Here is a 72,089-nt window from a genome sequence, read left to right as displayed (position 1 = left end):
TGAGAATTGTGCCAAACATAACATATATACCGGAAATTAGAAAGAAACAATAAAGGAAGTAGCAACATTCATAATCTGTTATCTATTTTATTTCTGTTCACTAAATGGATTTGTTCTATCTCTGTTGCTATTTAAGTACAACATAATTACATATTATAGAGTATATATACTACTTTAATAGAGCTTACTATTTAGGCTTTGCCATAACTATTTTTATTGGTTTCATTAGAGTGCATAAATACTTTGGGGAGGGAGGCTTTTTTAAGATGAAAAGATGGTTTTTAATTATTATAGCTTTCTTTGCTTGCAGCTGATTTTCATAATTAACACATATTAGAGTCAAATGCAACCATGTATTTTATGCTCACTGGAGTATACAAAATTTAACTTCTCTCTGTAGGCTGTTTGTGCAGTAGCATTTTTGCAATGGCCTCTGCACACTCTGCTAATGGTACATTATGTTAATATGCCTATCTATACCATCTATACCATTGTGGATATTAGATCAATTTTTTGCAGAGTTTACACAACGTCACATTTGCTTGATGAAAATGTCCATAGTAAAATTTTACTTTAGCAATTCAAGAGTCTGATCGGGCTGACTGAACAGCAGGCACAACCTGAGGCCTGCAATCAGAATAAAAGAGGCACGGAATTGTGTTACTGACTTTGTTAAAACAACATAAATTGCAGATCTGGAGCTCTGTTTTTCTTCTCGACTTTTCTTCTTAATTTTGCTACTGCTGTCATCACAGAGACTGGCTAGCTCTTCATCAGACCCATTTTCTCATCTTCCCGGGCACACAGCTAGACAACTTCTTCCAATCTTTCTTGCACTTTAGTATAGCTATGTGGCTCAGATCCAGCCCATAGAATGTAAGCAGAAGTGGTGCAACTTACTACCAGGCCTAGCTTACAAGAACTTCTCAGATGCATTTTCCATGTTCTTTCCTCTTCTGTCAGCTTGATACAGATAAGCACAATGACCTTGGAAGTCAAAATTGAAGATGATGAAGCCAAATGTTGGAAGTCGCCTGGGTCTCTGAATCATCACCAATTAGGAACACCCATTTGGGCTTTACAGAGACAAAAGGCAAATAGTTTGTATGATGTTTGAGCCATTATGCATTATTGGATGTGTTGATTATGGCACCTAGCATTATAACTGACATACAATTTTTCCAAGCAATTCCTTAGATCAGTGTTCTTCATCCAGGTATAGGGTGGAGGGAAGCAACTAAATGGAGTTAGGAGTACCATAAATTCCTAGATAACGTTTTCATCTGCACGTTCTGATCCTCCTTTACTCAGATTCTTATTCAGCCCCTAGCACGCCATACCAGGTTGGGGACTTGGGGGTGGAGCATTATGGAGAGGCAAGAAAAGCTTAAGTAATTTGTTCAAAGTCACACAGCTAGGAACTGACAAAGCCAGGATTCAGAATGCCAAGCCTGCATTTGTACCCACTGTATTAGTTTGACTCCTTGCTCCTGCTTTGCCATGTCAGAGGACTTAGTCTTTGCTGGGTTTCTTTAATATGGTGACCTCTGGATTGTCTATAAGTACACTTTCTACTTGATAGTTTATCTGCAGTAACATCCTAATATTAATTTGCTATCACATCTGATCAATAACTTTATAACTTATTTCTCCTCAATAAAAGTGAATGTTTTTGTGAGGGACAGATTTAAGAGGCAGTATCTACTAGAAAAACTATCATCGTGCGCTCTAACGCAATATTTATGACTATCTTGCTGCTGCTTCCTTAGTTTACTTACTTAGTTGAGAGTTGACTCTAATGACGAGGAAATGGCTTATTCCAGTATTAGAAGCATGTTGCTACAGGTAAGACTAGGAATAGCCAGTTGGCATGTTTTACAGAACAAGTGAACCACTGGGAACACTCTTACATTCTAACAGATTCTGATGGAGCTCAGCCAGTAAAAAAAACATAGGCTTAGAGCCATACTACCCAGGTTCAAATCTGAGTTCCTCCACTGACAAGCTTTCTCCATGAAAAAGTTATTTAACTTGCTCCCAGATTTGGTTCCTTCATATATAAATGGTATGGTGGTGATGATGATGATGATGATGATGATAGTGGTGGTAGTGATGATAGTCACTTTATAGAGTTGTTGGACGTTTAATAAGGTAATACATATAAAGACATAGAAAATTTTCTCTAAATATTAGCTGTTGTTATTGAAGACTATAAAGCTAAATAGCTAAAAAAAAAAACTAAAAAACAAAAAAACCCGAAGTCCCAAAGGACCAATTCTAATCTGGAGCACCCTTGGGAATATATCTTTAAAGAATAATACTTAATGTTGAGGGCAAATTGAGCAAGGTGGCATAATAAGGGAACTTAGAAATTGGTAAAACTAAGTACAAAGCCTATTTCTGAGACTATCTGATCTTCAGCAAATTATAAAATGTTCATGAACCTCAGTCTCTTCACATGTAAAATGAATTAATAAATGCAGAGATTTGCCTTATATGTCAGCCCTTAATGCATATTTTCTTCTGTATGTTGCTCATTTATATGGAACACATTTTCTATGCTGTTGTTAAGTTTAGCTTTCGGTAAGTTCAGAAATCCCCCTGGCTAGGAAGAATAAATGTGAATTCATGGGGAAATTATTGAATTTTTTTTCTTTTTAACAGTTTCAAAGGCTAAAGAGACAACAAAACATTCAGGCTTTAAACTTTTCTCCCTCTATCTATATCCAGCCCCCCCAGTATGCAGTTAATTGCCTAACTGACTGCATCTTGGAGGTGTGTATTTATGGCTATTGCCATAATTCTCCATAATTCTTCCAACAAGTTTTCACCATTTTTAGGTAAGAAAAATTACTTAGTTACACTTATCCTTTATTATTTATTTTACTTTTATAAAATATTATAAAATGCTCAGACCTTGCTTACTAAGAAATATTTCACACTAAAAGAAATTGGAGCTCCTTGAGAAATTACTGAGGTAAAGAAAATACAAGAAAAATCTAGAATAGTTTTTGGTCAGAGAGTAAGGAAATGATTAAAATATAATGCATATACATCACAAAAGATAGAGGAAGCCAGGTTGAAGGGGTTTCAAATGGCCAAATCTGGGACAACTTGAGCATCACAATAAATAATGAGTAATAAATAATAGAATCTATGAGAGTCTAGAGTTCATATTGATTTGAATAAATGAATAGATGAAAAGTAAATGAGGGAGAAGGAAAAGCTCATCTTTACAGTAGAATGCAAACTAATAAATGTAGAAAAATTGAGTTAAAAATCATCATTTGCAATCATAATAGTAATAACAAATTTGAGCAAGAACTATCAATTAACGTAAAAGTAATGAGTAAAATTATGATGAAGAGCAGGATGTTTAAATAATAGTCTCAAAGTATTTCACTACAAACAAATATATAAAAGGAAAAAAATAGCAATTTTATAAGGAGAAACCTGGCAGGTACCACCTTAATGAAATTATTGAAGTTTATATCACTGATACTGGGGAAATTTGACATCTTTCGATTCTTGATGTGATTCACTATGAACACAATATAACTTCTGTGTTATCCCTGTCAAAAATGCATAACCTGTACCCAATCCTGAGAACACATCAGATATATCCAAATCTAAGAGCATTCTACAAAATAGCTGGCCTGCACACTTCAAAAATTCAAGGCTGTGAAAGACAAATAAGGCTTAGGCACTGTTACAGATTAAAAGAAACCAAGGTTAGAAATGACAGCTGAATGTTGTTGGTGTCCCTGGATTAGAACCTGGTGGGGTGAGAATTAGGAAAATGTCCATGTGGACTGTAAATTAGGTAATAGTATTATATTTAGTGTTAAATTTCCTTCTATTGATAGTTGTACTATGATTACGTAAAGAATGTACTTGGTTTTAGGAAATACATACTGAAGTATTTAGAGATAAAGAGGCACGATGTCTGTAACTTACTATCAAATGGTTCAGAAAACAATCTATACGTATATGTATATCTATCATCTATCCATATAGGGAGAAATGATCAAATGGATAGAAACATTAAAAAAACATTAAAAATTCACATACTCTTTAAATAGAGTATGTGAATTTTTGTGCTATTATATCAAAATAAAAAGTTATTAATAAATAAATTTTAAAAAACCTATTGTACTATTTGCATTTTTTAATGCATGTATATAATGCATTTAGAAAGGTGTTGGATAATTGGTCTGGGAAATAGCTAGACTTTTTATATTCAGCTAAAATAGATTAATTTTTTATAAGTCTTTCCACTACAATTTGTATTTTTCTGGAATATAACCTCAGCCTATAATAGGAGTGCCTCTGTCCAGATTAAGTGTATCCTTTCCAGGAAAAGATAGTCAGTTGGCACTCAGAGAGCAACTAAGTCTACCTCTTTTATACAAAGTACCTGCTAGATAATAGAGGCACAATATACTTCTTTAATTCAATCCTCGTGGCATTCCTATGAGCTAGTCATCAGATCTTCATTTCACAAATGAAGGTTCGGGACATGAAATATTTTGCCTCAGTCTTGGCCCCTACTAAGAGGTGGGGCAGCTTTCTCCAGGCCTAGACTGCACTTGCTCCACTGTACCATATCACCTGCCCTGTTGAATCAGGACGTCCTGTTTGAAACTTGCCTGAAGGAGACGGGAAGAGAGCTGTCAGTCTCAAGATAAAAGGCATTTGTTTTGAAAGAGAAGGAAATTGAAAAACATCTCTTTAAATATATTGTTTCTTTCTCTTTTTTAACCACCAAACAAGTGTTACGCATGGAAAAGAGATCTCGTGATTGGAAGTTGAGCTCTTTGAGAAGCAGAGGCCATAAAGGGCTTATATTTTAAGTTTTACTTGAGGGATTTGGGGCAGTATGACCCGGTGGAATAATCTGGGGATACTGTGTATACTGTTTATGATGTAGACAGAATTGTATCTCTAAAGACCATGTGAACAGAACTTAGAACAAAGTATGTGTTCAATAAATATTTACTGAATGAATACATATGGATTGAGGTTGTCCTGGGCCTTCAAATGGTGGTGGATTCTTGTGTCCATATATCATTCTTGGTTGATCAGTTGTTGATAGGACATCAGCAGCTGAGACCAAGGAGATTTCAAGGATCTGCAGGCCTGATCCAACTCTCACTGGAGAAAAGACTATACAATGGGAATTGGATTGAGTGGAGTCAGAGGTTTGGACATAATATTATTTTTAAAAGAATAATCCCTGTGTTGAGAACTGTAAAAATGAAAGGAGCTATCTTATTCTCTCTGTAATTTGGAAGAGTGAGAGGAAAGGATAGCTATTTATGCATTTTTTCTACTGACATAAGATAATGAATATTCTCACTATCAATCATACTTGAGGCGGAGGGGTGTTGAGGGGGGACCAGCATAAATTAAGATAAGGAAAGGCTGAGAAAGTGGATAGACCAGGAGATTTAAGTCCTAATTCCAATAGTCTAGATATGCCTAAGGCACTTCTAGGTTTAGGGAAGAGAGACAGCTTTCACAGGAACTTCGTGAGAATAGGCAAGGGTCTGTGGGCTTTGAAGCAGCCATGTTCAGGAACAAGTCATAAGGGATTGTGATTTTCTTCTGTTATTCTAAAGCCTTCAGAAAAGTCTTGTTCCATAAGTCAGCCCAAGCTCAACTGTGTGTGTGTCTGTGTGTGTTTGAGAGAGATTAAGGTCAAGGAAAGGGCTTCTCATTCAGGCTTGGGCCTGAGTGAAAGGGGAGAGAGATGTTACTTTGCTGAGGTTTCCTTGTTGGTAGGAATGCAGCCTGAGGCAAGGCTGAGGACTAGGAAACCAGAAGGAAGCTCTCAGCCTTGGGGGGGGGCAATGGTTTATGGGCAGTTATGTAAATTTGTCTACATTGGTACCCATGTATAATGACACTAGTTACTTTAATTTTACACAACGAAGACTAATTCTGATCTAATAAGTTATTTCCGTTGTGCTCAAGTACAAATACCTCATTATTCAATAATGTTTAGAAGAAAGTAGAGACATATTAATATTTATATCCCTATTGAAGCCTTCATTCAAATCGTTACATGGATATAATATAATTATATGTCATATAATTCCTATATAATAACAAATACAGCATGCTTTGGTTAGCATTGGCAGGGTAGCTCTGTTGGTGAGCACTGTAGTCATCATTAGGATAAAGTGCAAAGTAGTGATGGATCTGGGTTTGGATTTGGGGGAATATCAGCTTTGGGGGGACTATATAACGAGGAGGAAGGCATAGCCAAAGGAGGAAAAGGAGGGTCCTGGAATTAAAATCAGCCCTTAGATCTACTATTGTACTCATTTATAACTTGTATAAATAAATGAGTCTCCACTGATGAGTCAGCAACACAGCTAGGAACTGCCACCTATCAATAATGTTTATCCTCCCACTTTTTTACCCACACTCTGCTCTCTTCACAATTTCCTGCTTTTATGCCACTACCCTCAACTCCAGACTTGCCCAGGGCAATGCCCAGAGCATTCTCAAGTTTATAAATCTCCTCCCAGGACTAAAACTCTGGGAAGAAGATTTATGTCTTCCCACTCCTGAGGATGGCACCCTTCCATATATTATCATACTCTAAACCTCCACAGACCCCACCTCTGTGCGCTATCTCCACGAATAACTCCTAGAGGTTTCAGTCCACTGCCCTCCGCGTCTGGTTGAGTACTGCTGATTCTAATATTCATTTTAGTGAGATTTCACCTTTGTTCAGAAAAATGCTGGGGGTTATGGGAGAGGCTCATACATTGAGTAGCCAAAGGATTCTAGCATGGAGAATGAACTATGGAGCTAAGTTAATGGAAGGTAATCCTTCCCTCAGCAAGCAGCTGTTAGCTTAGCTCTGTCCAGTGGCTCCCGTGTGTGTAACCAGCGGCTGGTAGGAAAGGGCAAGAGAGAGAATGAAGCCATCCTACAAAATGGTCTCAGATTCTCCTATCAGATGAGAGTATATGCCCTTGTGGCTTGTAACTGGGCGCTCTCACAAAGTAGACTTCTGCCAGGGGAATCTGATCTCTTGAACAAGCAGACAAATCGTATCATGACTTCTTAATGAGTTGGTGAAAAGGACACAATGCCTCCAATCTCGAAATAGAATCTGCGTTAGTGTATAATTGGTGCCATGCCGTTGTGTAGGGTCTCACATATTCATTAAGACTACTCTGAGAGAAATAACTCCTTCCTTATATTTTACTGGAAGGCAGATCTGGATGACCCCGCCCACCTGCTTAACTCTGCCAGCTTTCTCCAGGAAAGCTGGCTTTGCTAAAAGCCATCACTGGTTTGGTATGGAGTTAGATTCTGAGAGCACCTTCGGTGGAGAAAGAAATGGGGAGAACGCCAGTGGACCACCTGTAGACCAAAATCCAGTTTAACCCAGGTTTTTGAGTCCCTTGAAATGTTTTCTTATGATTGTATGTGTTACTCCTGTCAAAGGGGGGTAGTGTATCCTAAATCCACCCAGAGCTGATTTGTGTCTGTACTGCATACATCCTTTCGACACTGTGTCAAGAACTTGCTGCACGGTTGGATAGATTCCAGAAATACTTCTCCCGGAAAAGAACACAAACAGTTCTTCTTTTAAATTTCCTTTTAATGAATGCAAACGTTAAATGCATTAAAGGGAAGCATAGCAACTTTAATTTGTAATGTCTTTTACTTCTGTCAGTTTAAATTAAGCCCATGATATTTGAGCACAATTTCCTATATTTAATAATACATAAAGCAAGATAATTAAAAGGTATGTACACATGCTGGGAGAGAAATACTGTTGAGTAAAACGCTGACTTTAATCTCTTCCTCTATTGATGAAATGTAGTGAAACCAAGCAACTAAAAGAAAATAAACACAAAGGACATCGGCAAGGACTGTTCCTCGCAATGGCTTTTCTTCTGGGCCCCAGACTTCGCTATCTAACTACTTACCAGACAATTCCACTTGGAAACTTGATTTCTCCCTCTCCCTCAATATAACCAATCACACACAAACACTCAAACACACACACACACACACACACACACACACACACACACACACACACACACATCTATCTAATCAAGCTCCACATTTACTGCCACCACCTCACTAAAACCATATAAACCACAGCAATAGCATCCTAACTGCCCTCTCTGCCTTCAGTTGAGCCCCTTTCCAGTTCATTCTCCAGACAAATCCAGAGTGGTCTTTTTAAAACACAAATTTGATTATGCCATTCTCTGTTATAAAATGTCAGTAGCTTTCCTTAGGAAATATTTGGAAGAAATCTTAAATTCTTTCCTAGTATTTATAAGCCCTACTTCTCTAGTATCAGGCTTCATTGCTCCCATCTCTCTCCCTTCTATAAACGAGTCATACCAAGACTTCACTGGGTTTCTCCAACACACCGTAATGGAACACCCGCCCGCCCCCAAATTCCCGCTGTTCACTGCTAGTCTTTCCTTAAATCCCAGTTAACCTGCCCCCCCTCAAGTTTATATTTTCTAGAAATTTATACAAATAAACTTATTTAGTATATACTCTGTTTTTGTGTCTGGTTTCTTTCTCTCAGATGTTCCTTTACCAAATGACACACATATCTGTACTCCCCACTAGAATGCAAGTTATGTACAGAATCATGTGTATCATGTCTGTTTTCAACCCCCAGAACTTGGCACATAGAAAACACTGAATAAATACTGGAGAGAGGGAGAGAGAGAGAGGGAGGAAAGAAGGGAGGGAGGGAGGGAGGAAGGGATGTATAGCTGTGGATCTGTTTTAATTATTCCTTAGGAGACAGTGTCCTACCTGTGAACTTAGAAACAGATTCTTTTGGCACTAATATGATCACACTTAGAGGTGGTAGAGTAACTCCTCTGAGGTGTTTCAACAGTTACAGGATCAGAGAGAGATTTACCCAGATCCCTCCAAAATCTCCCATCCTGTGCCCCCTGGGACCAGAGGCTTACGTTGATAAGATGATTGTCCCATACTAAGCTCTAAGTTCTTTGAAGGCAAGATCCATATCTAATTCATCTTTGTATTCTCATGGTACCCAGTATAATGTTTTCCGCAAGGAATGTATTTAATACATATTAATTGAATGAATTAAGGAAAGAATGAGAAGCCAGAATTAAGAGACCTACAAATGGATCCTCAAAGGCTTCTGGCTTAGATAGCACATAGTGTCACTTACTAATGAATTGAATTGCCCAGAAAGCTAACATGTGTGCTGGTCACCTGAGTTCTCACCATACTGACTCTGGGTCACTCTCAATTATTGGAAGCCACAGGGTGGACAGCAAACTTTCCGGGCAATAAAGAACGTCAGGTCAGTCTTGACCTCTAAATCTTCAAATGATTCCTCCCTTATGCAGAACAAGCAAGATACACAGATACTCTTTCACTGTTTAGCAGAGTTCCTGATATTGTGGAACTGATATTATGGAGTGAAAAAAGATTTGGGGCACATTGTGGAAGCTAGAGTCTATATGTTTAACTTAGCATTGCTGAACATTTTATTTTAAGCCAGTGTATAATTAGAGAGCCTGCCATGAAAATGAGCGGTTTTGTTTATTTATTATGTAAGTATGCCTTTTATTAAAATGACTTTGTGAAGATCTAATTGCCACTACAGTAATATAGCATAGCAGTCCCTTACATAAATACATGATTATTATGTACAGTCACTTATCTGTGAACGAGTTCTGCTACTACTTTCCTTAATTAAGGATACAAAAGGGCTCCTCCATCTTTGCATATTCCCTTGCTAGGACATTGATACTCATTATTTCCTAAGTCCAAACACTGAAACTGTGTCAAGAATGCATCCATCACTAGATGAGTACTTATAGTCAGCAGAATTTTCAACCCCGTCAGCAATTTCAGCAATTTGCAGTTTCTGTATGTCTGACATGTGTTTTTATTGGTGAAGATCACTTTCAAATACCAAGATCATGAGAATGATTCTTTGGGTAGTCTCTGCTGCAGCCTAATGTAATGACAGTAATTAACAGCCTGTGATTAGCAGCCACTCCAGAAAGTGTTTGAATGTTAATTTGCTTCAACTAATATGCAGCACTTCTGTGTAATGAGATCTAAGTTATAGGTTCATAGGGAAAGCAAATTATTTTACAGCATTTAATCATACAAATGATTCTTAGTTAATCACTTAAACAGTAAACCTCGATGTTCTAATAAGTGACATTTGTTTTTCTGTCATTCAGTTTATTATAGTATAGGCCAGGGCAAAGATGCTATTTTTCTTAATGGTCAAATTCCCCCTTGCCAGCAACATCACTCCTGAATAAGGGCTCATGGTGTAAAAAAATGGAGCCAGGTCTGTGGGTGAGTACAAGATTGAGAGAGAATCTGTATCTTTCCAAATTTGTTTTTCTGATTTTAAAGACCTTGCTCAGTGCCATCTTTACCTCAGTTTACATATCTGTAGAATGAAATGAATGACCCTTGTCTCTTTAACACAAATATCCTGGCACCTAATGTCCACAAAGAAATTGAGAACAAGGTGGTGCTCATTAACCAAACATTAATTACTTGACTCCCTACAGTTATAAGGTTGGGTAGGAAAGCAAAAGTCACCAGAGCATGAACATATTCACTAATGAAATGACTTTTTAAAAAATGAATGCCCTCTCAACGTTAGCATGGAACTACTCTAATCACGAAGCAAAGCCATTGACAAATGAGGATTTGACCAAGTTAGACCAGCTAAGAATTGACAATGCAATAGGCATTTCAAAAGACAACAATATAAGTATCCAAGAAAAAAAAGAGGTCTTTGGGAAATTGGGTGAAACTCTACACTATTTTTTATAAACTAACTGACTTCACATTTACACTGAAAAGTTTAAATATGCCATAAAGGATACTGAGTCATGCTGTCACAGTGTCATCAGAAAACTTATACCAAAACATCAACTCTTAATTGGTCCTATGTTTTTAGAATTGGCACATACTTGCAAGGATGATCTAAATATGGTCAAACTTAAGAGAGAACATGCTTGTTTTTTATAATTTTGGTTTCGTTTTAGGCTAGAGTCTCCCATATTTGATAAAATACTTTAAAATTTGATTCTTCATTTTATGTAAATTTACTTAAGTGCCTTTTTTCCATTAACAGTTATCCTTGGATAATAAGAGCTTTCTGTGTTGGCTTTAAGGTCAATTTTAGGGGTCATCATTATTAACAGGAGTATTTATTTTCTAAGCTTCTAAAAATCATAATTAAATGATATCCCTTTACTATATGAGTAGGATGTAGGTCCTACAGCATCACATGGAGGTAGTCATTAAGGACAAACACTAAACAGATCCATAATGTCTGTTTAGTGTTATAAGAGTGGCCTCTTGACTCATTGTGAATGTCTGCCTGCACCATGTGATGTCAGAGCATTCAGAAGGCTTTTTTTGTTAACCTCTCCCGTGGATGTTTCGGTTCCATATGTAGATGTTTGCTCTTCTGATTTACCAAAACAGAAGTTTCATCCCCAAGGTAACCGCAAATAATGCCATCCCAGTCATTTAGATCTTAACATAAATTGATGTATTGGATCCTTTCCTATAATAAGTTTCATAGCTTTATAATTTAAAAACACTGAGTGCTTTGAGAATGAAGGTGAAAGTAGGTTTTTGAAGAAAGAGAGCAGAAAAGAGTTTGAAAGCAATGGAAAAAAAAAAGAGGTTTACCTCCCATTTTACTATTTTGCCTAGAATTATCCTGGGCTAGATGGCATTTTGCGGGGAGCACAAGTAAATGTTGACATTTCCCAAACATCTTTCTCATAACTTGTCATTGTGCTTGAAGGTTGCCATTTAACATTCATCCAATGCTTTGACCTGGGAAGTCTACTTTTATGAAATTATTTTAAGAAAATAATTATGCATGTGGCAAAAATTTCCCTTAAAAGCTGTTCATGACAGGATAGTTTATAACACATTTTTTAAAATGTGTTATAAATTTTAATTTATAGTTTAATGCCCACAACCATGATTTATCTATACAATGAAATACTCTGTATAGCTACTAAAATATCATTGCAGAAGAATGTTTAAAAGATGAAAATATGCCTGTGATATTTTATTAATTGAAAAAACTCAGTTACATTATAGTAACTACTTGTGATCCCATTTTGTAGAGAAGTAGAAGTAGAATACTGTGAAAGAAGAAAAATAAACATCACTGAATTATTAACAAGATGAAATTAGCTCATAACTCACAAAGGCAAATGTGAGCTGGTGGTAAACCAAGAATGTGAGGAATTTCTTCTCTTTACAGTGACACAGGTGGGCAAGGTGGCTCTCCTTCTGCTATTATCAATCAATTCTGAGACCAGCTATTTGTTTCACAAAATAACTGTGCACCTGTTTCGACAAGGTGCATGCCAAAGTACATACTACCTCTTTGCAAGAGGATTCTTCTGACAGTGTGGTCCAGATAACTAAGTGCTCAAAAACGACTTTTCAGAACATTATGTCATTTCATTTATCTGTTGCCTAACCAATTCAAGTGGTTAGTAAGCACTAGTGTATGTGAAATGCTGCACCAGGCCCTCCCATATTTGCTCACTTCTCCCCACCTCCACTGATGCCACCCAAGATAGGTATATTCTCTCTCCCTTCCTCCTCCATCTGTCCACCCATCTCTCTCTCTCTCTCTCTCTCTCTCTCTCTCTCTCTCTCTCTCCCTCTCTCTCTCTCTCTCTCTCTCTCTCTCTTTAATTAATTACCCAGAAGAAGAGCCCACAACAACACTGTTTAAAGTGTTTCTGTAGCCAGGGAAAATAAAATAGTGTGAATTCCAATGCAATTATCAATGTATTAGACTTTATCTTTTCACTTAATGTTGCCTGTCAGTAAACTAAAAAATATTCTCATCACTGTGTGTAAAGAAGACTTTACAGTTACTTATGACACCAGCAAAGGAAGAGTCCAAGATCTAGTGCTAGAAATATACTTACATATCCCAAAGCGTAAAGAGGGAGAACTTAAATCAGTATGAAAGAAATGAACAGAATAAATTTAAAAAGATTTTTAAGCCAAGAATGGGAAAACAAGCTCTTCCTTAAGGGCACTTTGTTATCTAGCACTGTCTTTTTGCTACCATTTCCTTTTTTGGCCTGATTTGAAGTTGGCCAGAATATCTAGCCAAACGGGTAGCATTTCTTGTTAATAACTCCTTTGGTCATTTTTTCCCATTACTCGCTGTGTGTTTTGATCTCGTAGCTTAATTTTATGTTCTGATCAAATTTCGGCTCCATTATCTGTTTTCTAAATTGTCTAAGAAGAAATAATCTACATTTTTCAAACACTGATGAACTACCAAATTATTCTCAAAATTAAGTAGCAAAATAAGTTATCAGATATATATTAGATCTAATTATCTAGTCCAGCAAAACTACCTTCTCCAGGCAAATTTTGGTAGAGCCCTCTTTAAGAATTTCCTTTTAACTTCCAGACTGCTATCTGGTTTCCTTGTTCTCCTTCTCACATTGTTTTACAGACCTGCCATTTCCTCCACTTGTAGCAGCTCTGACACTATCATGAGAATCACCAGTGATATTCTGTAAATGCCAGCCAAAATCTATCTGCAAGAACATCTGCTCAACAGTGCAAAACTGATGTAATTACCAACCATCATCTTTTCTCCTCCTGCTGGGGTAACTGCTCCAAAGCATGACTTTTTGCCCTGAGCTAACAAGATCCAGAAACTCCCTGTTATGTACAAAACCTGCCGCTTAAAACCCATGTAGCTTCAACACAAATTATAACCCAGTCTCTCAACTACAAGAGTCACTAACATCCCTGTGCCGTAGGGTCTCGGAAAATCTTGCTCAAAACCTTGTGAGTCCAAGGCCTCATCCTCCACCTCCTACCTGTTTTTGTCTAATATAAATGATCTTCAAAAGAATATAATAAGGGAAGAAAGGATACATTTACAGTTAACAATAACATTGTTTAAAATGTACAACTCCTGAAAAGAATAATTAAATGTCAAATGTCTTAACTGGAACTGAGGCAGAAAGTAGAATTTTAAAAATCTTTATTGAGCATCTACTATTTGCCAGGTGCTGTCCTGGGTGCTTTGCATATGGTATCTCATTTAATGGAGGTTTTTTAAATTCTAGTAATCAAGAAATTCCCAGTTTGAATCTCTTAAATTTAGTAGAGGCACCTAGGCTTCAGCTCTACCTCTTAAGGATGTGAAAAAGTTTAACCAACAATGATGAAAAAGAATAAATTCTAAGTATTTTTTTCTAATTATGTTAAGCAAATGAGAGTGAAAATTCCATGTAGTTTAGAGTACGACACCAATAAGCTGAGGAGCATCCAATAGGCTTCTTAATCCGAGTTTCGGTTTCCACATTTACAAAATGAGGCAGTTGGACTAGATGAATTCTGAAGTCACTAGCAGTTCTAGGACATCACGATTCACTGACTCTACAAAGCAAATTTCATTTCAAATGTTTTTGAAGTACACACTCATTCCTCTCATTTTCAGTTTCTCTTAAATTTATTGTGAGGCTGAGAACAAACTGGATCTGGATTCAGAAGGACTAGGAATTAATAACAAGATCCTAACATTATTTTGTTGGATTGTTTGATTTTTAAATTAAATTTATTCAGATAACATTGGTTAATAACACTATATAAATTTCAGGTGTACAGCTTTATAATATGAATATAATATAATCTGTATACTCTATGGTATGCTCATCACCCAAAGTCTAGTCTCCTTCCATCACCATATATTTGACCCCCTTACCCTCTTCGTCCTGCCTTATTTCCCTTCCCCTCTGGCAACCATCATTCTGTCGTCTGTATCTATGAGTTCGATTTTTGTTTGTTTGTCTGTTTTATTTGTTTATTTGTTGCTTTTTGCTTTATAGCCCACATATTAGTGAAAACATGGTTCTTGTCCTTTCCTAACTTATTTCACTTTTCATAATACTCTGAAGATCCACCCATGTTATTGCAAATGGCAATATTTCTTCTTTTTATGGCTGTATAGTATTCCATTGTGTGTGTACATGGACACTTAGGTTATTTTCACGTCTTGGCTATTGTAAATAATACTGCAATGAGCATGGGGGCACATATATGTATATGAATAAATGTTTTCAAAATTTTGAGGTAGGTACCCAGAAGAGAAATTGCTGGGTCATATGGTAGCTCTATTCTTAATTTTCTAAGGAACTGCTGTGCTGTTTTCCATAGTGACTGTGTCAATTTACATTTCTACCAGCAGTGTATGAGGATTCCTTTTTCTCCACACCTTTCCAACATTTGTTATTCCTTGTCTTATTGATAATAGCCATTCTAACAGGTGTGAGGAGGTATCTCATTGTGGTTTTAATTTGCATTTCCCTTATAACTCATGAAGTTGAGCATCTTTTCATATATCTGTTGGCCATTTGTGCATCTTCCTTGGGAGAGTGTCTATTCAGGTCCTCTGCCCATTTTTAAATCAGATTGTTTGGGGGTTTTTTTTGTTATTAAGGTCTATGAGTTCTTTATATATATAGGCTATTAGCTCCTTATCAGAGGTTTCATTTGCAAATATCTTCTCCCATTCGGTCAATTGCCTTTTTGTTTTGTTGATGGTTTCTTTTGCTGTGCAGAGCTTTTTAGGTTGATGTAGTCCCATTCATCTATTTTTGCTTTTACTTCTCTTTGGAGTCAAGTTCACAAAAACCCCTCTGAGACTGAGGTCCATAAGTTTAATTTAATACCTATATTTTCTTCTATGTATTTTATTGTTTCAGGTCTTATACTAAGTCTTTAATCCATTTTGAGTTAATTTTCGTGTATGGTATCAGATGGCAGTCTAGTTTCATGTTTTTGTTTTTTAAGAAAAGATTGGCCATGTCAACTTCCAAAATAAATGTATTAAATCAGGCTGAACTGAGATAGTAAAGAATACTTCTGTCCGCAAGTGGAATTATGGCCATTGAGCACACAAATTGTTTCTAGATGGTGAACAAAACTACCAAAAATATAGCCTTTGTGTAATCTTCTTAGAGGAAATTGTGTTTCTGCTTCGCTAGATGAAAATAATATTGGGGCCTGTATATATATTAGGTATATAAATATATGTGATATCAATGAATGGAACATTGCCTTTTCATCATGAGTCATCATGAAAGAAACCTCTGTCACTCCGCCTTGGATGTATGAAGATAGTTTCTAGCTCTTAACTCATGAAAGCCTCTAAAAATCAATGGATAATTCATGAAATATTTGCCACATTTACCTGTTGTGTCCCAGAACTGGGTTAGGCAGTTGAATGACTGGCAAGACATCTCAAGGTAATACAAATAGCTTGATCCACTAAGACACAGGTACATCAGACTATAGAAGTAAAGAGGAAACTAACTGTAGACAGAAGGGAAGGAGAGGCATACGGGCCCAGGGCAGACCCAGCACCTTAGCAGCAGAATCTTTCCTGAGGATGCTGGAGAGGGAAGCAAGGTTATGAAGAGGTGGCATTTATGGTATTTCCACCGTAGTGCACACTCACTACAATTAATCAGAAACCTTAAATACATCAGGCATGATAGATCTGCCACAATTACAAATGTTGTTTGACATATAAAACAAGGTGTATGGATTTGTTTAGCAAGTTCTCACTTTCTAATATATGAATGGATTTATTTAATTGACTTTCCTGAAGTTCAGCTTTTCTAAAATGATAATAAGCTTGCAATTTCAATTATTTATTAAATTCTAACATTTCCAATTACCGAAAATCTCAATATTCAAAAACCAAAACCACCTTCTACATTATTGGTTCTAAATTATTATAATTTTTAAAAAGGTGAAATTTACACACACACACACACACACACACACACACACACACACACTTTCCAGAGAGCAAAGGGAAAGGTAGGTGAAAAATTTGCAGCTGAGGAGGACTTGTCTTTTTAATTAAATCCCAGGGTATTTTCTAATGTTATAAAGAAGATAATAGCCCCCAAATGAAGTCACCTATGCTAAGCCCCACATCACCAAACCAAGACAATATTTAAATAATCATAGTTTCAGCTCTCCCAAAAATGGAATCTTAAACCAGTCAATCAAGAATTACGTGATCAGCACTAGTGAGGTCATCTGCCTGCTAGACCTTTGTCATCTCCTAAAGGAAAGTGACCTTGCTACAACCAATCCACTTTTTGCTAGTATAATGTCTTGTCCCCAGTTCCTTCTACCTATAAAAGCCTTTTATTACACATGGCTTCTTGGAACTCCTTTCAGTCTGCTAGATGGGATATTGCCCAATGCATGAAAATTTGAATAAAGGCAATAAGATCTTTAAATTTTACTCAATTGAATTTTGTAATATACCCTATTGCAAGTTTAAAGCCTGAGGTGGCCATGTTCCCAAGAACAAAGTTACCCCTCTGGCATGGAGGTCATCCTCCCAAACAGAATGGGGTCATTTGAGGGCCCTTTTCTCAGTCATCCTGGACTTGACCAGGATCACACAAATAGATGGCCACTAGAAGGATTTCACAGTGTTTGTTTTATTAAGATATTTACTCAGTTACAGGCCAGGGGGTAAGAGATCTTGAGAGGCTTCCCTAACTCATGTTAAGAGAAAAAAGGAAATACTGAATACCTACTCTGTGCCAGGCAGTATGCCAGGCACCTACTGTGTGCCAATAGTAGAGTCTGAGGTTTCTTCTCACAGCAGCTAGGCTTAAGAATCACTGATCTAGAACAAATTGGTTTGACTCCATGACAAATCCTATCAATTGGTAGCTTCTGGGGACAGGCATTGAGAAGGATTCAATAGAAAAAAGGACTCAATACAAGGACTCAATAGAAAAAAATGTTGGAATCAACTAATATGTCTGTTGTGAACCCAGTAGGAGAGAGCTGCAGCACACTTGTCCCACATCTGCCATTTCTAAGCTAGAGTAAGTTCACATACTGCTGCATGCAAAGCTATGTCCTCAGAAATGAGTGATTTATAGACAGAAAAATACTAAACAATTGTAGCTAAACTCGTGGGCTTACACTGAGCAGTGTTTCTCAAAGTAAAGACAATGGACCATCTGCCTAAGAAACCCTGAGATGGGGTTAAATCTGCATTTTTAATTATCTCCTCCGGTGAATTTTATGAACATAAATGTTTTGAACCAGCATAAAGATCCTTAAGGATTCTATAGAGAAAGATTGCTTGGCCTAGAGATATGAAATCTTCCTGGAGCAAGAGTTTGTCTCGAAGTAAGCATTTTCAGTTTGGGTTTTGTAAATCTAATTTTCTTACTTCATCTAAGGTCAATCAAGTCTTGCTAACATTAACACTAATCCTACCCCTAACACTTCGAGTGCATCTGCTCACTCAGAGGGAGTGGCCTGTGCACAAAGCAGGTGTTTTTCTCCAGGTCAACAACTGTGTAGCTCCAACTGAGAATCAATAAATTGGTTCCCAGTTCATAATGAGTCTCTTATGATTTTATTTAGTATAAAGTCATGTGGAATATTCAGAAAAAGAGCAAAGGAAATCGAATGTCCTTGAGGGATATTTCTATCCTGTACCAAAACCCATTATCTTATCTCAGGCTCTAGATGAAGACGTATCAGACTAAGTGCATATACCAGCCATGTAGAATCAGAAAGCATCCAGGACAGAATTCACTGATCATCTTTTCTATTATGCCTCTTTTCCAAGTTATCAATCTCTCACTCTGTTGTCTCATGTTACATTGGAAGACTGCATCTTATTTTATCTTTATTCCATTTTAGATTGTAGTATTTCTTACCAGTAATATATTTGCAATTCTCCATATAGGGTGAATTCCTCCAAGATAATTTCCAGAGTGCTAAACACATTTTATTATGTGACTTCTTCATTCTAGTCATTATGATTTTTGATGCTCTTACTTCTCAATTCTGGAAGTAATTTATTTGAGATCTACAGAGAATTTAAGATGACTAGAAATAATACCTATTAATTTCAAAGATGGTGGAATACTTAATTTACCAAAGGCCAAAAAAAGGAGCTATCTTAGAAAAATGATGTAATAAGGATGAGATTGAGGTTAATATAGAGATCTAGAGAATGCAAGCAGTTACCATTGACCAACTCATTACCATTGCAGTAATTTCTAGACAGGATAATTAGGACAGATAAAAGTGAGCAGGAGGGGCCAAATAAAGAAATTAAGTCTCAGTAGGAATTGGAGATAAAATTAGGAGCTAAAAAACCAGAATTGACCTAAAGCTTGCTCTTAGAATAGCAACTCTGTTGGTGTCTGTAGAGAATTTGAGAATTGGGGGCCTTCTATATACTTCTAAAGACACTTGTTGAAATCTTCCATGAACTTTATCTGAATTTTTCACATTTTGTTTTCACTAAAGAGTTAAAATTGAATTTAACACTTCCACAAGAGCCTGTCCAGTACGGAAGGAAGGAAGGAAGAAAGGAAGGAAGAAAGGAAGGAAGGAAGGAAGAAAGGAAGGAAGGAAGGTTGGTTAATTAATTATACATTCATAAGAAGTTTCATCCCCCTCTCATTTCTATCACTGTTAGCCTATATACAATTAATTAGGAGTAAATTATTGTCTGATTGTGTATATTCATTCTATAATTCATCTTCGCCTTTGACTTCACTTCTATTGACTCTATTTGCCCTGCTGTCGATGCTATCCTATGGGGCAGCAACTCCTTGTATTTGCGCTTTGGAAGAAAGGCTGTCCAAGAAAAACTAAAGCTGGGCTCTGTTTGGGAAATAATACAATAAAATATGTTTCCGGAAAGGAAATTTCAAACCCCAAAGCTTTATATACATAATAACAATAGGGCCTGCTTAGCATTTGGACTAATTTAGCTCACTCTCTGATTCCTGGAGTCGACTCCTCCCATGCTACTGTGCTGTGCCAGCATTCATTAGGTATAATATGCTGGCTAACATCTTTGCGGTACCTGGAAGACCTACTGAAGGGCTTCAGGGTGAGCACGTATGAAGAAAGGCTTTCCAAGAGAAAAACTTTCTTCCTTGGAACCCTTAGTGGTTTGATCTAAAAGACTTTTGAAAAGACAACATCTTTGCCTTACATTCTATCTCACTGTTTGTTGTTTTAGTCAGAGAGCGAGCCATTTTTGCAAATTGTCTTCTCTCAGTACAGTGAGCTGTATGGAGAAAGCCAAATGTTTACCGCCTTGTTTAGAATTCTGAACTGCAGGGGCAGAGGAGGAGCAAGGTAGGAAATAGTTCAGGAGTTGCTTGGCTATAAACCAAAGAATATCACTTTGGAAGTCACTTTTCTATTGAGACTCCTGAACTTTAATTAATAAAGACTCTCTTTATTCCATAATCTTTTCTCGTCTCGATTTGTTTGTGTTTTCAATTTTATTTATTTTTATTTTTATTTTTTTGCTAATTTGAGCATAAAAGTCTTCCTAACTAAAGCCATGAGCACGTGGGTGACACAGGTCAGGGTTCTTCATTAATAGCCATAGAGGTCTTCATATCAATTCTAGACCACCGCTGCCTAAACCATTTGCCAATTGCCACATGACTACGTATACAGAGTGATTCAAGGGAATTGGATAGTGCTAACAAAATCACCTCCAAATGATATAATAGTTCCTCATGTGTTTTCAAACGTACGCTAATTTTTTCCTCTAGAACATTGTATATCATTCTCGTGCAAGTCTCCGAATCCAGTTTATGTCCCAACACCCAATTTATTTATAAATCAGATGGTTTGGTTAACAATGGAAGCAAAGAAAATGGAATATCTCAAAGATAAAAATTAAATGGCACTATCCATGGCAGACGAGCTTCAAGCTAAGTAAGGACATTGGACTTTTAAAACTTGGACAAGGTTATTTATATTGTAAGCTTATGCATCCAGTTATGTTAATGTGACATAATTAAACATTTGATTCTTTGAATTCCCTTTGTTTTGATTTAGCACTTAACAAGTCACTTTCTGATTATGATTTGATTGTCTAGAGGAAAAAACTGACTGTATCTTCTAGAGTTGGATTAGATTCGTTCCAGGGACACATATATTTCCATTATCAATAAAACTAGTAAATCAGAAGTTATGGTTTTATACATCAGTCTCATGAGCTTTGTTACCATGAGCTCAGTCCTGAAAGATGAACCTACTCGTGATGTGCCAATAAAAATCAAGTTTTTAAGTCTGTAAAACTGAGGATCAGTCTCTTGTCCATGTCAATTCACTAACATAATGAATGCCACATTGTAGGAGCCCTTGGAAACCAATAAGCCAACCATTTCCTAAGCAGACACATATTCCTTCTGCATCATTTGGTCAAGGTACTAGGCACTTTGCCACTTGTAAGTTGCTTTTCTGACATTCAGCTATCCAGGCAGAAACTTAGCAATATTTGGTTATTCACATCTTTGCTGAATAAAATCTTCTTTCCTGAATTTATAGATCAGTTGCCAGATAAACATTCCTCAGCTATTATCAATGCAGCTTGGCTGTGTTAAACATGTTTCAAAACCCCAGACCAATGACAGCAGCTTTCCACTACCCATTTGTTCTGTGGCTCCCATAAATGAATGACTTCTGTCATATTTCCTCGTCCAGTAAGCCACTATTAAATTCCTGATGCCACTCCTTCAGTTCATTGACTAGGATAGGGCTGTCCATTTTTCAAAATAAATGATGTGTATTTCTCAATACTGTGTATTTTTTTTTTGACATGATGGAGAAAAAAGCCTATAAAATTACACCTAAGTACTGCTCCTGACACATAATCAACCATTTGACCACTGACCCAACATACTGTATCTCATGTGAAAACAGTACCTCTGGCTGTCTCAGGGTCATGCATAAAACTTGAAAAGATCCTCTCTATAATAAAATGTATTAGTCAAAATATTCTGATCTGATTATAGTCAACTTTTTATGCTTCTAATAAGTATCATTTTCCTTTGAGGAACTCAAGACAACAATAAACATTTAATTTCCTTTTCAGACTCCCAGACTCTAGCAATGCCTGCTGTTTTAACTCTCATTTAAGTCAATAAATATTTGTTGATTGAATTCATTGAATGAGAAATTATTTTGAATTTTAGTTTTCTGTTCTCGATTTTGTTTTTTGCCTCTTACTCCTACTTCTTTTTCCCCTTCCATCTTAAAATATTCCTTATGTCACCTTTCATGTCATAATATTTTGTTTGTTTCAGGGAAATATGGTAGAAGTAGTAATAATTAAAAATGCATAAAACATCAAAACAATAAGAATTAAAAGTTCTCCTAGATCACTGAAGATCAGTCTAAGATTCTAAATGATGTGTGAGTGGAACACACCTCATACACAATACATTAGTTATATTTTCTTTTTCTTATCCTAAAATATAATAGTAATATAAATAATCACATATTTGTAAAGTGCTTTATGGCTTATGAGCGCTTCCATGAATATTCTCTAATCTGATGCTTTTAAGAACTTTATAGCTATATCTATACACATGACACATGGTTTTTGTGTAAAAATTTTGGTGTTCTTCATCCTCTTGTTTTATTTTTTAATCCCACTGTCTTCAGTTCAACTAGTAAATCACAGTTTCATCACTGCTTCTTCAGGTATTAGCACCTTTCATTTCTTTGAAGTCTACATCTCTATAAAGCCTCTATATTTATGATTGTGTCATTGGTTTATATTTCTACAACAGAGAACAAATAGCTTAGCAAAGAGTGAAATTAGAACTTATGGTTTCATGTTATGAATAAATTTCAGAAGATATGTGTGTCAATGATTCATTAAACTTAGAAATTTTCTTAAATATTACACACGTTTCCCAACCCAATACTACACTGCTGTTTCCAAAGGTTAGAAAACTCAGTGGAAAACTCAGTATACTACAAATGTATTTGTTCTTATTGCTATTCTGAGTGGCTTGTAAAGTCACATGTACAAAAAAGCATTTTAACCCCAAAGTAATTGTCTCGGGGGGCAGGAGAAAGAACAGAAAAGATTCCTGACATTGAATCCAGGGTTCCAGGATAAGTGACCAAACTCAGAATCATCTTCACAAACCAGTTACATTAATGTTCTTCTCTTTCTCATTTTGGGTTTCAATCACTTGGTTGATTAAAACTTCATTTGCTATTGAATCTTGCCAAGAATCTATAGGTCCGTAATTCCTCATATTATATGTAACTCTATCAGGCAACAAATTCTCTTCTATGATGAACGTTGGAATTGGAATGGTAGACTGTGGGAAGGCAAAACATTTCTAGCATTTTTAAGATTGAAAAACAAGCTCAACGAAAGCCTTTTATTCCTGCCAGATCCTGTGGCTACACTCAGCGCTCAGTACTGGATGGCTGGATCAGGGTTGCACAGGTGCCATTATTACACTTACATCAAAGAGATGCTCTTAGAAAGGGTAAATTCCATGGGATCTTCATCTGGGAGTTATTTTATAGTGCAAATTATTAATCTCGATAACTACACTTATGTATCTTAGTTTTGCTTCCTACCTGACAATTAGAATAAGGGTTAAGAGAAAATTTAACTCTTGAATGCTTTAGCACTATCTTAAATGCTACATTCCACATCTATAAATGTTTATTTACCCCTCATCTCAAGTCTACTTACTTACTTTTAATTCTCTAATTCTGAGTTGCCCCTCCTTTCTAAAGTTTCCCTGCCAAACTTAATAACAGATAAATAAATAAAAGAAGACAGAGACGTGTCATAATAGGCTGATGGCTCCTTGGCCCAGCAGACAAGCTATCTGAGGCTCTCTGGCTCAGAGTCCCCTATGTGTGACCATGACCTTGACAAAGACCATAACTGCTTACTTGCAGGAATAATATGCAAAGATAGAATTCTATTCTTTATCCTTGGAAATATGAACCCTAGAAAGAAATATTGACTATCATTACAATTTTAGATTTTAGTTTATTTTGCCCCACACTCAAAAGCTAAAATATTTTGCTTCTAGAAATCCTACCCAATAACTCTGCCTAACTAATTAATAAAATATCCCATCCAGTTGGTCACCAAATCATCAATTCTCCCTCATAAATGTCTCTCATTTAGTTGAAGCTTTCATTTTCTCTTACCTAGACCTTCAATAGATGCACATAACCACTGTCCTTCACTTCAGTCTGCTCCACAGTATCACAAGAATGTCTTTTATAAGCCCAGATTCTGTCACTTTTTTGCTTGCAAACTTTTCATGGCTTCTCAAACTATTAAGTCTCAAATTACTCCAAGTGGCAAGCCAGTATCTTAACAAATGTGTCCAAGCTCCCGATCCATTCTAATTTCTACCAACATGCTATGCTCCTCCCACCCCCGCCCCCAAAGAATTGTTCCAACATTCCTGTCCCTATGCTGTTGTAAGGGTGCCTTCTCTGCCTAAAAGGCCTTGTCTCTCCTTCTCTACCTGATCATTTTCTTCCTTTTAAGAGGACATTTTAATGTTTCTGAGGCAGGAGAGTCTTACAGTTAATGTCAGAAGAAAACTGCTGGCTTCTAGATAAGTACAGTAGTCCCCCTTTATCCACAGGGAATATATTCCAAGACCCCTAGTGGAGACCTGAAACTGTGGATAGTACCAAACTTTATATAAACTATATTTTTATATATATATATGTACCTATAATAAAGTTTAATTTATAATTAGGCACAGTAAGAGATTAAGAACAATAACAGTAAGAGATTAAGAATAATAATCAAAATAATTATCACAACATACTATAATAAAGGTTATGTGAATGTGCTTTCTCTCTCTCTCTTTCTCTCTGTGATAACCAATCTGATAACTGAGAAGGCTACCAAGTGGCTAATGAACAGATAGCTTATACAGTGTGCATACACTGGGCAAAGGGATGATTCGCATTTTGGACAGGAAGAAGGATGGCAAAAGATTTCATTATGCTACTCAGAACAGCCCATAAGTTAAAACTTATGAATTGTATTATTTCTGGAATTGTCCATTTAATATTCTTGGGCCTCAGTTGACCATAACAAAGGGGAGAAAGGGAAATCGCAAATAAGGAAGGACTGCTATAGTTTTATTGCATGGGCTTATGTGCAATCAGGCTTACTTAGGAAGTCTCTGTTTATTTGATTATCATCTCAATTAAAGTTATTTGCATTGATAGAACCATAGCAGATAAACTTTATTTAAACATGTATCCTTAATTGTCTTGAAAATATCTTCAAAAAGATTACGTTATGATGCAGCATGGAAAGAAAAAGTCATTGGGAACATAGAAGAATGCTTGTTTTGAGTGTAATATGACTAAAGGCAATAGAACTTGCTGAATCTAGCAGATTACATTTTAGAATTATCAAAACTAAGAGAGGCTGATGTGACTGATTCATGAATCATGAAGGATTCTCTCTCAAGCACCAAATATCCATCAAGAGATTCCATCTGACTTTCAAGAAAAGCTGCTTAATTTTCTTTAGCTAAGGAGAAAATGCTACATGTTTAACCAAACAGGAAATGTGGATAAAAACTGGTTCTCATCCATAACCCTCAAAAATTATATTTTCAGTCCTAAAGGTGCTAACAAGGTCAAGATCACTAGTGTCAGCTATGGAAAGCAACACATCACTGTCTTGCTACATACATATAATTATTGATTACCAAAAGTGATTCAGATGGCTCTTTATCTCAATATGGAGAAAACTAAGTTGCAAACTTAGAGTATAATAAGAAGAAAGTACATAAATGTATGCTATTAGCAGATTTTAATGTTTTAATGTAATTTTTCCTCTTTTGACTCCAGTACTGTTATTTTCTATGTTGTTATTTCCATTTGTCTCCATTACTGTTATTTAACTAAGGGTGCCTTGTCCAACTGATAACATCTTAAACTCAAGGAAATCTGATATCCATGTCTTAGGCATTTTCCTTCATCATTCCTTTAATCCTTACAGAATTGCTACGAGCTAGACACTTCATTTTACAGATGAGAAAACTGTGGTTCAGAGTGTTTAAGTCACTTGCCCAAGGTACATAGCTAGGAAAGTAGAGAAGCACTTGTACTTGGTTTTTATCTAACTTCAGTGCCAAAGTTCTTAACCATTAGGCTACATGCCTCCCCATTCTTTCCTAGCACTGAAGTAACAGGGACTCTGTTGAGGATGTGTTATCTGTATTTTCTGGATACCTAATTGTCTGAACTAGTTGACTTAATGGTCAAGAATGAGTCCTGTGACCCTAAGAACACATAGATCATTAGCTGAGTTAGTTCCTATGGCAATGTCAGCTTCAAAAGATGGCTGCCATCTTTTGGTCCCATTTTTCCTTGTGCATTAAGGACCCCAAATAGATTAAGATGCCTTATTTTCAGGAAACCATGGCTCAAATACCTCTTTGTCTCACTTACACATAGCATATACTAATTAATAAATTCATCTTTATCCTAAAGAAACAGGATTATAATTTGTTTCTGAGAAAAACAAAAACAAAGAAATACGGGCTTATTCACTTACTCTGCTACTATACAGTGTATTTTGGATTTGATTCAACTGTTAAGAGTTCATCTTTGGGTCTGTATAAAACTTCTTTTAAATTCTTTTTTATACTCTCAAAAGTAAAAGTCATCATAATTTAAACTTAATAAATTACAATATCTCTATTTTATCCCCTAAACATTTGTGATACCCACTGATCTTCTAGGCCCTAACAGCTGGGACTAGGGGATCCACGAAAAGCAATCATGTTTTCCTTCCCATCCACTGTCCATCTCTCTAGCATATGCGCATTCCTACCCTAGTCGTCCCCCAAAGAAGCCTGATGGGTAGATGTCATTCATCTCTGGAGGGGATCAGAGCCCATTCATGAAAAGAAGGAAGTGGTACAAACAGACAAAAACTATTTTAATAGACCAGACTATTAGAACTGAGCTATATGAAACTGAATTCTAAACTTTAACAAAATCCCATTTAACTTTGATTCGTTTTCACATTCTAAGGAGCAGTTGTGACAGTTTTGGTCTTTATTTCCATAAGATTCTCCCTTCTTGGATTGAGATTAGCAAAAATTATCTGTGAAATGTTACATCTGTTTGGGTGTTAAAAAGAATGAGCACAGTAAATACAACCCCTTTTTGTGGCCAGAGAGCTCTGACCTTTATTGACTTCTGAAATTAAAAACTGCTTAATATACTCAAGTTTTTGTTTTTCTGTGGGTAGTATTTATACTTGAAAGTGGACATCGAAATAAAGCATTCCTTTAGAATTCACACAAACCAACCTGCCATGAAAATCCTAAGGACCTAGAACATGTTCTAAAATTATATTTCAAAATTTGATTTGTCAAAATTTTAAACACCTAGATATAACCTTGTATCCTCTCATTTTGAGCTTTAACCACTATTTGGTATTAATGGAAAACAGCTCTAAGTTAATGAAAGAGAATATATACCATTAAAAATCTATATGCTGATTAGATTTATAGAGCATAATTCAATAATTTTTTATAAAGCAATAAAAACACTTGCCAACTCTCATGAAAAACAACCATATGTTTTAGTTTTAATAAAGAAAATGTTTTATAAATAAGCTCCAATTATGGCCCATATTATTTAAAAAGCATTGGATCTTTTCCTCTTCCAAGTGTATTTTTTCTCTATTTTTTGAGGCACCTTTAATAATTTACATATAAATTTATAATATTTCCAGATCTGTTCATTTTTTTACCACAAAAAAAAATTCAATTTTTTTTCCAGTATGCCTTCAAAGGACCTTTATCAAATTAGATGACTAATGTATCAATTATGAAAACATTTTATCTTTATAAGAACTTTTATCCATGAATTTCAAAGAAAATTAAATCATAAGCATAGATTCTATAAAATTCAGGGGTGGATTCATTTCATTAATTAATATGCCCACTTAGATTATTGAAACAAAACTTTTAACATTTTTTATATATCCCCTTATCATTTATGTGTAAGTATAAAATACTATCTGATTCTTTGTGGAAAGCAATTTGACGATTTGTATTAAGAGTCTTGAAAAGTTCTTATCCTTTGACCCAGAGCCTATCGTAAGGACATAACCACCAAAGCTTACAATTACTATATGAGTGTTTATTACAATGCTATTTATTATAGCAACAAATTGAAAATATCATCAATGTCCAACAATATAGGCCTGGTTGCCTTATGGTCAGTCATTCTGTACAACCCATAAATTTTAATTTTTTAAAGACTATTTAATGATATCAAAAATGCTTTTGAGTGGGTAAAGGGGATCAAATATATGGTATATGAAGGAAACTGGACTCTGGGTAGTAATCACACAATAGAATATATAGATGTCAAATTATAATGTACACCTGAAAATTATATAATTGGATTAACCAATGTTACCTCAGTAAACTTAAAAAAAATTAAAAAATAAAGAAAAAAATGCTTTTGATAAAATATTAAGCTAAAAAAAGGCAAACCTTTATACGCTAATCTTTAGCAGTTTTTCCAAAATTAGAATTATAGTCTATATATTGTGAATGTACAGATACACTAGAATGGAAGGTTACACACATCGAAATGTTCATCTTAAAAATATATATATACATTAATCTTGATTCGCTTTGATGGGGGATTTATAAGTGATTTAAAATTTTCCTCGTATTTTCTACAATGAATACCTATTATTTTATAGTCGTAAAGAAATGTTATTATTTTAAATATTACAGAAATAGTAATAGTTAATGATATCAAAGAAAAGGATTTACTGATATAGAAAGTTGTTTACATGTAAAAAAAATGTATCTCAAAAACATTTTGCATGATTACATATGATTGCATGAATATTTTAATAATATTTGTATTCTACTATATTAATAACCTATGTACTTTATAAATTATGCATAAAATTAGAATATTAAGAGGATGAAATTTAAAATATAAGTAGAAATTCTTATGAAATTTATAAAACTATGTAGATTTAACTATCCCCCTGTTTGCTCCCCAGAGGGGACCACTATCTGGAAGATGGAATAGCCTTCATAAATTTACCATTACACTTTTTAACCGCTATATGTGCCCATAACAAAATAGATGCATCTAGAAAATTTTAAAAATTGTTATTAATGGTTTCAAAGTGTATTTATAATGTATATTTCCTTTGCAAATTGCTTTTTTCTATCAACTATATGTTTTTCAGATGTATCCATGGAGATATATGTAGATCTAATTCATTCATTTAGTATGAATTCATTTTATGATTTTATAATAATTCATTTTCCCATTTTACAATTAATAGACTTTATATACATGGACAAAAGTTTTTTTGCTATATATACCTAGACTAGGAATTACTGTTATGACATATGCTCAGTTTTAACTATATTAGATATTGCCAAGTTCTCTCCAAATTAGTTGATAATTTATACTCCTAGCACTTAGAAATAAGTGTGTGCATATACCCACACAGAGTTTATCTTTTATCAATTATATATATTGTAAATATCTTCTCCCAGTCTGCAGCTTATTTCTTAGTTTACATTTAATTTAGTCTAATTCATCAATCTATTTCATTATGGTTTGTAGTTTTTATTTAACAAAATCCTTCTCTATCCCATTTTATATAGATATTTTCAATATTAAAGTTTAATTCTTTCTGAGCACATCTGAAATATATATTTGCATATGGTATGAAATAAGACATCTGCGTTTTTACCTGTATATCCATTTATCCAAGCAACATTTTAAAAATGATGATGCTACTGAATTTTCATGTCCTCTCTGCCAGTTGCTGACTGCCCATATGTCTATTTCTAGGCTTTCTGTTCCCTTTCATTGGTCTATTTGGCTGTCTTTTAACCAATACCCCAATATCTTAAAATACTGTACCTTTATAAGAAGTTTGGATATCTTTTAGGATGAATTCTCCCATCTAATCTTCTTCAAATGTGCCTTGACTATGATTCTTTATCTTCCAAACTTTAGGATCAGCTTGCCAAATTCTGTCTGCCCTCTTCGTGAATCGCTGTTTCTGCCTGAAGTTTACTCAGAGAATGAGTCACTGGTGTGCCATTCCTCCAGCGCCTTTCCTGGAGTCTCAGTGCTTTGTTGCAAGTTCAGTCAGCTAAATCCTAGAGAGATGACTAATCTCATATCATTTACTTTCTCATTAAGATGATGTCTTTTCAATCAGGCAAATACAGTTGCATAAATAACTTCGAAGGCTAGTTTTTTTTCTTCTCTCTTCTCCACACCAACATTCCAATAACCCCATACCCCACTGAAGAGGTGATCATCTACTTTTTGGACAGCTTGTTGGATTATGGGCAGAGTGATCATATATTTTCCAAACCCCAAAACAGTATTGATGGTCTAACAATTAGCAAAATATTTATAATCGAAATGAACCTGGAGTAATCCAAGATGAATAGTTTGCCAACTTATATTCATTGAAATCTTAATGAGACTAACCACTGGGTTCTCCTAGAAGTAGCCCTTTCACAGAAAAAGGAAAACAAAATAAAAGGAGAGAAAAAAGCCAACTTTGTTTTTTGCTGATCAAATGTAAGACTTTTCTCTGAAAGATTTTTCTCCTATGAAATGTACAAATTACACGTATAAATAGTATATAATTTATTTTAGTTATGTATTTTTAATTAATACACAGTTTATTTTTTAAATCATATGGGAGCTCATGTTACCTGAGTGTATATATAACCACTTTACCATGCACCTCACCAAAACTTAAAAAGAGCAAGAGAAAGTGTAAGCATTTGCTATTGCCATTATTATTTCAAGATCATTTCTATCACAGATCTCTGTCTTCTTATACTATATGCCCTGTAGATTGTTAAGGAGTAATATCGGGACCAAGAGATGGCAAGTTCCATGAGAAAGGCAGTCTGGATGCCACAGTTTTATTAAAATGTTCTTCTAACAGTTTTCAGTGTGACCAAATCTATGTCTGCAGAGCCTGCAGCCAAGAGGCACCAGAGTTTCAGTCCAAGATGCCACCGTGAGAACTTCTGATCCTTCTGACATTTTGTTATCATGGTTTTTAACTTTGGGGGCATGCACCTCTTGGAAAAACAGATTGCTTTAGAACCTCATTCAGTGTGTGTCCCCTAAGCTTTTGAATATGGCAGACACCTCAGGAAACTGAAACCCATGGGGGGAGGAACCTCACCGAGCAAAAGATGAAGGGAAAAATAAGAGTGAAATCAAGGTCACAGTGGAGGAAGAGGGAGGGCTCTTTCAAGAGCCGTGGGCTTAATCTGTGCTCTCCTTTTAACTGGATCTGAGACTTATTTTATCTCAGGTAAGGCCCTGAGGGGGAGCTTGCCCAGCTTGAGTCCAGGCCAGGGCATCATAGCTGAGGGATCTTTTGACTGGGCTCTCCAGCTGCAAAAGAAATAGGTCCTATCTGACCTGTACCCAGCAAGTATGGGCGCCTGTAATCTTTCCAGGCAAACAAGGCCTTGATGAGGCAAGTCAGGGTAGGGGCAGGGGAGAGAGGGCGGGAGGCCCAAATGGGGAAACCTCTGTGGTGTAAAGCTATGTGTGTCCTGTTGTTTACTCATTTCAGTGCCCTGGCAGGATGTTTCTCTGTCCAACCTTAGCACCAAACACTTGAGCACAAATAAAAGTTGGCTTAATAGAAGGTGTTAAATAAGTGCTAAAATGAATCCCCAGAAATCTGACTGTCCAGGCCCAGGGAGAAGCTCATTGTCTGCAAAGTGGGGAATGCATGCCAGGGACTCTTAGATTATCAAAAAATATCCAAACAGCCCTATTTAACATTTAAATAAGTAAGAGGACCAATAAAGATTTCTCTTGCTTAAAAGTACTAGCATTTTACAACTGTAAAAGTCTCCGCCATAGTCTATATGGAGCCCTGATTGCACATGAAACGCCCAGTTAAGCCTGGGGGTTTGGCCCACACTGTAATCTCTCTACAGTACAGGCCACATATTATGGAATTCAGCTTTCAGGATTTCAGACTAATTAGAGAGGCACCCAGTAGCACTATGCGGGTTCTGTCAGCATTTCCACTATAAAACCCCCTTTTCTGGGGTTTATAACTTGGCCAATAAAAGATAGCCCCAGGCTGGAATGTGCCACGCAAAAAGGTTCAACACAGGAATAAGATTTTTTGTTTTAAACCAAATTTCATTAAAAATCTGTTCTTGTAAGAACAGGGCAATAAAAATATGCTGCTTTTATTATTTCTGATGTTTTTAACTCCTTGCTTTGTTTAAAAATAAAAAAGGAAAAAATAAATGCACTTTCCAGGCATCAGGTAACTGTAGGGTAGGGTGTATCTTAATGAAAATATTTGAATTATTTGGGGCTTAGGAGAAACTATGGCTTGCCACACACTAGTTTTGTGTCACAATGTGGGTCTAGGATTTAGTCTGGCTCAAACTGATTTGGAAATAATGTACAATGGCTTCAATCATAGGGGCCTTAATGGTTTACATGATTAGTGCATGTTAACCATCATCATATTGTGGAGTAAAACCCTAGCCATTAGCAGGGCTTACTCAGAGCAGAGCTTTGCAATGATACCAGTGTTTTACATTATCCATTAATGCTTACAAATAACAATTTCATTTTCTACATTTTGGCAAGAGGAAATGGGGAAAGCACAAGCTCCATTTTCTTGCTGTAATAGACCCTATGTACAAATAAAATTAAACATTATCTCCTTAGCTTTAGTTTTGTTTATTTTACCTTTGTTGATTATAGTTTTGAATTATTTGTAGACATTTTATCTTAAAAGGATAAGACAGTGTGCGTATTTGAATTTAGCCAAAAAACAAAAAGAAAGTAAAAGGATGGGGAAAACAATAATGTCTAGAACAGCCACTCGTGCCTGCCACTGTTTCAGATGCTTTATATATGCGCCATCAATAAAAATTCACAGCAATCCCATGAAAACAAGGCTCCAGGAGGTTAAACAAGTTTACCCGGAGCCACAAAGTTAAGTGGCAGTGCAGATATCCAAACGCAGTGTGTCAGACCTCAAAAACTATTCTGTTCACTGTAATTTACTGTACAGTTGACTTTCTTTCCCCTCCTTAATTAATTTTACTGTGGAACTATTGCTCGGTAATTTCCTCAGTTTCTAGCCACAGTAACTCTCAAATTAGCCATACTTGTTGTTGGCAGAACTTTCTAATCTTAAAGAAAACGATGAGAGTGGAGCTTAGTTGTGAAAACATTAGATAACCACCGTGCCCAACTCTCATGGCAGCCCTACCAGGATGAAGAATCAGAAAAGCTCTACTAAGGGCCCTTTCCACTGGAACTGCCAAGACGGACTTACAGAACTGAGAATTAATGCACGTTTTTGAATCCTCTTCAGAAGAGGTTCATCCACAAAGCCACGTGAGTGCTTTTACAGAGAGCAGAAATCGGGTCTCAGTTTTCTGAGGTACATTGCATCTGTACTATCTGTTTAACTTCAGGGGCTCTGCCTTAAGATTAATTTTATACTTCTTTGCAATCTACCACTCAGCTATGCCTATCTATCGAGCAAGTTATATTTGCTTCTTTGGAGACCAATGTCCCATGAGACCACCTTCTGTCCATTCACATTATATATACTGGGAAGAGTGGCTGGGAGAGAACTGGGGAGTCACTGACATGCCGGATGACTGGCTCTTGGCCGTTCAGTGTTGCTCTGGATAGGCAGAGTTGTGGGTAAGGGCCAAGAGGCCGAAGAGGCTCCTACCTTGCCACCAACTTTCTTTTCTGTTTCATACACCATTTGTTCTATCCAGCTACAACTCCTACCACAGGGTTGATATTGGTGCCATCTCCACGTAAATGAAAGAAGGGGTACCTCTTATAGGAACATCCTTGCTTCTGTCTATTTAAATTAGAGCCTTAAGGGAAAACCACATGCTTTTAATGGTCATTAATTGGTTAAAGAGAACAGTAAGTTCCCTCCCAGAAGCTTGAGAACAGAGCTCCTTTCCTTCCGGATTTGTTTCTTGGTTAACCAGACTAGGAGACAAAAGGATTGTAAAATATTTGTTAGGCTGCAAAGCTTAACAAAGCAATGTAAAACAACACTGATGATGACAGTGATTTCTTTCTCTCCATTTCTGCATGCTCCCTGATGGTAACTCAGAATGACTGTCCTTGGCTTGTATCTGTTCAGTAACGTTGGGAATATGCAAAGTCTGGGAGAAAGTGGCCTTCATTGACCACTGGCTACAGAGTCAATTCTGCCTAAAAATTCCCTGGTAGGGTCAATCCACATTTCCTGCCTACTTGCTCCGTGTGTGTGTGTGTGTGTGTGTGTGTGTGTGTGTGTGTGTGTGTGTGTGTGTGTGTACATGTCTATCCATCCAGCCCCATTTAGGAAACCTAAATTAACCAAAATTCAGACTTAGAGAACAGAAAACATATAGTAATTTATTCATGGTAAAAAGGGTCTCCCCTGTTTAGTAAAAGGAATCACAGCAGGATTTCTTTAAATCATGCATTTCTATAATGAAAAATGAGGAAATGAGATCTAAATATACATATTACATCTCTTTAATTGATTACAGTTATTCAGACAAATATATATGTATATTTATATTCCCTCTTACATTCTTAAGGGAGAGAAGTAAAATGATAAAGTTTGAGAGCTGAATATCTTTAACATTCTTGGCAATTACCCACAGCATCTCACATAGTGCTTTTTACAGAATGGGAGCTCAGAAAGATGCCATTAACTGAATGACTTAAGACTTGCAGCACATGGCTCAGTGTTCATTAGGGTCATAAATTACTTGAGTGATGCTAATTATCTTTGGCCTTCAGTGTTCATAATCAATATATCTGTGTTTGATTTTTTTATTTTACTTTAAATGTATTTCTTTGCATATGTTAGATTTCCCAACACTGAACATAAGACCAAGGGCAAAGATCATGCTTGTCTTATTTTTCATTGTTTCTTCTGCCCCTGACTTGGTAAAGAGTACACAGTAGACACTCAGTAAATATTTGTTGACTGAGTAGTTGAATAATTGAAAGGGTCTGCTTTTATTAAGGCAGGGTTGGTCTATTTGTGTATATTCTATAGCATTGCTTTGAAACTCTTTTCTCTGAAAAAGTTATGAGTCACGGAGAAATCACGGGGGAGTCTTCTAAAATAAATGAGTTCATAGGGACATGATTAATTCCTGCCTGCTCTGTAGCCATCAGATCTTATCTAAGTGTTTGCATTCTAGGAAGAAGACCCATGAAAAAGAGATCTCAAGCTTCAGAAAACTTGAAAAGCATGATTAGGTTAAGTTAATATTCTGTCGAGTAATAATTTACCTTATTTTAAGTGATTTTTTCAAAAATTACCAGTATACTAAATTAAGTGCCAACCAAACAACAATTTTTACAAAACCCGGATAAAAGCCAAGTTAAATTCTAAACTTCCCTATGTTGGTTAGCGTTATGGTCATTGTGTCAGTTTTTAGTGCTGCCGCCCCATACCAGTGACTCCCAGAAAAGAAACCTTCAGTGTTCTCACCCACTCACTCGCCTTCTTTGCATTTCCTTTCCCCACAACTTTGAATCTTTCAATCCATAACACAGGTTAAATTAAAGTAAAATGGATCCCATGCATGCCCGTGGGATGCAAGCTCCTAGTCAGAGGAAAGAAATAAACAAATGTCAGGAGGCTTCCAAAACACTCGTTCCTGTGTCCAACAGAAGACATTTAAATTTTCAGTCTACTCTCTCTCCGTCACCAAGTCCGTGGGCCACAGCCTGTATTCATTACTTTCCTCTCTGGCGATCAGTCTTTACTCCTCTCTCTTCTGTGAAAGAGTGAGAGAAAACAATCAAAAAAAATCTGTATTTTTGTTTAAGAATACATAACATGAGGAGTATCAAATAGTTTTGAAGAGATTAAAAAAAATTTTTCCAGTGTTTTTCTTCTGTGAATGTCTCAGGGAGTGGACATTGGAATTTTTTTTTTTCCTTTCCTCCTCACCCGCTACCCTAGGAAGTATTTTGAAGTTCCACTTTGCTTGCTGCCCAAGCACTCATCAGTGACGATTACAACCCACATTCACTACAGTAAAAGCAAATAGGGAAAAGGCTTTCCTGCACCATCTGACCATATGTATGTAGTGAACGTGGGAGAGAGAGAGACCATAATATATGTTTTAGCAACACAAAAGCACGCCCTCCTTTTTGCATACATAGCTACCCAATTTTTTCTGGAGGTCTCCTATGCTTCAATTGCTCATTCATTCTTCACCCTTGGATAAAGAGACTGAGGAGATGAGAGGGGGGCAGGGACAGACAGACCTATAGATGACAGATCTGTAGACAGTGTTGTTAGCATGCCAGATCTTATTACAGAACCGTGGGAGGTCATGTACGCCACATCCCAACTCCATGGGGACCACCACATTTAAAACAAGATGAAAAAATGTGATGTGGAAAAAAAACCCTCATGGGCAGCCTTCAAAGGCAGAGACAGGTTGTGACTGGATTAACATTTATTGACTGTTTAAGCCTGCTTTTTTGCTTCAGGACAGAGATACACGAGTTTAATTGCAGAGGCTGTTCTGCCAACTGATCACCAGAGTGGCAACCAAAGCTTAACTAATCGGTCCTTCATTAGTGAAAAGTCTCTATTACAAAACAAATTAAGCATGCTCTGATCCTAACCTACAGGTCCAATGGCATTACGGCAAAGTTTAAGCTGTTAGAGCACTGAAAAACTTATTAAGGGGTTAGCGCTGAGATAGCACTTTGCTATTGATTTTACAATACACAGGTATTATGATTTATGGAGTGCTGGTGTCACTCTAACAAGCTGAAGGACACACAATATCATCTCCAGCATCATTAAAATTCAGAAGCCTCTAGAACTAACTCATCAACCACTGTGCATTGTCACAGACTGTGGAGCTGGGCTCTGGTTTCAAAATGTCCTAAGCTTTAGGACGGTTGTCTTCCTGCTTGTTTGGCAATTAAAAATGTAGAGCTGCCCCTCAAAATGCCTTCCATGTCTTTAATTACCAGAACCTATTTTCACACTGAGTTACCAAATGCATTTTGTTATTTAATTTTGCCTTTTAGCACCCAGAAATATTTTGTGCACATTTTAAGAAAGAAAGACTATATACCTGGGCAACATATAATTCAAACAAGGCTCTAACTAAACCTTCCGCTTCAAAATGATTACCTTTATTTTTTTAAATACTCAGATAAAAATCTGGCTGCACTAGCTGTGTTAATCAATCAATAAATATTCAATGAACACCAATTATGCTCAACTAATACTAAAGAGAGCTAATCGTTATTGGGTATTTACTATGTTCCAGAATTGTTCTAAGTCCTTTTGTTTGTATTAATACATTTAATCTTCACAGTATCTTTTCAGATGGAAACTATTTTTTATGTCCATCTTACTGATAAAAATATGGAGGCCCAGAGAAGTTAAGCACACAGCTAACAAATGGAAGAGTCAAAATTCAATAAGGCAGTCTAATGTCCAGGCATTAACCTGGGCCAGTTCCAAAACCTAATAATCAGTTCTAGTAGCAAAAGCAGCATTAATTCAACTTACTTTGATGCCTATAATTCTGTAATTTGAGGATCAGGTGAAAATCTAAAATTGATCACTAGTTTTATCAAAAACCTTCCTGTAGAGTGTTGAGACACCCTTCAATTCTCTGTGAGCTATATAATCCACAGTAAGTATTATATTCTTCCAGAGGACCTATTTTCTGTGCTTTTAATCATTTTTGATACTTGCATTTATTTATATCTTTCTACTTTGCATGAAATGCTAGATAACCCAATACATAGTATCTTTTTCTTTCTTGTTTTACACCGTTCCCCAACTCCACTCCTATTCCAAACTAAATACTGTGTTGAGTTTTATAACAGCATCTGTGGTATTTACAATCAAATGTTGGCTTAAGCAAATTAAGTTACAAACTTTTAACTTGGGCTTATATTTGTGTTTCTCCATTATGGCGTTTACCAAAGAATAGAAATTGACAAGTGCTGTGTCTATCTTGTACCTCGTACTAAAGAATTTAGGACTGGTGTAGCAAAGGAATCTCTTACAAAACTCTCTCACCTTTTAGAAGCCCCCAAAACATAGCCCTCAGAACAATATTATCACTATATTATTGATTCAAATTCAAATTTAAAACCCCAGATCATTCTGTCTAATGTGCATAGATATTCATTTTCTCAATTTCAATTTCATTGAGGTTACTTTTCCCACGTGCATTATGTGCATTATATTCCTATTAAGGGTTTTCCCGATTATTATAGCTGTTTTACAACTTGAAAGGTTATTAGATTTCAAACTTTATTTGTCATTTTCTCTGACCATCTCGGTACCATTCCATCATCTAAGTCCCCAAGAATTTCAGAAATATTACAGATTGATAGCTGGCACCTAAGGAAGACCATTTGCCTAGCAAATACTGAGTTGGAAAAATCTCTTTTGTTATCTATCCATCCAAGTAGGGTTCCACTGCTTCTGAATATAATTTGTCAATCCCAAGTTGTCTCTGTTGTTCTGATTATCTTCTGATCATGCTGGTCCCTTAACATTCACTCTCTACTTATAAAATTCCTTGTTAGTGATTGGGCCCAAGTATTATCTCTTCTGGGGAGCATCTGTGTTTCCTCAAGTTAGAATTAGCTACTCCATCCTCACTTATTTTCCTGTGTTAGCAACTTAATTTTGACTGAATCAAAAGACTCATTGAAAGGGAGTTTTTTTAATGAAATCAGAGTTTTGCGCAAGTACAGTTTTGCTGTGTTTACTTAGTAATCCCAGGGAGCTTAGAATCTTCCATAATATTTATCTCTAATATCTTAGTCTCATTTTCACATCTTGCAGTATTGTTTTCTGAATTTGGGCTCTTTGGTCTTTATTTGATCAAGTTGTTCCTCAGTAGCTTTTATCTTTCTCACATTAGCAATGAGATAGAGTTTTTTGTGTCCTTAGTGGTATTTCCTCTAAAATATGCAGCCCTTCTGAACTCCCTTTTCTCATGAGATATGCCTGATTATGTTTTCAATCTTATTTTGATCCACAAGATCTTTAAGAGCTGGTGGAAACCTCAGCTATAAGCTAATACAACCTCTCATTATGTAGCTAATAAATTAATCTGGGGAAGATTGAAGAAGCTAACTCCCAACTAACTTATCCAGCTACTTAGGATGACACAAATGGATGATAATCAGTGTCCTATTTCTAAACCTGAATGGAACAAATTGGCCACACCTAAATGTGGAAAAAAATGAAATTGACCATAATGGTGCTGGTCACATGGGGTTTTGTTGAATCAGGCTTCACATAGTCACGTGCTTTATTTCAATGGAGTCATTTTTGACAGTCCCCTTAAGCTTCCTGACTCTGACTTCTGGAAATTAATATTCTGTATTTGCTTGGGTTTATTTCCACGCCATCACAACTTTGAACTCTAAATTCACCTTCACCAAGGATGTCTTAATCCTTGTAGCCTCACCTATCCTTCTTCCTCAGGAAAAATAAGCAGATGCAGCTCATAAAGTTTACTCCATTTCCGTACATAACTTGTCATTAATGAATAACTTCCAAATCTTTGCACATGGGATGTTCCTCTCTCCAGTACTGCCCATCACAGTCCTAGAACTCATTCACGACTCATCTCAAAGGCCAGCTCTTTTTTTTTTTCCTTTCACCACATTCAAAACCCTCCTTCAGAATTAGTTGTTTAATCCTCTTCCCTCTCACAGTGTGTTATTTGTGCCTCAATGCTAACTCCTCCCTCAGTCTGTTTTCTATTCGGAGTTCTTTTTTGTTTATTATTTACCAGATTGTACTCCCTTAAAAGAGATATTTTTCTTTAAGCACTGAGTGGCTTCACAAAGCATGATCTAAATAAATGTTTGTTGAATTAATAAATGAATGTCAAGAAAGGCATTTTGAATATCCATTGCCTCTACAAAAAATAAAACTAACTCAAAAACTCCAGAAATGTCTTAATTTGTCAGTCAAGGCTTTTAAAAACTAATTTTTCACAGAATGTATGACATAAAGAAATTCCATAATGCATAAAAAGTATGTTTTGACATGCTTTATATATCATGAACCTTTATTGCTATTTCTAAAAATGACCTAAACTTCATATTCAATTATGATAAATTGTAATTGCCCTTTCTGGATTTCTGGACCCTAATTATCTATAATAAAGTGGAAGAAAGACAAGTTAAACACCTGCAATCCCACTAAAATATAAATAACTTTATAAAACGTTATTATGAATCAGTTTCAGGGTTGATATTTAGACAGTGTCAACTCATTCCCAAAAGATTCAAGTGAGAACAGAAAAATTCACTCACTCTTTTGAATGTTTCATCTAAACAAAGACACATATTTAAATATTTGGAAACGCCAATGTCAATGTAACTGCCTGGATATTCTTTCCTCAGTTTGAGGGACAGTCAGACTGTGTCTACACTGTTAGGTTAAAGGTGTTCTCACACCCTACCTAGATATGTCTTTGCTTCTCCTCATCAATTATAACTTCTGACGTCACCCTTTCACTCCTTGAATAAATCCAGTATCAACCCCGGCCCATATAAATCTGTTCTGCCCCTTTGCTTCTGTCTTCATGTACAGCATACTGTAAATAATCATAATGGAGTGGTTGTAAATAGTTCTGTGGTACACTGGAGACCCCTATTGGTGAGACTCAGGAAATGAATGCGTAGGTTGGCTTCTGCCCAGCTCCTTTGGGTGCCAGTAGAGCCCAAAGCGACACCATTGACCATTTTTGCATACTGATTAATCAGTTTGGGAAAGCAAATGTGTGCGTATGTTAACTGGACTTTGTGTTTGTATGAACACGTCACTAAATAAGAAGGCAGTACAAATGACAAGAAAAACAATACGTGACCTGCAATTTAGAGCACTTCATTTTCCATAGGTAATAGACAACAGGGATAAATGCAGCATTGCTGTTATATAAGTACATATTGATCAAATATGGCAAAGCATCTGCAAAGACTCAATTTTTCTGAGAGTTGGGTAGTAAATTATATACTTTATATATCCAACTTTAAAAACAACATCGTATTGCTTTTAAATATTTCTGTGATAGAGTTTAATAACTAACTAGGGTTTTGCAGGGCCCTTAAAAGGTACCTTGGTTAATTTAAATTAAAAGGTACTTGTTTAGAACCTCTGAATGTTTAAAATAAAATTTTTATTTCAATCATAAAGGAAAAATTAATTTATAATAAAAAATGATTACCTCTCAAACATCTAAATGTATTCTTCAATGTGTATATTGAAATTAGTTTGTCAGCTTAAAAGATGAAACAGCTAGGGTTTCTGTTAAAACTGTATTGTAAAATGTGTTGTATGATGCCAAATGTACCATAAATCTTCATTCGTTTGGGATGGGGAGGTTGTCTGAGAATGTTAATTCATACATGTTGTCTGATGTTTTTCCTCTTTATCACATCTACCTTTTAAAATAATTTTTTAGAAAAATAATGACAACATAAATATGATAGCTATTTATCTCAAATGTCGGCTTTTAAAAATATCAAAAACTTCTACCCTGTTCATACTGTTCTGATAAAGCAAAGCTCATCATCTACCAAATGAAAAATGTCTTTGTGCTTAGACTTGAAATATTCATATTCCTTTGCTGGCATATTAACATAATACATCTTATTAAACAAAAATACTGCTAATGAGGAGGAAAGCCTTTGAAAAAATTTACAGTCAGTTGATTCACCTTTGTTATTGGTTTCGTTAACATTTTCATACTTGTTTTCTTCTCTATGATTTTTCCTTTTAAAGTAAATCGCTATTCCCCCCCTCAAAACACACACACACCATCTTTTCCTTGCCTTTTAGGCTAAGCCCCTATTGTAGGAGAGAACCTGGGAGTGGAGCATAAAAGTCATATCTATGAGCTCAATATAAAATACAAATTCCTACTCATACGCTGTGATCACCGATGATCATTTGTTTCTTTGCCACATGTACCAAATTACACATGCCTGTGTAATTTATTCATGATGAGTTCCTAATCTTATATGAAATGGAAGAAAATATTTTTACTCTGCTACATGCAGCTGCTGCTAAACTGCTCAGTACAGTTTATTTACAAGCTCAGACTTAGTCTCATAAGCTGAAGCCTGAGAGAGGGTAGGTTTGAGGGAAAAAGCACTCCTCTTAGGAAACACACTCATCTACCTCTCCGCACAAGGTTCCCAAGTGAAAACGGCCTAAAAGAACCAGCACTGAAGCAACACTTTCTTGGATCAGGTTCTGAGTGTGAGACTAGGGTGTAGGTGGGACCTTGGAATTTTGAAAAGATCAGAAAGCTACAGGGCCCAGTGGTGTGGACATCGGAAAAGAAAAAGCCCTAAGTTCTAATCCTAGAACTGTTGCTTCTGTTACCCCCTTTCCTGAATGAGGGTTTTTTTTGTTTGTTTAAAAAAAAAGTGATTTTCTTGACATTTATGCACTATCCTAACTATCCAGAATTAATAACTGATTTTGAAACACAGAGTACATGGGGCTAAACTCTGTGCCACCTTCATGAGCTATTGAAGTACACGAAGTACAATTCTAGAATGTGTAGTTGGGGCTAGATAACAATCCTACAAAGAACAGACTTGTGGTAACACATTTCTACCCACTCTCTTGGCTCTTGACAACTGTTTTATCAAACTCTGAAAGATGCAGGATGAATGCCCTGTACAGGCAGTATTTCTGCAAACTTTAATGATAAAAAGAAATATTGTAAACAGAACTGCTTTATTCAGAGGAAAGAACAGAGGACAAAAGTCAGAAAGTTCAAAGAATAGAATGGTCTGCCATTCTATTCTGCCATTAGCTAATTCCATAACTCCTTTCCTTTTTTTTTTTGTTTTTCCTCATGTGATGAATGGGCATTATAATCCTTACCCTGCCATGTCATATGTGAGAATCAAGCGGCATGATGTATGTATAATTCCTTTGAAAAGCTGTAAGTCTGTGTTGTAGGGGGAGGAGGGTTGAGTATTATTATGCTTACTACTGTCAAAAAATGCCAGTGTTGCTCATTACTATTAGCAAAATTCAATTTCTTTTGTTTGAGTTTTGCCTATAGAAAGCAATAAAGTGAAATAAATATCCATTAGTTAGTAGTCAACATATATTGGAACAGCTGAAACATCAAATCTTTTTCATCTAAAAGCAGAATGCTAAACTAATGTTATTTCAGGAGTTGTGGGGGACCAGAGCCGAAGACATTGCTGAGTCGGCATGAGGGATTGCATTAGGGATATGCAGCTGGGATGGGGCAAAAACTCCTCTTCCTAGTCCCAAGAAAATGTCTCCACTAAATTCCACTGAATCTGATTGTGCCTAAGATAAAAGTCAGAAAGAAGGGTCAGCTTGAATGGAGGCCTATTATTGGTCAGTGGTAAGATGATATTGATAGAAAATATAATGCAATACATTTTCCTCTGCCACGCATTTTTGAATAATAGCAATTTGCCAACTAGCTAACCACCTCAGCATAAACACTGGAACGCTCCTGCTGAGTCTCAGAAAGCCTGCTTGTCTGAAGTGCACAATATACAAGGAAATTCACCATAAAGCTCTGTGCCACCATTCAATGCAAACAGTCCTCAGGTCCTGCTGTGACTTGGCACAGCCCGCTGGACAGCTGGAGACTGGAGAAGAGGGGCTGCTGCCAGTAACATGTTACAAGGGATTTTAGAGCAATTTTGTGGAAACCAACAGTCCTGTGCTCTATTATTTCATGGGCAGATATTACTATGAGCTACATACAGATATATTATGATGCAGTGTACTGTCTATTTATGCCTGATATGATATACAATAAAACACTCCAACACTTTCCAATTCCATTTGTGAGCTCGAGCAAGGAAAAATAGGGAGACAATTTGCCACAGCCTTATGTTATGCCTAATATAATTTCGGAAATCAGCTATTGCCCCAAACAACATTTTATTACATGCATCAAAAAGATTTAACTTGCTAAGGGTCACATAAGTGTACTCAGAATATGCTTCAAAGCCGAGAGACGCTACAGATAGGTGGTTTATTGTACATCTTATTCCTTCCCCCACCCCCAAGATCGCTTGCAATGAAGTGCCACCAGAGATCATTAAAAAAAGATTGCTCGTTTTATGTAGCTTGAATATATAAAATGGTAGTTATCTAAATTCCAGTGGCAAGAATGCTTGGAAGACAATGCCAAGAGATAAATGAAAGTGAGTTAAATCAGGAAGACAGGCTCTGTAACAATTAGTCTAATGTAATACCATTTTAATGTAAAGAAGCTACATTTTCTAATTTTCACTAAAAGCCCTAGGTGCTGAATGGGTTATAATAAATGCATGCAATAAAAAACAGGTACACTCATCTTATAAAGCAGCCTATTAACCAGACTGCTAGTGCTGCAAAATCCAGTACACAGTAAACAATACTCTTTCTGTTAGAAGAATGATGCATAGTTTACTCTTTTATACCGTGCAGCATTTGGGGACCACATCCGTTTACCAAAATAATACCAAATTAGTACTGTAAATATTGAAATCAGACCTTTCAGGCTAACCAGTGGTCTAATTTTCTCTTCAATCTTCTCTTAATCTCAATTCATCAATAACACTACCTTATTATCGAACTTTGACAGCAAGCTAAGGCTTTTGATAAATTAGACATCTCAAGCCAGATTTAAAATTTGAAGCTCAAGTGCTAATTATCTGTACAGGCCTAGTTAATAACGAGATTTCTTGTTAAGTATCTGATCACAGCATGGGCATCATTTGTCAAGATCCTCAAGTCTACCTTAGAGACCGGCTCTTCGAATCCTCCCTTGCCTACCATATGTAAAATTGGGATCTTTGTTTCTATAATAACCTTTTATTAGGAAGCTGACATAATGATTAAGTTCGCTGTAGACACACACAATGAATTAGACAATTACCCTTGCTGCTTTAAACCACTCAGACTCCTAGCAAGACAAAATAATTAATATTGAATTTTAATTTGATGTGTTCCACATTTAAACCCCAATTTGCAAAGTACACCTGGAAAGCTGCCGCTGTTTCCTTGCAGTTTGTGCTGATGAAATAAAGGCCCCCGCAGTTCGAATGTAAAAGCACAGAAGGCACGATGCACCATGATCACTTCTCAGTGGAGCACAGAAATTTCTAGCATTAATGGGAAAGGTAATTACCTAGGTCTAACTTTATAGCCTTTTCTCTAATGAAACTATAATCTCCCAGGCCTATCCACTCTAAGCATTTGCATGATTTTAATGATTTCGGTGCCATAACTGTTGGTATACCCAGTCATTTTGAAATGAAATGTCTTAAACACAAAGATGTTAATTATATTAACAGGCTATTCTTCTTGGCACAAAGTAAGGCTGAGTCAGAGAGAAGCTCCATTACAAAAGCAACCAAGGGTAGCATTTCTCACGTGGCCACAAAAAAAGATGAGCCCCAAGAGCATAAATCCATTTCTTCTCGTTCATCATTCTGCAAACTTCACCATTACTACATGGTAAAAGGGCATAAAAGCTCAAGTCCTTTCGACTTTCCTCGCATCCCTAATGTTTTCCAGAAAGGGTTTAGAAGGATGTAACATGAAATATTTTCACTCTCTAATCAAATTTTCTTTTAGAAAACAATTAACCTTCTTGGTCGGGGCATTTCAGTCTCATGGGAGGGGCTGGGGGACTTCATGCGATTTTTCTTTCGTGAAAAGGCTGAGTTTGGGAAAGGAGAGGAGACTTCTCTACAGCATCACACAGTGCCAAGACTGAGATTGCGGACTAAACTGAGTTATCTGTTTTAAGACCGATTAAGGCAACTCATGTTATTACAGGAAAGGAATAAAGATTCACAATCCATTTATTATGAACTCTAAAAGCCATTATTCATCCAGATCGAGCAGCTTACTCGCTCCTGAGTGGGGTGGCCGAGTCCAGAAACAATGGCTTCTCTTCTCTCCCTGGGTTTTCCTTTTACCTGCCTCCTTTTTCCATGGACTCCCTGCTTCCGGGGTCCCTCCTTAAGTCTGGTGGCAGCCAGAGGAGGAATCTGACACTGCTGGATATAGGATTGCCAAGGAGAATTTTTTAAAATGACAGCAGCCATTTGGTTTGCCAGGTCTAGCAGGGACAGAGACGGGTTCCTGCAGGCTCTCACCAAGGCACGTATCCAGAGATCCTCAGCCTTTGTTCTGCCGTCAGGGACAAATAGAAGATACCTTTTTCTGAGCACATTCCTCCCACCAGTTCCCTGCAATACCCAAGTGACTGCAGACCCATGGGAAATGGTTCCTGAGCCTGAGAGTGACACTGTAAAGTTAGACATGAAGAGCCCTTTATTGATAGCATGCCACATAGATGGATCAGTCATTTACACACAAGTCTCCAAAAGTCCAGAGCCAGTTCTCCAAACTGTAAGTGAGGTCTATGTAAGAATAAGATGATCATCACTTTCTGAGCGAAACATCCTGGGAGAAAAGGCAAAAAATGGAAAAAAAGGCCCAGGGTTCTCAAATCTGTCAAGGAAATTAGCAATTTTCTATATCTATGTCTTCTGAAAACTTCTTTTAATTTTTCTATTAAACTGTAGAGCAAAGTATTTAATAATACTTTCTTCCTAGATCATCTCCTATTTTAAAACTAGGTATGAATCTAGGCTTTGCTAGTTTTAAACTATGCAACCTTGGGCAAGTTAGGTAACCGCTCTGAACCTCAATTTTATCAGGAGTAAATTTAGAATAACAAAGGTCTATTTCCTAGAGTTATGGGGATGAAATAAAATAATACATATCACATTCTTGGGACAGCTCTAGTAAGTGCTTGATAAATATTAGCTGCTACTAGTAGTGTTGTTAGTTGTCATTGTTATTTAGAAAGGTATCGCAAGCCATTATTTAGTAGCCCTAAAATGGATCATTTGCTCTTGGAGTTGGGTCTGACCACACAATTTAATGAAGGTCATGAGAATCTCATTTCTAGGAACAACAAATCTATAGTCAAAAATACTTCACTAGACATAATTTGAAAACAGAGCCACAAATCCAAGTCAGTTTAATTGACGGTTATTAAAAGAAAGACTCCATGTGTGAAAAAATAGACTAAAATGAAATGTAGTACTTTTTTATTGTGGTAAAACAACATACACACAACAGAAAATTTACCATCTTAACCATTTTTAAGTGTACAGTACAGTAGTGTTAACTAAATGCACATTGTTGTACAACAGAGCTCTAGAACTTTTTCATCATGCAAAATTGAGACTCTGTACCTGTTAAACATCAACTCCTTTTTCCCCCTCCCCGTAGCCTCTGGCAACCATCATTCTACTTTCTAAGAGTTTGACTACTTTCAATACCTCATATAAGTGGCATCATGCAGTATTTGTCCTTCCGTAACTGGCTTATTTCACTCAGTATAATATTCTCAAAGTTCATCCATGTCATAGCACTTGACAGGATTTCCTTCTTTTTCGAGACTAATATTTTAGTGTAGGTATATTACACAATTTCTTTATCCATTTATCTGCCAATGGACATTTACATTACTTCCACCTCTTGACTCTTGTGAATACGGGTATTCAATGAATATGGATGTGCAGATATTTCTTTGAAATCCTGTTTTCAGTTCTTTTGGATATATATCCAGAAGTAAGACTGCTGGATCATACGGTAATTCTATTTTTGATTTTTGAGGTACTTTCATACTGTTTTCCATAAAGATTGCATCATTTTACTTTCCCACCTACAGTGCCCTGCCCTCTCTCCGCTACTCTCTCCCTTGACCCAACTGCCAACAGATATGTCTGCCAGGGCCAATGCTCAAAAACAAATCCCTCTAGGGAAAAAAAATAACAGACTTACCCACCCCCCCGCCACACACACACACCACCACCGCCACTACTCCCTACTGCCCATTACAGATATTCCCAACTTCAAAAGGAATCCAGTGGATTGAAATGATAGGGGAGGGGCGGAGGGTGGTCAGTTGCAAGGAAGAAAAATAGAACATAAAACTTAATATATCAAGTTATTACTAGACCACAAATTAAGAATCATTTACTATCCTGTTATAATTAAAGAAAAAAATAATTTTTTAAGATTCTGGTGGACCCCCTTTTATGAGAAAAAACTGAAGGAAAGGTTAGCAGGATGAACTGTATCTCCATTCTTACAGCTAGTCTTAGGTCCACAGCTGATCTTCATCATTTCCCTCCTTCACTACCTATTCTAGATTTGCCTCCCAGGGCTCAGCTACCACCTCTACTGGTCTCAGTGGATTACCTGGTAAGGTGACCTAAAACCTCATCCCTGAGGCATCTGTACAAAGGTCACTATGGCTTTCTCAAGCCAATGTTGCTGCACTTGTCCACTTACTATCAAAACTGATAAAGGGAATACCAAGAGACACTCAAATGGAGCACTTGGAGGCTAACATATTAGTCCCTTCCCCTCTTGTGTAACTGCAGCCTACTACCACCTAGAGATCAAGGTCAACAACTCCTGCCAGAATGCAGAACCCCTCCTCTCGCTTGCTTATTCCTGGACATAAGAAGCCCAAGGGCCCAGTTAGTAGCTGTAATTTATAGTTCAAAGGGACCCTTCCTAGATCCCCTGGTGGAAGTGTTCCCCTTTTGGGAATGAGAATCTCTAATGCTGTAGAGCCCAGATTTGTAGAGATGAGATACACAAATTCCCCAAGAGAGTCACTGAAAATGATGGTGAGTGGGATCTGCCGTCATCCTGTAGTTCCCAGACCAATGTATTCTTCCTATTGAGGAAACAGCCATATAAAAAATTCTTTGATTCCAGGTGTACACTGTGACTGGAGGGTGACAGTCACCTTTTAAAGCAGCACCTTCAAGCTGGCACTTTCTTCAGCTGTGACTCCAGTGCTCTATCAGGTCACTGGCTTTGTGGTGGTGCAATATGTAAAGTAATATGGCCAGTGAATCCCATGGCCATGGATTATATCCCACATCTCCTTTTCCAGAAAGTGTGTCCCCCAGTCTGATGTCATAGCATGTAGGATCCCATACCAGTGGAACAAATTCTTTATAAGCTTTCAAATAATGGGGCTAGTAGAAGTCCTATAGGCAGGAAAAGCAAATCCAAGTGAATGAATCACTATCCCTTTCAGTGTGGAAGAGATCCAGTGTAGTCAATCTTCCACCAAATGGTGCCATACTGGAGACTCAGCCAAGGATCTCATACAGAGGTATGAGAACAATTATACATTCAGGGACCTGAAAAATGACCACCAGATGGGTCTGCAGACCCAATTTACTAGCCTGACTTACTCACTGTGGCAAGGACTCCCTTTGCTTATTACCTGGCTCCAATATGCCCACACTGTAACAGGAGGCCCGTGATGACGCTTAAGGTCTCCAAGTGTTACTGTCACGTAGAATCCGTGTCCATTAATTCTTATAGTGTTTGGGTGCTCAATGCTCAGTTACCCAGGTAAATGACAGTGAACTCATTTAAGGAAGGACCAGAAGGATCGTTTTTATGTACACCTGCTATGGTGTTAAAAGGATCCTTCCACCAGGAAACTGAATGCTTGCTTCAGCCAGTATGTTCCAGACCCCAAAACTTGCTCAGGTCTAGAAAAATGAAAATGAACTGTGACTTTTATTCGGACAACTAACGGAAAGGAATTGAAAGATTAAAAGTAAGGATTCAAGCACCCAAACGTCTCTATGAGGTCAAAGTGCCAGTATAGGGGTGAGTAGGGTTGTAACAGAATGGAGAAGACTGTAGCTGGCATTCTAATTCAGAGCAGTTCTGGGTTATGCTGGTCCTCAGAGTACATTGTCCAGGAAATGGGTGGCTGAACTGGAACTGAGACAGAGGGACATGGAGATGAAAACCTCCAGGAATTATAATGCTAGTGTGCTAGTATAATGCTAGTGTGAAAAATGTCCCCCCAAAACATAGCCAACTCTTTAACATTCTAATCCTTGGAACCTGTGAATGTCACCCTATATAGCTAAAGGAAGCGGGGTAGTGTATGAAGGTGTGATTTTGTTAAAGGATCGTGAAATGAGATTATCCTGGTTATATGGGTAAGCCCTACATGCTATCACATGTGTATCTTTATAAGAGGGAGGCAAAGAGATTTTACATACTCAGAAGAGTAGGAGGCAATATGACCACAAAGGCAGAGATTGGAGTGATACAGCCACAAGCCAAGGGATGTCGGCAGCCACCAGAGCTGGAAGAGGAAAGAAACAGATTTTCCCCTAAAGTCTTCAGAGGGCACCTTGATTTTGGCCCAGTGATACACACTTCAGACTTCTAGCCTCCAGAACTGTGATAAAATAAGTTTATGTTATTTTTAAGCCACCAAGTTCATAGTAATTTATTAATGAATACAGCTAGGTTAAGTGTGTTATATGGACGTTGAAATATTCTAGGTTTACGTTGGGTTGGGCAAAAAGTCCTAGATCGTTAAGAGGGAGTAATCGGAGAGTTCAGTAATGACACTTACGGGGAGGAAATGCTAGGCAGTACGAACCTCAAAGGACAAAAAGCTTTTACAAGAAGGTGGAAAGGTGATTGTCTAGAAATGTCCATGAGAGAACAAGATGAATGCCGCCCTCCCTAGCTTCTAGGATGTGAAGGAAGAGTACTCTCCCCCAAAGGCGGTGTTAGGGGAGGATGGATCTAGAAACTGAACAAGTAGACTCTGTATTTGATTTTTAAGGTGTTAGAGATGTGGCAGTGTAAGGATAACTTTCTACTGTTCTTCGATCCTAACTCTTTAGAATGTCAAATGCATTAAAAAATTAACATAAGATTTAAGGTATAGAATACTGTAAGCCACATGTAACTATGACCATTATACATCTTCCCACATTGCAAAACAGGGACAGATCCAGGTTTTGTGGGGTCTGAAGTTTATACAATTTGAGGGGCTTTCTTTAAGAAAGAAAAACAAAGTTTATACACAAAATTAAATATAGATATGGATTTTTATTTAGAGTGAAAAAATTAAATCTCAAAAAATTAAAAATTTTAAAAAGATGACTAATATCATGAACATCATAAAATCCAGAAAAATATATATATATAAATGTATAATTAACTGCAGTACTCTTTTTTTTCCTATATTTCTGGCTGTATATTCTGAAGATTTATACAATATTAATCTTAAAGCATACACGAGAATAATTAAATATTTTTTAAGTTGCCACTACATTGTATTGAGGTATAATAATAGTGTAAATCAAATTACTCTAATACAACACAGATTGACTTGACTATGTGTAGTTTTACCTTTTTATTTTTATGGTTGTTTGATGAATCAGTGACAATTTTGTGTACCTTTTCATCTGGAATGACCAGATTTTAGTAAAGCACTCTATAACCAGTATTTTATAAGTACATTGCAATATTTTAGAATGCATAAATCATGAAACCTCACCTATGAACGTATGCACTGGTGGTAGTACTGCTATTGATGCTGCCCTACCCTCAGGAATTCTAATAAATTCTGAATTCTCATCAGAAAAGAAAATGTATGGTGCCTTTATAATCATATACTGCATTACTGAGACTACTCCTAACAAGGAGAACTTCCATTTTGACAAAGTTTTAACAGAAACCAAACCCTCCCTCCAAAACTTTTCAAATCTGGTTTTTGGAGACATTTCTAACATGCCCCTCCTTCACCACCCACCTACTGTTTGTGTCAGGCACTGTAGGGTATTTTCATACCGTGATCCTACTTCTGGCCCTGCACATTCATTTCACAAAGTTGGGTGTATCATCCCAGTGTGCAGCAGAAATATTCCTAGAAGTCATTCCTTTACCAAAATGGCTAAAAATAGCTTAACTATACACAAAAGTGACTGCAAACCACATAAATATATCCCTCTAAACCCAAAATAAATGCATCCCCAATTCAACCTCCTCTTGCCAGAACCCCAAATCACTACAGGCATTTCAACATCCCCCAATTCAAGGGGAGGTGCAATGGGAAGAAAATCAGAGTGGAAACAGAGCACATTTTATTTATTCATTTATTCATTCATTCATTCATTTTTATGCGAATTTTTCAAAACCATAACCATGTGACCATGTGGCTTTACAGTAAATTTGCCTCTGGTAGCAGACTCAAAACATGCTCAAAGAAGCCACCTTCATGCTAATGAAAGCTCATTTGCAGAAACCTAAAATAATTTAGATCAGAAGTACGATCTACTACAACAGCCCTTGAAGTATTCCTGGTTATTCACATCTATTCACATCTATCTCAACAAACTTCATAGAACATCCACCTTATTTTGCTGTCCTGAAATTTGATAGGGTTGTATATAATTGTTGTAAATGGGTCTTTAAGTGGGGGTTAGAAATGTTTGTGATTGTCAAGGTCTTGTCATTGGTGATATAATCTGATATGCATTGTCCTTCCATGCTCATTTTGCATCTTTATTTGAAGTCATTAAGCCATGAAAACAGAAAATGGATACTGAGCAGAGCAAGTATTAGCTTTTTCTTTGCAGAGGGTTCTTAAAATAGTCAATGTTTGTCAACAGAAATAAAATGCGTTGTATAAGAATGCAGCATGTGAAAGCCAGATGTAATGCAAATAATTGGTAGGAACAGATTATAAAGACTTTAAAAACTCATCCAACTTTTGTCAATTTTGTTTCATCATGTACCAAATGAGAAAGTTGACCTATCCTTACAAAATGGCTCTCTACTGCTGGAAGAGCAAAAGGAAGCAAAATTGCTGCTTCGTAAGACCACAGGAGCATTTTGGTGTAAGTAACACCCACACCATATGAGATTAAAAGACATGTTTCTAGTTATTTATAAGTCCATAAGTCTTCTTCTTCCAAGTGAACTAAAATACTCTGGGTTCTAAATGAGACGAACGGCAGGAAAGCTTTGTACAGAAACATGTCACCTTCCTCATAGCAAACTCACCAGCCTCAATATTTCCCACCATTATCCTAAAGGCTAAGAAGCAGAAGCCAGCACCATTATCCCTTTTCTAATTACGGTTTGTTCAGACCCATGGACCAACCAGAGTCTGAGTGGGGGGACTACCCAGAGTGTGGACATCTCTAAAGCCTCATGTCAGGTCAGAGTCCTGCTCAGCTGCTTTCAGATAATCTCTGCAAAATACCAGATTCATATTTCCAAGCAGCCTAGTAGCATTCGGTGCAATAATTAATCTCCCAGAGGCTAAGACATGGCATTAAATCAGTGTTCAGGTTATAGAGCTACAATCGTGTTGAAAAGTTCAGTGTCCTAGTCTTAACACCTACTCTAAGAGCTATCTTGATACAGCGAAAGATTTAATTAATTTTGATCTTAGCTAAAGAAGAAAAATGAATACAAAACAGGGATATGGTAAAAAGAAAGAAAGAAAAAATAATTCTAATTCAACTACGTTATCCAAATTATCCATGTCCTATGAGAACATTGGAAGGATTTACCTCTATCAGAGTGAGAGCCATTTAAAATATTTTTATAAGCTGTTCAAATCTAAGAAGGTAGATCTGAGTTGGGGCTTTCAGGAAAGACATATTAATACATTTCTTGGTATTCAGAGGTAGACTTCTATGTAGGAGGAATGGTGGCCACATTTGACATGTGATTAAGGAAAGGGAATCTGCATTCACCGGGTATGTTATATTTTTTATCTCCTCATAAAACTTTATAAGGAAGCTGAAATTCTCACCATTTTACACACAAGGAAACCGAGGCCCAGAAAATTTAAACTCCTTGTCTAAGATCACAAAGCTAGTATGTCCCTAAGCCAGAATTCAAACCCAGGCCCAACTGTCTACATTACCCTGTCCACACCATGTTACTTTCCTGGAGCTCCCAGTAGCCCCCATCATTCCAACTCAACCTAAAGTACCAGCTCCCATCTGCTGGGTCCAATCCTTGAACTTTCTCTTCATAACTAAAGCCCTTTACCACAAGTAGAACTAAAAATTTAAGTTTAAAAATCCTGGGAGATTATCTGTATGTGTTAATTTACATGAAGCTACAACTGTCTAATTTTACAAACTTTTCTGTGAAGGGAAGCTTGGATAGGAGCCAGGATCCTATAGTAGGGATTGTTCAGGTCTATCCAACATACTCCAGAAGACTTCCCCACCCCAGTGATGATGTGCCTAGGCTGGATTAGCCAGTGTCCTATTCCTCTGCCATAGCGATTGGTCCATGGGCTGGAACAATGTCAAACAGACTGGAGCCACACACGGAACATGGCAGCCTAAATCCCTGAATGATTTCATGGTGCAGAACCACTCCCCTCCCTTCTCCCATCCAACCCATCCCAGAATCCTGGAATACCCAATTTGTGTGAGCAGGAACAAACTTTATTTCATTAAAGCCCTTGCAGTTGGGGGTCCATTGGTTCCAGAAGTTTAGCCTACATTGAATAACAATGATTATCAATAGATGTTAGTTTCATTCCCACCCCCACTTCTGGATTCTCCCATTTAGAACTCTTCAAGGTTTCTAACAATTTTATCAGAGCTTCTTTAAAAGCATTGGGAAATCTACCACTACAGTAGAGATGGAAAGATGGCCACTTTTATAATTAATAATATACGTAATAAATTTCCCATTATCACATAGCTATAAAGTAGTGGAGCCAGTATTTGAACCCAGCAATCTAGCTGCAGGGCTCTATTGTCCCCCCATAATAAGTATGTGGAATTCTTCCTATTAGAAGCTTTAAAATAAGTTTTGAAAAATAAGGAAGTTCACACAAGTTGCCATAGGAATTTATAGGAAGAAGAGGCCCTGTGGCTAGGAATCAAGGAAGTCTTAGAGGAGAAGCGAAATGGAATTTAAACACACACTAATTAAAGGAAGAGCATGTTATGGGGTGGAATAGAAGGAGCAAACTAAGGCAGTCAAATTTGCCATCAATGGCCTACAAACAATGAAGGTGCATTGCTTTTATGCCTAGAGTTTATATTTTATTCAGTGTTTTAGATCACTACCCATCTCCTGGGAGGGCTTATTCTGCACTTGCACAGAGCCTTCCTTTTTCCCAAAATCAAGTATACTTTTGAAAATTCAGAGCTAGAAGCTATCATCTAAGACAACCCCCTTTCAAAGCAAGAGTCCTTTCTATTCTATTCTTAACAGAAAGCTCACCTCTGTCCCTAGAGAGCCCATTTCATCTTTTAGAAAACTGCAAATATTTGAAAATTCTTCTTATATTAGGGCTTAAATCTAACTCTCTATAACTTTACACCATTTTTCTGGTTTGCCTCTGGGAAGTATTCAGAGTAACGCTAAGTACACCTCAGTTCCAGGGCCTTCTGTTATTGAACTCATCTTAATCTTTTCTTCTCCAAGATAAAACTCTCAGTTCTTTCAGCAATTTTCCATATGATTTGGTGCTTAGACCCTTCCTATCATCACCCATTTTTTTTTTTTCAGAAAATATTGCAGTTAGTGAATGGTCCTGTTCAAATGACTTTCCAGATTGAACAAGCCTAGGAGAATTGTGAAATAATTATCTATCTGACCAGGGCTCCATGTACTAATACAGGCTGATTTAGGAGCCTCTTTCTACCTTGCTCCATATGAGGTATCATCAACCAAAATCCCTAGACCTTTTTCATATAAATCTTTGTGAAATTAAGTATTCCTAAGTCTATACTCATAAAGTTAATTTTTTTCCAACTCTAAATATAGATTTTAACATTTATTCTGGTTCAACAGTGTAGAATGATTCTAGCGTTTGGGTAAAAAATATATCTATAATGGAATTTGACAGTTTCACTTCTTGGAATAGAACAAATGTGAAATCATTTGGTTTGGACATTGGAGAAAAGACAGGGAGGTTGTGTCATGACATAGTAGATACAGGGTTGGGGATAGGTATTTTCTGGAGAGACATGGGAAGGTCCAAGCAAATCTGCCTTTCCCTAGTAGATAAAGGAAAGACAAACGTTTCTACCAAGGGCCTCTGGAGCCTACTGAGAGCACTAAACTATCTCACATTTCGTAAGGAGCAACATTGCCCCAGTGATGTGCGCAGGCCATGGAGAGGTGCTCAACCATGATGACAGTGCTTCTCATTCAGGCAAAATTAGGGGAAAGCTGAGAACAATGTAATGACTTCATAAAGTTAGGTGGATTCAATTTAAAGGATTATTCTTTATTCTGAGGTTCTATTCTTCCAACATGTTTGGTATTAAGTGCTCTTTTTAGTGAAATAAATGATTGAACCCTTTTTACAAATGTACTTATTTAGCAAATGAAAGGGAGAACAGAGAAATGGAAAGAAACTAAAATCTTGCTGACATCAGTGACTTGTTTTAAGATCAGCCCTTGTCTGAACACCCACCCAAAACAAGTGCCTTGGTTGTCTGGGTGAAAAATAAACTTCTATTATATTTGACCCATTATACATATTTTTGGTTCTGATTGTTACAGCAGCTCCTAATATACCAACTAATAAACCTGATTCCTCATTATCTGTTTCTACCCACAGGCTCAGTTTAAGCTAGTCTTTCTCTGTTCCACATTTCTTGCGGGGAAGCAGCCTCTTTTACGGCCTGGGCCTCCAGTCTTTCTTCTCTTCAATTCTGGGTTGACACTGTCAACAAAGCCACCTCAGCTCAGTCTGCACAGTTTTCATAGGAGTGGTCCAGAGAAAGTCCCCAACTAGTCTGTCCTCTCCCTGTCCTTTGTGGCAGAGAGGAACTTCATGTCTCAACCAGCAAACTTCCTGGGCCCGTCTCTTCACTTATGTGTGTTCTTTCTCAAAAGCAAATGAAATCACAAGTCAGAAAGCGCTAGAAGAAATAAGCACCAGAGCAGTGGCTTACAGGAGCCAGTCCACAGATCTGAACTGAGCTGCCTGCATCAGAGTTGCCTGGGAAGAATTTTGTGAAATAGAGCTTCATGGGCCTTGCATTCGGAGATTTTGACTTGTTTCAGAAGTGGGTGACTAGGATCCGTATTTTTAAGGTATCTTTGTGACCCTGATGCATAACCACTTTGCTGGACAGTGGCATGTCTGGATCAGCAATAGGGTTGGCAAATATGAATAACAAAGCTTTCCATGATGGGCATTGTAGGGAAGAGCTTGGGATTCAAAGTCAGGTTTGAGTTTGAATACAGGCTTTACCGCTAACAAGCTATGTGACTTTGGTAAACTTACCCAATATCTCTGAGTCTCAATTTCTCTCAACTGTTAAATCAGTTTAATAATGCCACAATAATAAAACTTAAATGAAATAATGACTGCAAAACCCCTGGCATAGAGTAAAGAGCAAAATAAATATAGGTATATAGGCGTGTGTGCGTGTGTGTGACAGAAAGAGAGAGATACAAGTCCATCCATAGAGAAATGACGGATGTGAGGACTTCCATTCCTGGGATGAATGGCATGTGGAATAACTGCTTATTTAGGATCTTCTCCCTCTTGTGGATCTCATTATCATAAACGGTTCTTGGCACTGGTTTTGCTGCTGCTGCCACTACTAGAAATAGCCACCAGAGGGAGCTATTTTGCCCCTGTCTGATATTTTAAATCTAACTACGATTTGGATTTTTCCCTAACCTCTTTCTTTAAAGGAAAAAAAAGTGGGGCAAAGCCTAATGGTCTGATTGGCAAAGCTTCCTGGTGCAGACTGGGCATAGGGAAGTCTCAGTAACCCCAGAGTACAAAGTGGACCCCTTTAAAGTCAGTTGGCTTCCTGCCCACTGTTCACCCCAGGGCTGGGCCCCCTGGCTTTCCCGCTCCTGGAGAAATGACTCTTCACATCATGTGAGATCTCAGGACACCTCTCCCTCTGGCCCAGCCACTGCTGCTGTCAGCCCCCAGGCCCTGTTTGGCTGCAGGTGTAAGAAGCTGGCTTCTATTCCTCTTTCTGCCACTTTTCCACTGAACAATTCTGTGCTTGTCACTTAACCTCTCGGAGCCTCATTCCCCTGATCTGTGAATCATCAGTTTCTCAGGGATATTATGAGGATTAATGAGATAATAATATACATGACAGTGTTTGTAACTGGAAAGTGCTAAGCGAGAGTATCGCATTCACATTAACCTTTAGCAGGAGGCCTCCAGCCCAATGGCCTCGCACAGGCATTTCTCTTTTCCTGTGACTTATCACCCTTGCTCCTGGTTCCCCCAAGTGAAGAAAACTGAAGGATTCTTCTGCTTGGTTTAATTCACTCACCCAAGGAGACTAAGGGATGTTTAGAAACACACCCGAGAACCCCATTTTGTCACATCTGTTTCAACAGTCTGGCGATTCTTCACAAATCCACAGTGAATTGAGGGAACTGGATTTTGCTACAAGAAAGTTCACACTTAGTAAAAGGGAATCCTTGAGTTAGGAGAGTGATCCCAGAAGACCTTACCAGGAGTTTCCTAAAGGACTTTGAGATTAAAGGGAAAATATTACTTTGGTTCTGGGCCAATGAAGAGACCTGAGCCACAGTCTTGAAGGGGAAAGAGAAAATGAGACTTTGCTATTCTGCAAGTTCTTTGCCTGGAAAATAGAGATAATAACAACCTGCCCTCCCTACTTCTTCACATGGTTTTTTAGAAGGATGTTATAATTACAGTAATAAAAATAATTATTTAGCTCTTACTTTGTGTCAGACACCGTTTTCAGTGTTTTACACTTAAATTCTCAGAACAACCCCATGTGAGAGGTACAAACGAATATCTTCATTTTATAGATAAGAAAACCAAGCATAAGGGAACAAAAGCTTTATAAGTGCTTATCAATGAGTATCATGACTGAACATGGTGTCCAAGGTATTCTTACTTCTATTGCTTCACTTTATGGAGATTTGAACTTTTAAAAATCAAATGATAGATTTAAAATGAGGCGAGGTTTCCTGGACTTTCTTCTTTGAGTGTGGCTCTTCACAGTAGCACTTCTAAGTGACAAAGGGAAAACATTCTCTATGTGGTTCAAATTAATTGGGTGCTTGGAAGATTCTGTTATAGAAGTGACATGTAATTTGTACATCAATAATATCTTTCCAAGTTGCCTTTTCTTAATCATCCCAATCCTTTTCTTGAATTCTTTTCCAGTTCTTTTCCAACCCACTTCCAACTCCAGACCCCCAAGCTGGTGGCTCTGTGAGTCCATGTTGTTCTCCGTTATTTGTGCAGTAACTGCATGCAGTCCGCATGCATCCATTGGACTGCGGGTGCTCTCCCCTTGGGGACCAGGCAGTGGAATCTAGAAGCCCTGTGAGTGCTGGACCTGGACAGCTTTCCTTCAGCCTCCTGCTGTGTGGACAGAGAGTATCACCCCATAGATTTCTAGGCTTGAAGATTTCAAAGTGGAGCACTTATTTGTGACATTGGGAATTCTCCATAATTATGAGGGCAACAAGTTTTGATTTGTCGTATTTCAGGCACACTGCTAAGCACTTAATCTGCATTCTTTTTTTTCTAAATAATCCCATATGTCAGGCACAGTGCTAAGCACTTAATGTGCATACTTATTTTTTTAAATAGTCCTTTGAGATTGCCATTTCACATTTAAGGCTTAAAAAGAATAAGACTCTAGAGTAGTGGTCAGCAAGCTACGGTTCCAGGCACCTGCATTTGTAATTAAAATTCCGTTGAAACACAGACATGCTCATCCATGTAAGGACTGCTTATGCCAGTTTTTGTGCTACAGTGGCAGAGTTGAGCAGTTGCGACAGAGACCACGTAAGGTCCACAAGCCTAAAATATTCATCACGTGGCCCTTTATGAAAGTTTACAAATTTCTTCTTTGGAACCAAACCACCTGCATTTCAGTTGGCTCTGCCTCTTATGAGCTGTGTAACCTGGAATGAGTTATTTCATCTGTCTGGGTTCTGGCTTCCTCATTCATAAATTGTGGATAATAATAGAATCTACATCATAGGACGTAGTGTACAACAGCAGCAGCATCATATCACCTGGAAACTTGTTAGAAATGCAAATTCTGCTTTACCCCAGACCTACTAAATCAGAAACTCTAGGGACCAGGCCCAGAAATCGGAGTTTTAACATGCTCTAAGGTGATTCTGATGCCCGATGAAGTTTGAGAACCACTGACATGATATTTAACGTGGCTGCCTGCAGTAAAAGCTAGATAAAGGTTTGCTAACATTGTTACAGGCATATCTCATTTTCTTGCTCTTTGCTGTATTGTGCTTCACAGATGTTGCATTTTTACAAATTGAAGGCCTGGCCCTCCACCAGCAAAAAGATTACAACTGGCTTTATTGTGATACTTGCTTTATTATGGTGGTCTGGAACCAAACCCACAATATATCCAAGGAATGCCTGTATTTCATATTGATATTTAATCAATCTCTACGTATTTTGGCGGTTTGTCTTGAAAATTCATTATAAATTCATAAACTCTTAGCAGGATGAATAATTTTTTACTTTTTTTTGCATCCACCTAGTACCAAACACACATTAGGTGCTTATTCAACATGACATGATTGACTGAACAATTTCTAAAATTGGGCTTGTTTTCCTGGGCAAGGGTGGCTTGGAAGACATGGATAGGCCTCAGCAAATCCTTGAGTCCCCTAAAATTATGCACAAATATTTGCATTTACAGTTATACACCTTTGTCTGTAGATGGCCCAATGTTTTAATCACATTCTCAGATTCTTCAACGTTTTAAACCTCTGCTCCAGACACAAGTACCCACGTGCCATCATACTGGAATGGGATGCAATTACCTAGTCCATGGAGCAGATTAGGAGCTGGAATGCAAAGGTGGCCCACTCTCTTCTCTTCTTTATTTCCCCTCCTCTGCCTCTGCCCCAGCCACCTCTGCCCTCCTCTTCCCTGATTCACATTCTCCCAAGAAGAGTGAGATACACAACTCTGCATCCCATCATGGAGAAGGCTGTTTAATTTGAAATGAGTGTTACATTACTCATTGCTCAAGGCCCCTTTGATCCACCAACATTTGCTTCTTTTATCCCCATGTAGTGCAGACATTAGTGCCCTGAATGCTTCCCGGTCTTTCTGTCTTTTAGATGCTGTCAGAGATTATTTACTTGGGAAAGCAGATGGATATCTTGTTTAATGTCAAAATAATCACTATTTGGTTGGCCTGATCGTTTATTTACTCTTTCAATGTTTTTATGTTTACATCAAAAGAGCATTGCTAAAATTATATTTCGTCTGTTAAAGTGTACAGGATACGACAACCTTTTTTTTTAACCCAGTTTTTCTATTTGAGAAGTCGGTTTACTAAAATGGTTAGAAGATAACAGAACCAAGTAGGAACAGTCACTTGAGTTGAAATGCACAGCTGCATGTTTTTTATTTGAATAAAAGCTAGAAAAAGTCAGTAAACAATGCTTTAAGCAAGGGACAGTATAATGCAGAGGTTAACAACAGACTTTAGCTCGTTTTAAACCCCAGTTCTGCTGCTTACTATTTGTATGAACCTTAACCTAGTTTTTCAATGACTCTGTGCCTCAGTTTCCCCATCAGCAAAATAGATATAGTGGTTTTGTGAGCGTTAATTAAAGGAGCTCATATACATAAATCTCCTGGCGTGTACAACAGGCCATTAAGAATTGGCTGTCATTTAAATAAATATAAGTTTTAAAGTAATTCTATGTATTCGAAATGGGGAGAGGAAGCAAGCCCTACAAGTTTACGAGAGACTTAAAGACCTTAAGTGAGTCCCTGTGAGCTCCCACCTTCCAATCTCTCTGGGCCAGTGGTCACCTTGTCTCCATGTTGCAAAGCAGGAAGACTTCTAAATTCCAAAGCCCTGTCCTGACACTAAACAACCATTCCTGGTTCTCAGCTGAGCTTATCTAGAAAGGTGTTAAAGAGTGAGATTTTCTTGGAGAAAATGTGGCTACTGTTTCTCTTTTCGAGAAACCATTATAAGGTAGTTCATCTACCTGGGAGAGTTTCTCCAGTCACACACCTTTATTCATTTTCATTTAACAACTTTTATTCTATCTCTGTAGTTTACCAAAGAGGGACAAGGGAGGAAAGTTCTCCTGGCAGGTCACTCCCACTAAACCACTTGAGAAGAGCCACAGAGCATGGTGATTCCCAACTCAACCTCCCATGGGAGCTCTTCTCATTATCCTGACCCAACTCTTGTGTGTTATGTTACTTCTTTATTTTTTACATGACTGAAGCCTTCTATTATAGTCAGCATATACTATTAGATGCTAATTCGTTAGATTGTTTCTGGTTGCTTTTCAGCAGTTTTGCTAGCTGTTAGACAAAATTAATGTGGCGGTTTAACATCAAGTCTACTTTCTCAAGTTCAAGTTCTATTCCCAAATTTACCATGGCTCATGAAGACTCGTTTTCCTTTAGGATGTCATTCTTAGAGCACTTCTGTCCATCCTGGGAGGAATGAATCCAGAAATTGTCACATTTGTGGGGCAGGTTACTGAGTTTGGGCTTTGTTCCAAGTCTGTGGGGCCTTTGAATTCCCCTCTTTGCCAAGGAGAGATGGGTAAAGTGATTAGAACAGGACTAGAAGAGAAGGCTGTGAGAGCTCATTATACTCCCAGAAAGTACGAAGAATGGGGCTGGCTCCTTAACTTCCCCCAAACTCCCCTCACAGGAGTTCAGGGGCCTCACAGGAGACACACTCTGTCTTATACGAATTAGATGGCATACGGTACTTCTCGGCTGGCATGGCAGGGATTACACATTCCTACTGTGGTGTAAATTCCTTGAGTGTATCTGGCATTAAAGATCTGGCAATAATAACTTCTTATTATTGCAATGCCAGAAATTTCAGGAATAACAACATCTAAAAGACTGAGATAGGTACAATACTAGGTTACAATTTAAGTCAAGCACTAATGAAACAGCAATTTCATCAAGAAGTGTCATAGCAGGATATAATTCTGTTTGTTGGGAATAAATAGGACCTCGAGAAGCTGTTTAGGTCTCTTCTGATGTTAAAAAATCTTAGAGAACTACATCAGTTGACAAAAAAAGTTTAAAAATGTAGGACATGGTGAAATGGAAATACATTGCTGATAGGAGTATAAGGCAGGCCAAACATGTTGAAGAGCAATTTGGCAATATCTAGAAAAACAAAAATGTGCAGACTTTGTGATCCACACAGTATACTTCTAACAGATATATCTTAGGAAAGAATCTCACATAAATGCCCGAGGAGACACACAGAATGATGTTCACTGCAGATTGGTTTTAACAGCCAAATATCAGAAACAACCTAATTTATTAATAGGGAAACAGACAACTAAATTATGATGTATTCATACAATATAATAGCAATTAAATGAACTGAGCGGTATGTACCAAATGCATAAATGTTGGAAACAATGCTAAGTGAATAAAGCAAGTTGCTGAAAGATGTGTATAAAGATGTGGACGTTAAGACTCTATCCTGATACATATACAGCCAGTAAAATACTGAAAATACAGAAGGGAAGGATAGATACTAATCTCATGAGAACAGTATCTCTGAGGAGGGGAGCTGAATCAAGAAAGAACAAAAAGATTGCAACTGCATCTGTAAAAACTTATGACTTAAAAAATAGTTCTGAAGCAAATACACAGATGTTACCATGATAGGCATATAGATGTGTGTGTGCTTTTTAATTATCTGAACTTTTTGTACATATGCCCTCTTTTACAGCCCTCCTAATGTGGCCGGCGGGTCAGCTGACCTTTTCCTCACATGATGTTGCCATAGAATCTTTTATGGCTATTAACATCTTTCATCTTCCAATTCTGAAGTAGATTGGATTTCAGGGAAACAAAATTTTCTAATAAGTTCTTTCTGCCCTCAAATCCACTTGTGCAGAGAACCAAAAGTTATTCCTAAGTTGAATTAAATCATCAATGTCCAGATAGAATCACTCCTCTGCCAAGAGATCTCATTCCTCTCTCCTCATGCATGCCCTGACACCTATCCATCTAATTTTATTAGCAGATTCACTAAGGTACCGTTTATCCCTCCATTCCGATCATTAATAAATCTGTTATGTGTTTCCATCTCTTTACCTGCCTAAGCTTAAGGAAAGAACTCCCCCTCAGTAGAAACACAAGAGTTGCCAAAATGGTTTTGCAGGATTGTCTGCTCTCTCACCTTCCTGCTACTTTCTCAAAGTTAAAATAAACACCTGAAGAATGTATTGTATCATGAGATCCCAATTTATTGCCCTGCTTACCCCAGCTATTCACTCACATCTTCTCCGTAATCAGTCCAGATTTTAAGAAATGTACCTCTAATTCAAAACATCAGATCAAGGTTAGCAGAACAGAAAAAACAACATTCAAATTTTCTTGATAAATCTCAAAGGACACTAAATGGGAAATAAAGGAAATAGATAGATTGCTATAGGGCTGCTAAATAGACAGAAATGAAAAAAATTAGTGCTTGAAGATGTTACCAAGTCTCTGCCCTCTTCTATTTTCCAGTCTCTCCAAGAAGAATTAATGAAAACATTTAAAAAATGTAGATGGAAGAAACCTGGGTTATAATGAATAACCTTAAAAATAAAAGCAAAAGTCAGTTAAAAGGCCAAAATTTTTGAATTAGGAAAAAGAGCCCAATTTCTATGATATGCCTCCATAGTTTATAAGCATGCTCATTCATGATAAATTATTATTATTGTGGAGCAGATGGATGAATCTCAATCATTATACTATAATGGAAGATTAAACATTTTCTTAACTTCTATTCATCAAATTAAGTCTTTATACTCATAATAAAGGACAATGCATCAGTGTTATCATTAGAGCTTTTTTAAATATAACTTTAGCGTGAAACATAATAAGACATGATTAATGTAATGACAAAAGTAAATATTAAGTAACATATTTGTCTAGATTAGAATCCTCTTTTTAGTTCTCTTATTTTGTGGCTTCTTAGTCCTCTATGAATTTTGCTAAAGAGAAACGACTATCAAAATCATTTCATCTTTTTTTGCTAGGTGTTCCTTTTCAGTCACGCCTTTATTTGTAAAACGTTACCTACTCTCTAAAGCTATGTGGGATTTTTCTGGGGAGGAAAGGGGAGATAATATCTGTTCAGCTCCCAATGAGAAGATAGGTTTCTCACTTGGTTGAGTTTTGTGTCATGTTTAACAGATTGTAAGATTTGGAAGGGACGAAGAGAAATCTCATGATCCACAGCTTTTCTTATTCATCGCACCCCAACATGCAAGACTGCCCCAAACAACTCCAGGTCCAAAAAACATATCCAGTTTTACAATCTGGAGGCAGTTTCACAATCTCCCTCAAGAATGTATTTCAACACTTTTCATCATTGCCAAGCAATCACTTATAGACTGAAAGAACTGACAGCAGCAAAACACTACATAGTGGGCCAAAGAGCACTGAACTTGAAGTCATGGGACCCAGGTCAAGCCCCTGATCTTCCACTTTATGGATCAGAGGACCTCGCACATGCTGTTTAGTCTCTCTCTCTTTTCTTTTTATGGAAGAATAACATTTATTTCCTTCTCTGACTGGATGCACATTAAACATTTTGCATATAACATCTCAGCTTATTCATCAGGAAACTCCCCACTACATAGGTCTTATTATCCCTTTTATACCCAGTGTTACTATCCTTGTTAATTTATAAAGAATTGGAATGCAGTAAAATAGGAAACCTTCAAGAAAAAGTAGAACTAGTTAACAGGCTTCATACATAGTTCAATAAAATAGCAACAGTTAAATATCTGAAAACATAATAAAGAGCATCAACAATCAATTACTGTGTCAACACATCGTTTATAATGATCCCCAGCTGACATAAATGCTATGATTTTTAATGTGAAAGAAGTTTTCCATAGCAAATTTTCCCATCCAAAAAAATTTTGGAGAAAAATTTTTTCAATTAAAAAAGCCTAATAAAGAAGGTGCTAAGTTTGAGAAAGAAAACCGATGCTCCAAAGATGAGGTATAAAGTAGAATACCAGCAATACCAAGTAATGACTCTGTGATTCCTCCACCTTCCAGAGAGACGCTTACCCCGCACAACAAGAAATATTTTAACCTTTCAGGAGTTTATGTAAGAAAGTAGTGGGATGTTGTCCTTTAAATACTTGCAATACTGGAACAATTATTCCTTACTTCTAGCCCCCAAATAATCCTGATATACATGCATTGTTTTTTTGATAATGATCCAGAAGTCATGTCAGATCTTGGGAGGCCCTTGAATTATCATTCCCCACAATAACTATCACTGAACAGAACTGTAACTTCAGAAATTGTATAAAGAAAGGCAGAATCCTAGCACCAGATCATATATTTCTCATTTACCTCTATGTTGTTCACATGTAGTACATAATCCTGATATACATGCATTGTTTTTTTGATAATGATCCAGAAGTCATGTCAGATCTTGGGAGGCCCTTGAATTATCATTCCCCACAATAACTATCACTGAACAGAACTGTAACTTCAGAAATTGTATAAAGAAAGGCAGAATCCTAGCACCAGATCATATATTTCTCATTTACCTCTATGTTGTTCACATGTGGTAGTACACGCACGTGCACATATGCACACACATACAGTTTGGGTTCCGGATGAAGAATTTGTGATATCTAATCTAAAATATTACAAGGAAGAAAGCAAGCTTGGAGTCAGGGCCAGGCAAAGGTGGGAGCTGTCATACACACACAGTTTGGTGAGGGAGCCAGCAAGCACATTTATTGTCAAAGAAATACAGGAAATGTTAAAAGAAGCTGGTTACAAAACAGTGTATACAGTATGGTCTCATTTTGTAGACCTGGAAGTATATGGACTAAGGTGTAAACAGGAGTAATCCCTGGGCAATGAGAACATATGTTTCCATTTTCTTATTTTTTATCTGTATTTTCTAATTTTCTTCAATGTACAAACACTGATTTTGTAATAATTAAAGTTTACATGCTAAAGTAGTTATTTCTTTTAAATGGATTACTTTCTCTACACATTTGTTTCACTGCCCCCACTTTCTGTCTTTTCATCATAATATCAGTCACAGGTTAAGGCCAGGGCTTTCCCTTTTGCTTTGGCGGTTGAATGAGGGTTATTAGTGAAGACTGTGCTGGGGGCTGTGATTGCTCTGTCTCTTCCCTGTTCCTCTGACGCACAGCTATGCTTTTAAATCAGACCGGTGATTGATTCTAAGTTTCGCTGTATGTTAGCTCTATGGCCCAGACAAATGAGTTCACTTCTCTCAGCCTCAGATTCTTCAATCGTTAAATGTGGCTAAATACTTAAACTTTAAGATATGTTGAGTGAAGTAAGTGAGAAAATACAGAAGGCACTAACAAATGGTAGAGCCCCCCATACTATATTGTTTATGTAACTCCATTTTTAGCACACAGTTTTCTTCTACATTATTTAAGCACTTATGTGGCAATGATGTGAGGAAATAATTGCCAGTGGCTGCTGCCAGGTGGAACCCTGCGTCTCCAGGACTGTTGGAGCTGAAGCCTGGATATGATTTCTCACCTACAAAAACCACTGAAGCAGTTAAAGAAACGGCAACTGCAGTTATCCACTTTCTTATTGTCAGGAATGAGGAAATTGTTTCCTGACAATCTGACAAGAATGGAGATAGGAAAGAAGATGAAAATAAAATCCTATTATCTCAGTTCACAACTGGAAGGAAAAAAAATATACAAAGACCTTGGTATCATCCTGTAAACACCATAGTAAATTAAAAATGTTAGAGAAGGTGATTGGAGGGCTCAGACTAAACTGATGCCAGGAATCTGTCATAAACTACCCCAACCCTCCTCTGATCATCTCCAAAAGTGTCTACCAATATTTATGATAAACTTGCTAAAGATATGGCTTGCCTAGAGTAAGTGAGAGAGAAAACAATTTTGTGACTAGTGGCCAAATAAAAGACTTGGGAAAAGAGATAAGTCTAAAGCGACTTTTTTTTAGTGAAATTCTCTAGCATATGCGGTATAAATACTATCTCAGTCTCTCCTGTGAAAAACCTTCAGTAAAATCTTCAGTGTTCACAAATGCTTTAGTGCAAATAAACTCTTCATGATGAATATAAAGAAATGCTAATTCTACTTCAAATTGTCATGGGGTAATTCTAGAGACTGCCCTTGGGGCCAGCCAGCATATGAGTCGCTATACTCTGGATGAGTTTAAGGTCCTGTTTAGTGTCTCAATCAAAGCAGCCTTGGCAAATTCACAGCATTAGCAATGTGATGCAAATACTTTTATCACATGACTCTCATCATTGATTTAGACAGCAAGGTAAAATGTCCTGTGATTCTACATAGAAACTATCAAACTTACCAATTCTCACTACTGCCCACCCAATCTGAGGCTGAGACCTCGTGACTTATCATTACCTCCAGACATACTCTTTCTGAGGGGCCCTGTGAGCATCGTACTAAATATGCTTCCTAGTCATTTCGAAATTAATTCTCTCATCACCCTTTTTAAAAAAATCACTTCTAAATATCACTACTACTCTAAACAATGCTTCTTGGATTTCAACAAACTTCCATCTCTATTCAAGTAAGTTCTAAGAGTTCAAGTCACTCTTCAGAACTGCATAATGAAGTCCCACGAACGGACTGACCTAATATAAGGGTCAGGCATTGGTGCAACAAAGAGAAACTGTTCTGTTTTTCAATCAGTAAGAGATTTAATATAGGGAATTGGGTCATTTCAAATAATGGAAAGTATCAAGGGGTAAAAGTCAAGTGACTTCTACTAGACTAGCTTACAAGATCCTAACATCATCACCATGATACAGCGATGTTTCTACTACTGCTGCTGCCATCGCTACCAATTCCTTACGCCCAGGAAAATAGAATCGCACAGTGGAGCGTAGAGTCTAACAACTGCCGACACTTGCATCTGGCAGAACCCACTTCCTCCACTATAGGGAGATAGCTGCCACCTAACTCCTGCCTTCCAAATTACACATAAGTGCATTTTAAAGACAGGACATAATTCATATGCAGAATCCTAGCTGCAATGGAATCTGAAAAATAGAGCTTTTAAATTTCCATCTCCTTCAAATGGAAGGAGGAGAACTAGTGTAGTACATAGCTTCCAATAAGATTCAATGCAGCAAATAGAAACTGCTCTGTTTTCAATCCCTAAGAGATTTAATATAGAGAATTGGGTTCTTTCAAATAATAAAATATAAAATATATTCCATCCACCAAATGAAAAATGCTCATAATTATGAAAGCTAGGTTATGGATGGAGAGGTGTTCTATTCTGCACTTTCGCATGAGTTTAGGAGTTGTTTTTCATCTTTGTGAGTGTCTGTACTAGTTATTCTCCTTTTGTTCCAAAATCACATCCATTTTGTCCTCTTCTCTGCCCAGTTTTCTGCTTCTCTGCACTGCATCACTTGGATTCCCTGGCTAGTTATCTTCCAGTTAGATTTGATCAACTTGAGGTTCCTGCAGGAGGTCAGAGTATATAAGAAGGGGCGGGGGGGGCTGGGTATGTCTTCTCCTTTCCTTCTTTCTGCTGAGTTGCTTTAGTTGACAAAGGCTGCACCCCCTATTAGGTCCTGCCCAAGAGTCTCTTTCTTGCAGCTTTGACTTTCAACGGGCTCTTTGTAACACTGTGTCCTCCCTGTGATAACAGGTAATGATGGCTTCCTGCTGCTGCTGGTATCTGAGGCCTCAACACCCTTTGTGCTTCTCTTATTCCCATCCCAACATCTGCAAGTAGTCCTTTCACTGAAAACCTCTTGAATCATCTATTTTCTGCCGGGCTTTCCAGCTCCCCATTAAGATCCTGCTCTCTCCACAGATGCAGCTCACCACACCCACCAACCTTGAAAGTCCACAGGGCACCTGCATCCTCCTGCTCTTCCCTTCCCACCCTTCCCCCCACCTGTACCTACACTACCAAGCCTTTGTGCCCTCTGTTCAGGATCTGACATTGTACCAAATAATTTATGAATTAATTGGTAGCTTAAATTTTTTTTTTTCCAAAGTGAGCTTTCTCAATTTTAAGAAAGGACACATGGTCTAGTCATGCAGAGATATGAATATTATGATAAACATTTCAGGGAAAAGTAGGAGCATATTTGGAGGAGCTTGGTCTATAGAGCCTAGAACTTATAAAGAGGAAGGTCTGTTCATCTGGAGGCCTGGTCCTGCCTAAGTGAAGAAATTCAATCCAATATTTGAAAAACAAAGAACAAGCTCCTTGAGGACTGAAATTTTGTCTTGTTCTCAGTTCTTATGCCAGCACCTGGCAGAACATCTAATATGTAGTAAGAATTCCATACATTTTTAAGTTAAGGAATGAAAGAGTAAGCATGGCAGGAGGCTGCTTGGTCTTTTGTCTCTCAGCCTTCTATCACCTCCACCCTCGTAATGTTCTGGGGCACCATACTTTCAAAGTCAGTCAACACAAAACCCACATTCAGCCCTTAGAATTCTCACTTCAATCTTGGAAGTGTCTCTTCCCCTCTGGGTGTTAGTGCCCTCGTTGGCAGAAAGGCCAGAGTCAGAGATTGTCAACCTTAATGACTAAGAAAATATTAAAAATGCTTTCACAGATTTATAATTTGGCAAGTGTTCTTCGTTTTGTCTTAATTGGTTGATTGCTGTGGTAAACTGTGTTTTCGGCATGAATGTGGCATTTTGAGATAACATATGTTTCTAAGATATTTCTCACTTGTGTTGACATTAATCACTTTATAGGAAATGCCTGAGGCATCCTGCCCACGCAAAAGTTTATCTTTCAAAAAGTATACAAAAAAAGTACTTAAAAGTAGACAAAGGGAAGAGTAGCCATTATTTTAAAAAGGATAAAGGGCTTCACAAAATAACTAATATCATGAACCAGATATAACAATTATCAAAAACTGAGAGGCAAAGTACATTCCATAACCATAAACATACTGACGATACAGAGCAAAACTCTAAAACTTGAGTTTTTCAGAGTAAATTGCATTTTTTGAAAAGACAAACCAAATTTGGGGAACTATTAAAGTGTAGATTAGAATATCTCTCCTCTACCATCCATTTTGTCAGAAGTAATAAAAATACCCAAGCTTCTTTAACTAGAGGTAAATAATCCTTTTTTGAATAGCGGAAAGGTTGACATGCAAACAAATGCTATTTAAAAATGGGCTAAAAAAGTCTTAGCTCAAAAGATTCAGGCATAGTAAAACCAAAGGAATAAAGGCCATAGCCCCATAATTACTTACTTTCCAAACCAAAAATAATGTGTGACTAAAAGCCATCTAATGTATTGCATTTGGATAGTTGTGGTTTCCTCTAAAATTTTCAAATAGTGCCCATTAAGTCGAGCAACAAACATAAATATAACCTCTGCCAAACAGAATTCTTACCTTCCTAATTTAGGGATTTCTCTCAGAAGTTATTGCTGAACTGAGGCAAAATTAAGTTGAGAATAAGAATGTAAGTCAAAGGAGAAAACATTTTTTTTAGTAAGAGATATGAGAATTCCCTTTAAGTTTTGAGAAGAGAGTCATCTTTGCTGAGAAATTTTCTACTTTGTATAGGAGGCAGAAACAGTAACTATTGGTTTCCCACTATTTCTTAGCCCCTTAAAGTTAGTGGAGCCATATGAGGCACTTTCTGACCAATAGACTATTAGAACTGACACCATATGTTGCTTTGAGGTAGAAGCATACAGGAGTACTTGATGTATTGAAATGGTGGAGTCTCTGTCAGTTTAGGTCAGGGGATGACCTATATTGGACACCTACCAAGAGTAGGAAATAAACTTTCTTTGGGGTAGCCTCTAAGGTTTTAGAGTTAATTTGTTATAGAAGCTTTATCTTCCCTCTCCTGACTAATACAGATCAGAAGACCAGATCTTGAAAAACCTAGGTGTTCACAGAACTGACCTGCATGAAAAATTTGGTCCTTGTTCTAAGAAAGGAAAAGGAAGATAGAGAGTAATATAGGCAGGAAACAAAAGGAGGCTGTAAGTTCTACAATGGAATCCCCACCCTATAATTTCCAAATCTTAATACCACCAAAACTCACAAGATAGCTACTGTGAGTGGATTATCGTTAAAGCAACTAATTTTTACATTAGGATGAGGCAGAAATAGAACAGAAGCAGTGCACTTGCTCTCAGAAGCAGGATCACAATAGCACTGCAAAGTAGCAAAAATCTGGGCAGGCTTAT

Source organism: Pteropus alecto, unplaced genomic scaffold (assembly GCF_000325575.1).
Source record: "Pteropus alecto unplaced genomic scaffold, ASM32557v1 scaffold3, whole genome shotgun sequence".
In the NCBI taxonomy this organism is placed as follows: domain Eukaryota; kingdom Metazoa; phylum Chordata; class Mammalia; order Chiroptera; family Pteropodidae; genus Pteropus; species Pteropus alecto.
Note: the sequence above shows the minus strand (reverse complement) of the source record.